The following is a 72,089-nucleotide window of genomic DNA, read 5'->3' as shown; positions in this document are numbered from 1 at the left end:
GATTGTACGATCTTGGCGTCAAGTACTTTCCCAGATGTAATTTGTCTCCACGCCACTAAATTTACGGCTACCCTGTTCACCACATGGACGGCAGAGATGAGAGCTGAGTTGAATGTCGTGGTCGATGGCAGCAGAATTCCGACCACAAACTACCCCAAAATTCCAGTGGTCACATTCGACAGCATGTTCATGTTGTCCATGCATGCCACAGCTATGTACAGATAAAGAAACCTTGTTGACCACATGTAGGTAGGTCTATGGTAAGGTATACCGCGGCAGTATGGTACCTAAATTTAAGTTAAATATTTAAACTTGTCTGAATGCCGCCTTGAGAACATACTTTCGTTGCGGTACTTGCTCAGGTATTAGGATGACTCTAACCATCCTAATCAATATATAGTGCATACGACACCACCATCCAGGAATGTCAGGATGTATTTTTACGATCTAGAAAGAGAGGTCCAACGTTAAAGAGACAAGCTCTAGATCAGCAAGCGGGTTTTAATAGCATTCACACGGATGCAGTCGCAGATGCCATAAACAACTATCGTGTGAGTGTGGTCCTCTGAGAACTTCTCCCATCTATCGCAGCTGAGAAGCGTCAGCAGCCACGACAAACCAGAACAGTTTTGGCTCAACTACGCGTGAATGGTGCAACTGTCTACATTTCTATAAGACAAGGATCGATGACACCATGCAAAACATCTTTCCAGCATACAATACAGGCCGGTACGACAAAATGCACCTCTTCAACAGCCCTACCAAACCTCCTCAACTAAATCCAGTAGATTTTTGGTTACATCCAATCGAAGCAGCCGCATCAGGATTTTAGATAGACAAAGAGCCTGATTAAGCATAACAAGTAAAACAAATCATTAAGTTCGGCCGGGCCGAACTTTTTATACCCTCCACCATGAAATACTCTAAACTTTTTTGGAATAGTTCTATTTTCACAATTTTATGTGTAGATGTTTTGAGCTCTGGGAACCGTAATACCTAATTTTATCTAATTCGGTCAGGTAAAATCGGGCGGCACCGTTATATGGGGACTACAAATACCGAATCTGGGGAGGTACAGTTATATGGGGGCTACACCAAAACATGGACCTATGTTGACGATTTTTAGTGAAGAAGTTTCGTGGCCTCTGAGAACCTCAAATGTCAAATTACAGCTAGTTCGGTTAAAAAGTATAGCTAAAATTCCCAAAATACCGAAACCCGGGAGTTACTATTATATGGGGGCTATCCCAAAATTTGGACCTATGTTGAGGTTTTTGCTGGAGATGTTTTGTAACCACTGTGAACCTTTAATATTAAATTACAGGTAGTTTGGTCACAAAAAGTAGCTAAATTCCTCAAAATACCGAAAATCGGGAGGTACCGTTATATGGGGGCTATACTAAAACATGGACCTATATTGACGATTTTTAGTGGAGATGTTTTGTGACTACTGTGAGCCTCAAATATTAAATTATAGGTAGTTTGGCCAAACATTTTGTAGCTAAACAGCTCAAAATACCGAAAATCGGGAGGTACCGTTATATGGGGCCTATACCAAAACATGGACATATGTTGACGATTTCTAGTGAAGAAGTTTCGTGGCCTCCAATGTTCGGTTAAAAAGTATAGCTAAAATTCACAAAATACCGAAACTCGGGAAGTACCTTTATATGGGGGCTATACCAAAACATCGACCTATATTGACGATTTTTGGTGGAAAGGTTTTGTGACCACAGAAATATTAAATTACAGGTAGTTTGGTCAAAAAATGTAGCTAAATACCACAAAATACCGAAAATCGGGAGGTACCGTTATATGGGGCTATACCAAAACATGGGCCTATGCTGACAATTTATGGTGGAAAAGTTTTGTGACCACTGGGGATCTCAAATTTCATATTACAAGTAGTTCGGTCCAAACATGTAGCATTAATCCTCAATATACCGAAAATCGGGAGGTACCGTTATATGCGGGCTACACCAAGACATGGGCCTATATAAACAATTTTTGGTGGATAAGTGTTGTGAACACTAGGAACTTTAAATGTAAAATTACTGCTAGTTGGGATAAAAATTTTAGCTAAAATACTCAAAATACCGAAAATCGGTAGGTACCGTAATATGGGAGCTATACCGAAACATTGACCTAGCTTGCAAATTGTTGTTGGAGTAGTTTTGTGACCACTGTGTAACTTTAATGTAATATTATATGTAGTTTGGTGTAAAAATGATGCTAAAACCCTCAAATTACCGAAAAATGGGAGGTTCAGTTATATGGGAGCTATATCGGAACTTATGGTTCCTAGCGGTCGAAACATGTATAGACATAGATCAATGTGGGTCTTTGTCCGCAATTTTTGGTGGAGAAGTTGTTTTAACACTTTAAATCCTAAATTCCAACTGATGTCAAAATATGTACCTTAAAACCGTTTCATGGAATGAAAACAAGGAACGCTTCCACCAAAATTGCGGACAAAGACCCGCGTTTTGGTATGGCCCTACATAACAGTACCACGGTGTCATATGGTTAAAAACTTGTCCATCATAAAACGGTACCGCCCGATTTCAAGTACTTAACCACTGTGCCACATGCGTACGTATTTCAGGAATCATGGATATCAAACGGACAAGAACTGTAACAACACTAGAAGTAGACGATAAAAACGGCAGTTATTTTGCAATTACAAGAGAAAAATAAACACACTTGTGTATCGCTCCAGCAATTCGACAAAAAAAAAAAAAAACAAGGAGAAAAAAACGCACAAACGGTAAACGGAAAGGACATTCCGGTACAACTGGTAGAGGCACACACTCGGCAGTACGACGCGAAAAAGGCTAGGGCAACAAACATTTCAAAACTCAGATACACACTTGGATAGGGTACAAACAGCAACTTGTACTCAAGATCCCTAACAAAAGTGTAACACAATGGAAATCTTAAAACACACGCACACACTCACAAACACACACACTCAAATTGTGAAAAAACCCAAATGGAAATAACGCTTCTAAAACACGCAAATTCAGATTGAGATTTTTTAGATTCAACAAGCTCACACCCAAAGTGTATAATTACACAATCGTTATAGTCACTCGTTGTCGTCATCCTCGTCATCATCATCGTCGTCATTTGGATGATGTTGATGCCTTTATATGGCCGTCCGTCCGTCCTTTAGTCCTTTAAGATTGCAACACAACAACCAACAACACACATGAGTGTTTTGCTTTAGTCCTGCAAATAATGGTGCTGGTGGCACCACTGCGACGATGTTACACCCCCTAGCAACAGAATGTTATAACATGCCATGTGAATGAATACCACCACCGAGTGTACTCAACGTTGTCGTCGTCATTGACGTTCCATATCGACAAGAGCGGAAAAGAAACCAAACCAGTCTTTGTTGCCTCTGCCTTTGTATGTCCTTTGTACGAACCTTTAAAAAAAAAACGAAAGAAAGAGCTCGCCTCTTTGGTGCCTTTGAAATGTTCCTTTGCTTGGTGCTGTGCCATTTGATTCCCTTTGTGCGTTTGTGATTTGAATTGTGTAGCACCTTTAGCAAAATTCCTTTCTTTACCATTTTTTACGTTTCTTTTTTCTTAAATACTGTTTTTTTTTCTTCTCTTTTAGATCGTAAACTACTCACAAATGAATTTGTTTTTAATGTCAATCTTGGGATAGGAGAAAAAGTTGTAATGCTGCGTTTGCTTGCTGTATTACTCTGTTTTGGGGCGTGACCATAAGATGTTTGTCAGACGATTTCCGGCTAGAACAAAAAAATATATGGAATTTTAACTGGTAAATAAAGTAGCTGCCGAAAAATAACTTAAGCCATACCTATTTCGTTTGATCCCAAAAATCTCAACTCTTTTCAATTGTTTCAGCAGCGATTTCAGAAATAATCTGTGAAGAAAGTTAAAGTTTTTCTCATAAGTTTATACCCTCCATTATATTATGTAACGCATTGAAATAATCATTTGCAACCATATAAGGTATATACATTAGGCCGGGGCGATTTGGAAAAAAGCCCACTGGACCATATGTATACGGTGAAAATCGAGCCTCCCGACTTTGACTTGAAGTTTTTTATCCGCTTTTTTGCATATTTTGGCATATAACAGCCAAACCAACACTTAGACAAAAATGATAGCCAAGACAATAATTAAGAACGTTCTAGTTCTAGTGAAACGCTCCTTCAGGCAGTTTTGGCAGTTTGAGAAGGTGCACATTTTTCGGAAAATATAGATAAATGACATTGTGCTGAAAAAGAGAAGTTATGCTCGCTTATATTTTCACTACTTTTTGCGTTATAAAACAAAAAAGCGAAGTGACCCATACGATCCAAAATATTTTCGTTGTTCATGGACCCAAACATGTAGCACAATGCCATTTATCGATATTTTCCGAAAAATGTGCATCTTCTCAAGGCCAAAACTGCCTGAAGGAGCCTTTCAATGCTTTTGCGGTGCACTAGAACGTTTTTAACTATTATCTTGGCTACAATTTTTGTCTTAGTGTTGGATCGAAAATCTCAATTCTTTGGCTGTTATATGCTAAAATATGCAAAAAACGCGGATAAAAAACTTCAAGTCAAAATCTAGAGGCTCTATTTTCGCCGTATACATATGGTCCAGTGGACTTTTTTGCTGAGTACAATCCCAGGAATCTGAATCGCGGCGCACCCGGTAAAGTTTTTTTCCTTCCATACAAATCGCCCCGCCCTAATATTACTTACTTACTTACCCCCTGTTTTTGTAAAAAATTTTATTCTTCTCACACGAATTGTCAAATTTTGTAGATTGATTTACTCACCTTAGCGCAAATGTAGAGCTCTGATTTTTAAAAGAGGAGTTCTTAAGTATATGTGGAACGCGTCTACGAAAAATTAGGTCCGTATGCCATTTGGGGGCTGAGCTATGGATGCCTAAATTATTACGAATATAGACGAACGAAAAAAATTAGTTACAAAAACAGGGGGTTAGCTGGCCCATTACAGAACATTTATTTCATAGACCGAACTAATAAAATATCTCCAATTCTCTCTGTTCAGTGCTTCGCTTTTTGGAATACGGCGCCTTGTCATCTCTTCATCCACTTGTTTGCGCCATCTATTCTTTGGCCTGCAAATTCTGTGTGCACCGCCATGTGGTTCGAATTTATACGCCTTTTTAGCGGGTTCATTATCGCTCATTCTTATTATATGGCCTAGTCAACGTACTCGCTGCATCTCGATGCGTTTAACTATGTAGATGTCGTTGTACAGCAGATACAGCTCGTGGTTCATGCGACGTCGATATTCACCGTCAACGCAGATTGGTCCGTAGATCTTTCGAAGAATTTTTCTCTCAAACACACCAAGCACTGCCATGTCTGTTTGCGCAAGTACCCAGACTTCGGAGCCATACATCAGCACGGGTAGTATCAGTGTTTTGTACAGCGTTATTTTTGTTTGACGAGTTGTGGCTTTTTAAAGAGCTTACTTAAGCCAACGTAGCATTTTTTGGCCAATACAATTCTTCTTTTTATTTCACAACTGATGTCGTTTGTTGTGTTTACGGCGGTGCCGAGGTATACAAAGTCTTTTAATACCTCAAAATTATAGGAACCAACTTCAACAGTTGGTCCGATCTCAATGGACGCATTGCGCGTGGACACCATCAGTTTGGTCTTCTCGTCGTTCACCGCCAGACCCACTTTAGCAGATTCTCCTTCGACCTTCATAAAGGTATCTGTAACTTTTTTATTGATCGTCCCATGATGTCTATATCATCGGCATAAGCAAGTAACATTTGCTATTGGTGTAGATTGTGCCACTTCTTTTGACCTTTTCTAGCAGGATGTTGAAAAGATCACACTAAAGGCTGTCTTCGTCAACATTAGAGGGGTTTGTTTTTCTCTTCTTTCTTTTTTCATAGTAGGCTGTTTTTTTTCTAGGGGAGGGTTACTAACCCGACGCCCAAACCCAAATTTTTAACATTCTTATGGGTAAACGCGCGGCACATGTTAGATCATGGGTGTTAAAGGCAGTTGCCCAGGTGACACCACGGGGAGGTCAGTATCCACTTGAGATGAAAGAGGGACCAAGATAAATCCTGGGCTTTGACATGTTAAAGCCGCTCAGGACCGTTTGGCGACGTTACGTTGAGTGACCCGAAGAGGTGCGCAAGTAATTGCAATCGACAGTTTGTCGAGCACCCCGAGAGTGACAGGGCGAAGAGTATTACGTCGCATCAGATCTCTTCCTGCCGAGGATGAACCACCACAATTTACAATGGATGAGGTTGCCAATGCCATCAGAAACGCTAAATCATCCAAAGCTTTGGGCCCTGATGGAGTCTCCATGGTAATGCTGAAGCAGCTGTATGAGCCGGGATTGGAGTATCTCACTAAAGTTCTCAACTTGTCGCTAGCCACCCTCGTTGTTCCCGAAGTCTGGAAAATAGGCAGGGTGGTCCCACTACGGAAGCCAGGCAAGGATGCCAGCAAAAGTGAATCGTATAGGCCGATTTCGCTCTTGTCGCCCGTAGCAAAGACACTTGAGGCCTTACTCCTCCCAAGTATCAGAAATAGCTATCAAGTTGCCGATGATCAGCATGGATTCCGTAAGCAGCACAGCACGACAACAGCGCTGCACGCCATTACCACTTATATCTGTCAAGGACTCAACCAGAGACGACCGTGCGATGGTGGCGCTTGACTCATCAAAAGCCTTTGATACAGTCAGGCACTCCATCCCTCCGGTCAAGCTTGAAACGTTGGATAGTCAACTATATGTGTGGACGCCAGCCGTACGTGGAATTCAGGAATAAGAAATCCAAACCCCGTAGAGTGAAACAGCGAGTCCCCCAAGGGGGTTGATATCTCCGGAACTGTTTAACCTCTACCTCTCCTGTATTCCGCCCCCTCCAGACGGCATCGAGATCGTAACGTATGCGTATGATTGCACGATGCTGATGACATCTGTGAGAGACTGAACTCCTATTTAACCGATCTTACCACCTTTTTCCATTCGAGGAACATGCAGTTTTCCGCCACAAAATCTACAGCCACTCTGTTCACCACATGGACAGCGTTGAATGTCGTGTTCGACGGTAGCAGAATTCCGACCACAAACTGCCAAGGTCCTCAAGTCCCTAGCCGGCAGCACTTGGGGTGCAGATAAAGAAACCTTGTTGACCACATATGTATAACGCGATAGATCGGTCTGTGGTAAGCTATGCGACTCCAGTCTGGTCCCCGAGATTTCGTGATACGGATTGGAAAAAGATTCAAACTTGCCAGAATGCCGCCCTGAGAACAGCAACAGGGTGCCTCCTCAAATCTTCAGTGGACCATCTACATGAGGAGGCAAAGATTCTTCCAGTAAAACAACACAATGAGATGCTTTCGTTGCAGTACCTGCTTGGATGTTACCGTGTGAGCCATCCCAATCACCATCTTGTGGGTAGGCCCGACACATTCAGGCAGATCAGGAAGGATATCCATGCTCTAGAGGGAGAGGTCCAACGATACAGGAGAGAACCCCTAGATCAACAAGCATATCAAGCAGGTTTGAATAGCATTCACACGGACGTAGTTGCCAAGTACTCGGAGTACATCCCTCATTTATAGCAGCTGATTTCGTCAGCTGCCACGACAAACCAGAGTAGTCGCCTAAATTATTATTGGGTGGAAATCGATCGCGCCTTGCAAGACATCTGCTCAGTATGCGGCATGGGCCCGCACGACACAGAACTCCTTTTCAACTGCCCCGCCAAACCTACCCATCTAACTCTGCTGGATCTGTGGCTATATCCCATCGAAGCAGCCATTTTTCTGGAACTGGAGATAGACCCAGGGTCAGATTGAACAGAGGAACGAACATACAAACATAATAAAAAACACTGTTACAACAACAACATCAGCAAAACATTTCAGTATACTTTCAATTTTTTTACTTATTGTTCCAGAGATATCGCGCCTTTAAAAAGTCGAATTATGCAAAGAAATACTCCTCCTAACTGCTTTAATATTGGTCCAAATAGAATTTTTTTTATTTTTTGTTTTTCACTCAAAAATCCCCATATTTAACAAACATAAATTTTTAAAATAACGGTAAGCCAGTCGCTCATTTAACCTATGAACCACGAGCCTGCAGGAATGTAAACATTCGATATGCAATCATCATTGTCTGAAAATAGATAAAATGAATTTTACATTATGCCCAGCCTGGTGGGAAAATACAAATTTCCAATATACTTACCACCCTAAAATGTACCATATCAATGCTAAACAAATTATAGCCACACAATGTAAATGGCCGGCTTGCAAATAGCAAAAAATGTGTTAAAAATTTCCGATATTCCAAGGTGGCATCATACCAATTTTGTTCAAATAAAACTTGGCTCATTTGTGTTGTCTAGGAAAGGAAGATTATTTGAAATTAGATCTAAAATCATTAGCTTTTAAAGCGTTGTGGATACTACCTCAGTTTCAATTCTTGAACCCTGATAACAATTATCAAATGCAAATGCCACCTGAACAAAACATGGAAAGATGAATAGTGTAATGGCAATAAGGTCATCGGTGTTTGCAATCAAGTAGATGTGAAAGCAAATCGAAGCTCCACTTATAAGATCGGTCAAAAAGAGCGGTAAATTGAATGTGTTGCGTAGCTTATCACCCAACCTAAACAAGGGGAGACATTAAAAAAGTTATCAGTAAAATGATATACAACTGGGAAATCTTATAATAAAGCCAATAAGACAAAACTCAGTATTAATTGGTATGCATCTAAGATTAATAAGAACAACAGTAAAATGAAGAAAGCTAACGGATGTTTTGAGTTAATTTTAGCTTTGTTCCTTTACGTTAAAGTTTCTTAAAATTTTACCAGTTTTACCATTTTTACGTGGAAAACGGAAAGCCACTTTTACTACTTTCTGCTCGACAAATTTCGTGGTGTAAAAATTGGAAAATCTGTCAAACTGCGGATTTGACATTTATTTGACAATTAAGGCAAAAGAAAAAAAGAAAGCAACGCGCATTGTCAAAGAAAAAAATGTAAATAATATATAATTAGAAGCGTTGGCGTTTTTTATTTGGGATAATGGCTTCTATATTATTTTTCAAAATAGTCAGGCTTAATCTTATAGTCGTTGTTTTAATATTTTATTAAAACAACTTTAATTCATTAGTGGGGGGAAATAGGCGATGTTTACCAAGGGGCAAGGCAGGGAAGACTATAGTTTCAGATCTCGTCACAATTAACACTTGGGTATAAAAAGTTTCTTGTTGAAAAACAAGAAACAAGGGAACTGATGAAGATCTGTGGCGAGATCTGAAACCATAGCCTTCGCCAATTTTTTTCCCACTAATAAATTAAAGTTGTTTTAATAATTAGGAGGGTTGGCGTTTTTTATTTGGGATGACGACTTCTATTATGTTTTTTCAAAATAGTCAGGCTTATTCCCATAGTCGTTGTTTAAATATTTTATTAAAACAACTTTAATTTATTAGTGGGAAAAAATTGGCGATGTTTACCAAGGCGTAAGGCAGGGAAGACTATAGTTTCAGATCTCGCCACAGATCTTCGTCAGTTCCCTTGTTTCTTGCTTCTCAACAAGAAACTTTTTATACCCAAGTGTCAATTGCAAATAGATACGTGCGCAAAGAAACACTCTGATCGAGAATTTCTTTCGCACTACCTAAACTCGAGCAACTTCATTTGCAAACAAAACCAAATCTTTCCCACTGCTATGCGTTCTTCGATTCTCAACGAAAAAACACATAACTAATTTGTTTTAATAAAATATAAAAACAACGACTATGGGATTCAGCCTTACTATTAAAAAAAAAAAACAATAATAAATAAAAATTTAACCCAGTAGTATAAAAAATTAAAAAACAGTGAAACAGACAACGAAGCGAATCGCTTTTTCCGGCGGCGCACAGTGTTGCCGCTTTCACACAAAAGTGGACAAAAATAGAAGGAGTTGACCTAGGTTGATGAATTTTTGCACAAGTAGTTATAAGGGCATAGGAATGAAAAGTTTCAACTTTGGTCCATATCGGTGCAAATTTGGATATAGCCCCCATATATATCTTTCACCGATTTTGCCATAACTCGGTCAATTTTGATCGAATAGCCTTCAAATTTTATATGTGATGTTTTCTTATGCCCCCGAGTAGTTTCACCGATTTTCTTAAAATTCGGTTCAGATTTGGATATAGCTCTCATATATATCTTTCCCCGATTTTGCTATAATTCGCTCAATTTTTGATGAATAGCCTTCTAATTTAACATGGAATGTTTCCTCAGGCCAATGTTCAGTTTTACCGATTTGGATTTGATTTCGCAAAAATCGGTACAGACTTGGATATAGCCTCCATATATATCTTTCACCGATTTTGCTATAAATCGATCAATTTTTGAAACATAGCCTTCAAATTTAACATGGGATGTTTTCTTAAGGCCTTTTTCAGTTTCACCGATTTTGTTAAAAATCGGTTTAGATTTGGATATATGTAGCTCTCATATCTATTTTCACTAAACACGCAATGTATGTGAGATATTGATTAAATTAGGAAAATATGACGTAATTATCCGTAGTTGATTGACATCGGGCGAAATTTTATATCGAAGCCATATTCAAACCTGAACCGATATGGACCAAAGTTGATATCTTTCATTCCTGTGCCCACAAAGTACTTGTGCAAACATTCATTAACCTAGTTCTACGGTAAAACTGAACAGGGTCCTGAGGAACATCCCATGTTCAATTTGAAGCCTATTCATCAAAAATTGAGCGAATTATAGCAAAATCAGGGGAAGATATATATGGGGGCTATATCCAACTCTGAACCGATTTTTACGAAAATCGTTGAATCTATTGAGGGGCCTAAGAAAATATCACACATAACATTTGAAGGCCATTCGATTAAAATTGACCGAGTTATAGCAAAATCGGGGATAGATATATATGGGGGCTATATCCAAATCTGAACCGATTTTTTTTTGAAAATCGGTGTAGCTATTCAGGGGCCTAGGAAAATAATACGTACAAAATTTGAATCAAAATTGAACGAGTTGTGGCAAAATCGGGAAAAGATATATATGGTGGCTATATAAAATCTGAACCGATATATCTCAGAAGGTTGCAGGGATGGGCAGAATGTTTATACACATTTCGCTTTGCAAGAGATGTCCAATTAACGGAAATCAAGAGCCAAGGTGGCAATAGGTGGCAATCAAAAGATATACTCTACCAAATATTAAGAAATTATATTATTTTTATCAAATTTAAATTTTTAACTATTGATAACGGTACTTTGCCCATGTGCAGTTGATGTCAACTTTTTGTACTAAAATTTTATATTTATAGCCCACCCATCAAATCCCCATCCAAAACTTTTAATATTATCAACAACTTTTCAGAAAATGTTATTTTAAATGTCGTCTAGTTTTCATATGATTATCGCTTTAGATTTCCTGGGAAATATTTTTTATATTTAAAGAGCTATAACTTCATTATGGGCGCACATATCGACAAAATTCTTTCAGATTCGTTGTATCGGATGTGTTTACTGTAAGAAAAAAACATAAACATATGCAAAAGTTAACATCACATTTTTTGATTTTTGTCCACGCGGCAGCACTGTGCGGCGGCGGCTCAACACTTGTAAGCCCAAGGCGGCGACGGCGCGGTCAATTTTGTCGGCGGCGGCTGAATTTCGGCGTATTATTTTTTTTAATAAGAACACAAAAACAAATAAAATAATTTATAAAAAATATCTACTGCAAATAAATATTAATTTAATATAAAATATGGTTTTTGAAATTTTCCTATGAGCATACGATTACGTTGTCTTAAACGCCTAACAGCTCGCGTAAATATTTTGGCTCTATTGCCCATTTCTTCCATTACGTCTAAATATCAGAAATAGTTATCTTCTATCTGTGAAATCAAAGTATTGTATAACCATACCTTCTTCACAATTCCACCAACAAAAAACTTAGTTATCGTTTGCATATCGTTTTACGGCAGCTTTCGGGATTTCATAGGGATCCAAATGTTCTTCGGTGAAGGTTAATACCAAGCAATTGCATCTTCTCCCTTCCCTTTTTCCACTTCTTTTTTCCACTTCTGTTTTTATACCCTCAGCATTTATGCTAACGAGTGTATATACACTTTCATACGGGCAAAATATGCCTCCTCGAAATAATGGTTTTAGACACCAGGTATGTTTGGACGAAATGTGTTTCAGCCAAAATTTGGCTCTCATAATATTTTGTCCAAACTCAGATTAATAATTGTTCCACAAACATCCCAGGCGGGACAGGGGAGACTTCTCTCATATCAATGAGTGCACCCCGATTCATATTAGCTCAATGATATGGGACCTACTGTTTATCGCCGAGTCCGAACGGCGTGTCTAAGACACCACTTGTAGAGAAGTTGTTCAAGGCTGAAATACTCAGAAAATGTCGCCAACATTACTGAGGGGTATTTTGCCACCGTTGAAAAGTGTTTGATGTTGACTGGCCGGGGAATCGAACCCACGACCTTAAGCGTGCAAGGCGGGTGTGCTTACCATTGCATCACGGTGGCAATCTCAGATTAAGTTCGAAGAATTTGTGCCCACGATAACTCTTGAAGGAAGTAACCGACTTGGTCCATACTTTGAACATCGTGAAATTTCTACCAGACTTAGATGGTCCACTCCTTCGGGTACCTCCCACACAAAATTTCGGAAAAGTTCAGTTTAGGACCTGTTCACGAATCGCTTTGATTTTTGTTGTAGCAACTTATATTCACTGCCCCCCATATAACGGTATAAGTTTCATCATGGGCAAGTCCATACTTCCTTAGAAAATAGCCTGAAAGTTATAAAAAGCCTTATAACACCGTGTGTAGTGGGTGCAGCGCAAGATAACTCTCGAAGGGATCTGCCGATTCACAATTTGGTATTCGTAATATTTTGTGCAAACTTAGTTTAAGTTCGAAAATAAGCAATATCGGTCCACTCCTTCAGGTACCTCCCCCACAAAAGTTCAAAAATGTTCGGACAAATTGTGCGCACGATGACTCTTGATGAGAGTGACCGATTTGGTCCATACTTTACACATCCTAAAATATCTACCAGATATACATAGATCAGGTTCGAATATGGACTATATTTGTCCACTCCTTCGGGTACCTCCCACACAACATTTTGGATAAATTCACTTTAAGACCTGCTCTCGAATCAGTTTGATTTTTCTTGAAGCAACATGCATTCACTGCCTCAACTACGGCAGTAAAAGTTTTTTTCAGGGGCAAATCCATACTTCTTGAGAAAACAGCCCTAAAGTTGTAAAAAAATCCCTATGGCACCATATCGTTCATTTACTCAAAGAGTGACACATTTCAAAAAATCCAGTTTCGAGAAAAACACGTTTTAAGTTCGCGATTGGAATTTGACTTACCAACTTAAAAAGATTATAACACAAAAACTAAAATAACTACTTTGACCATATTTTGCAAACAGCTAGCCAGATATCAGTGCTAAATTTCTGTGCAAGATCAAGGATGATTTGAATTGTTTTAGTGCTTCATAAACTCAAAAAAACTGTTGTGTTGAATTATGCGAAGCTCGTAGTAAACGAGCTGTAACTCGTTGAGTTGTAGAGATATCAGCATGAAATTTCGACACCAGATAAAGTAGAAAAAATAGAAGTTGCTAACTCAGAAATAGAATTTTTTGAGTTATGTCACTCTTTGAGTAAATGAGCGATATGTAGTTGCTGGAGGGCTCGAACTGAATACTGCGCTCGTCCATATTAGATGAAATTCGAAGATAGTGCTTATAGGACCACTCCTTCCCACAAAAGTTCGAAAATATTCGCTAAAATGGTAGCTCCAAATGCCAAGTTACAGCCGAATCAGACAAAAAGTGAAAAAAAAAATCCTCAAAACACCTGAAACCGGTATATGAGGGCTATAAGAAAAAATATACCCGTATCGATTCCGGTTTCATATTCATGTATTGTCATCCAAATCTGAAAAGTGTGCAAAGTTCCAGTTCGATTGGTTACTAGATTTGAACTAAACGGACACCAAAGCAAGTTAAATAAAACACTACACAGTGTCCAATTTTACGAAGAACCTGGACAAAACTATAAAAATGAATGGATGTTGACTTAATCTGAGTTCTTATGTTGGGTCGCTGGCTTTATTTTTCATATAAATTAACCCTCGGGCGGTCTTAAAAGGGTTTTTAAAATGTGATCGTATCAGATCAAAATATTCAACAAATTTGTTCGCCACCAATTTTTACTATATGTCCTACAATACACCAAAACTCTACAGCTTACCTAAACTCCAGAAATATGCAAAATTAAAAACACATTTTAGGGTTAAGGTCGTACTTCATATAAGTTTTGGCAAAATTGTCATACTGAACGTTATTCTGGAAGAATGGTGTCAAAGACAAAAGTATTTTCCGCTAAATTTCATTATAAGTCACCAAAGAAATGAAATCTCTATTTGCATTACTTACCAAGGAAATATCGGTAACAATTTTGCCAAAAAACCAAGAAACTAAAATAGGGGTGCAATCTTCTACCATTTCTACAGTTTTCTAAATATTTGAGTAAAGATTACTTGGAATTCTTTTGGTGTATGGTTTCTTTGGCAACTGTACTGACAAGAATTCGAGGAATATTGTTCTTAAAAAATGAAGACTCGTGTGGGTCATAAAAGGGGTCTTTTTGGTACCTTTTTCCACAAATCTTTAAAATCTGCTATAAAATGTGATCGTATTAGATCGAAATATTCTAAAAATTTGTTCGCCATAAAATTTCACCATAGGTCCTAGAAGAAATCAAAACCCACTTAGCGCCGAGAATTTTTGCGAGAAAAATTTTTAAATCTTTATAAATAACAAGCAAATAAGTATCAGTCGGCTTTGACGGCAGAAATATACCCTCAGGCTGTGTGGATTGAAATACTTTTTTCCCAAAAAAAAAACTTATGTATTTAGGGGTGTTTTCAAAATGTTGGGCATATGAACAGACAAAAGTATGGATAGATAGGGCTTTTTTATCACACTAGCCCACGAAAAACATAATATCGCTGTAAACAGGGCCACTAGGAAAAACTTCGGTAAAAAGTGGTAAAGAACGCAGTATTGGGTTCGAGCTCTCCAGCCACTACATATGGTGCCATAGGGGTTTATTAAAACTTTCGGGCTGTTTTCTCAAGAAGTATGGACTTGCCCCTGAAAAAACTTTTACTGTCGTAATTGAGGCAGCGTAGCAGAGAGAGCAGGTCTTAAAGTGAATTTATCCAATATGTTGTGTGGGAGGTACCCAAAGGAGTGGACAAATATAGTCCATATTCGAACCTGCTCTATATCTGGTAGATATATTAGGATGTGTAAACTATGGACCAAATCGGTCACTCCTATCAAGAGTTATCGTGCACACAAATTTTCCGAACATATTCGAACTTTTGTGGGGGAGGTACCAGAGGGAGTGGACCGATTAGGCTTATATTAGAACTTAACCTTAAGTTTGGACAAAATATTACGAGGGTCAAATTTTGAACCGAGTCTGCAGATCCGACCAAGAGTTATCAAGCGCATTCAACTACTAACACGGTGTCGTAGGGTTTTATTGCACTTTTCAGACCGTCGTATGAGGGGCGGTGAATACAAGTTGCTATAACAAAAATCAAAGCGATTCGAGACCAGGTCCTAAACTAAACTTTTCCGAATTTTTGTGTGGGAGGTACCCGAAGAAGTAGACTGATTGAGTTCATATTGTAACCTCATCTAAGTTTGGTAGAAATTTCACTATGTGCAAAGTATGGACCAAGTCGGTTACACCCTTCAAGAGATATCATGCGCACAAATGTTGCGAACATTTTCCAACTTTTGTGGGGGAGGTACCGGAAGGAGTGTACCAATGTAGCCCATCTTCGAACTTAAACTAAGTTTGGACAAATTATTACGAAAGCCAAATTTTGTACCGAATCGGTTGATCCATTCGAAAGTTATCGTGCGTGGACCGAATCGGTTGATCCATTCGAAAGTTATCGTGCGCTAGACGGACGGACATGGCTAAATCAACTCCAAATTGTCTGAAACACATTTCGTCCAAACATACTTGGGGTCTAAAACCATTATTTCGTTAACATAAATGCTGAGGGTATAAAAACAAACTTACTATACCTTCAATACTATGGTGACTTCCGAATGAAAGAACAAAATGAATTGGTAATATATAGGACTCCAGGGATGTTCTATTGAACTGACTGACAGGTAAAAGAAACATCTGTGCAGATTTGAAAATTTCTATATGTGCTCGTTTGGACCTATGAAAACATAGGTTCATAGGTTCCTGATATTGTATGTGAAAATGCGGGGATAGTCTACGGCTATTGTCCAGTGAATATGTATCTGACATACGAATCATAACATCCATGATTTTGGCATGGTTGTAAATACTATAATGATGGGAGCCTTTCCTGCTCTGACAAAATTGACTGAATTAACCCTTGAAATCGAAGTATCTAGCCATATCCTAATTAAATTTGTTATGATCCTTCATGATCCTTTATTCAGTCAATTTTATCAGAGCAGAAGTAGCTGCCATCATTATAGTATTTGGGACCATGCCAAAATCTTGGATGTTAGGACCCGTATGTTAGATATATTCACTGGACAATAGCCGTAGACTATCCCCTCATTTTCACATACAATATCAGGAACCTATGACTTATCCTGATGATGTTATTGTAGTTTATAGTACTAAAATACGTAATTTTTCAAAGTCCGATCTGGGTTATTAATATTTTCCTTATACATATACACCATATATATTTCAAAAACAGTTTGATCGAGCACACATAATCTTCTGAAAGAATTTATTAGGAAAAACATCAATAAAATATATTTTGTGACCGCAGATAACGAAAATGTGAATAAAAACGGTAGAATATGATCCTAAATCATATATAACAAGTAAAAAAGTATCAGTCGGCTTGGCCGACAGAGATATACCCTCAGCATGTGTATATTGAAACAATTTTTTCCCAAAAAACGTATGTATTTAGAGGGTTTTAAAATATTTGGACGTATGAACCGACAAAAATGTTTATTAGATTAAAGAGCAGAAGTTTTGCGGAGGAAATACTTAAAGGAATGGATCGACATTGACCATTATGGAAGTCGATCTCCAGCCACTACATATGGTGCCACTAGGGGGGTTTTACTCCCTTCATGCTGTTTGCTTAAGAAGTGTGGATTTGCCCCTGAAAAAACTTTTACCATCATAATTTAGGCAGCGAATGCAAGTTGCTTCAACAAAAATCAAAGTGATTCGATAGCAGGTCTAAAAGTGAACTTATCCGAAATTTTGTTTGGGAGGTACTGGATGAAGTGGACAAATATGGTAAATATTTGAACCTGATCTATATCTGGTAGATATATTAAGATGTGTAAAGTATGGACCAATTCGGCCACTCCCTTCAAAAGTTACCGTACGAACAATTTTCCGAACATTTTTGAAATTTTGGGGGGGGAGGTACCTGATGGAGTGGACCGATATGGCTTATCTTCGAACTTAAACTATGTTTGGACAAAATATTACTAAGGCCAAATTTTGGACCGAATCGTCAGATCCGTTCGAGAGTTATCTTGCGCTCCAACCACCTCACACGGTGTTATAGGGGTTTTTGGCAACTTTCAGGCTATTTTCACAGGAAGTATGGACTTGCCCCTGATAAACTTTTACCGTCGTGTAGGGGGCGGTGAATAGAAGTTGCTACAACAAAAATCAAAGCGATTCGAGAGCAGGTCCTAAACTGAACTTATCTAAAATTTTGTGTGGGAGGTACCAGAAGGAGTAGACCGATTGAGTCCATATTGGAACCACATCTAAGTCTGGTATATATTTCACGATGGGCAACGTATGAATCAAATCGGTTACCCCCTGCAAGAGTTATCGTGCGCTCAAATTTTCCGAACATTTTCGAACTTTTGTGGGGGAGGTACCGGAAGGACTGGACCGATATAGCCCATCTTCGAACTTGAACTAAGTTTAGGCAAAATATTACAAAAGCCAAAATTTGAACCGAATCGGTTCATCCGTTCGAGAGTTATCGTGCGCTCCAGCCAGCAGGACAGACAGACAGACAGACGGACGGACATGGCTAGATCGACTCTAAATTGTCTGAAACACATTTCGTCCAAACATACTTGGGGTCTAAAACCATTATTTCGATGAGGCACATTTTCATCGTATCAAGGTGTATATACCCTCTTAGCCTATAGGCTGAGGGTATAAAAATCGAAAGCTTCTGAAGATATTAAATATTATAGCTACAAATTTCTTTTGTTTAGAGACTCATAATGAAATTTGATTTGGAACATTTCTTCTTTTGACACAATACCCAATAAGTGAAATATTTTAGGAGATTTTGACACAGTATGGAATAAATTTTAATTAATGATGAAATTTGATGTGGAACATTTCCTCCTTTGACACAATACCCTAAAAGAGAAATATTTTAGGAGATTTTGACACAGTATGGAATAAAATTTAATTAAGAGCCTAAGAGTTTGACAAATAATTTCTACCTGTAATTTCTAATATTGTAACGTGATTTTCTTAACAAAGTATTTTACATAGATATCAAGTTTGTTCTGAGACTTACATTGAAATTTTGTGTAAAATATTTCTTCATTTAACACCTTTCGTCTAAAACGAAATTTCATGTTATCTTCATGCATCAAATCGAAAAAAGAACAAAACAAATTTATTCCAAGAATATTTGGATGTTTTGTTGCCAAATTTGATGAATATATTTTCTTGATATATATTATAAATACGTATTTCTTTTATTCGGCGACTTATATTGAAATTTGATGGAGAATATTTTTGTCTTTGACGTATTCTATCTAGAATGAAGTTTTGTGGGGAAAAACTTAATAAGCTCAGATAAAGTACAACATTAACCCTAAAACGTGATTTTACTTTTGGCAGATTCCTGGCGTTCAGGTACGTTTTAGAGTTTTGGTGTATTCGGGGACCTATAGCAAAATTGGATGGCAAATAATTTTGTAGAATATTTTGATCTGATACGATCACATTTTAAAGGAGTTTTTAAACGCTTTTGAAAAAAGAGACCAAAAAGACCCGTTTAGTGACTCGCATGAGGGTTAATTTTTTTCTTAAAAAGATATCCGGCATTGTTGTCAGTAATATTGACAAAGACACTTTATACCTAAAATGCAAGGTTTGCAAGGAATCTGATGTCGAATATTTCAAAACCTGTACCCGACGTAAACTTTCAAAACGCCGTTACACTCGTCTTCTGTTTTTCGGCCCTCTTTCATAATCTGTAAATTTTTTTTGTGTTGTACAGTGCTATCAGTATTATACTTTATGAGGTTTCTTTCTAACTTCAGTACTCATTTATGAGTGCATTCTTAGCTGAAAACATATTTTTTATGAAAATTCTCTACTTACCTCAAAACATGTTGATGATACTTTATTATCTTTACAAGATCATTATAAAATTCATTACGCTTCGATGGATCTGTTGTGTCCTTAGTATTCAGTTGAGACAATTCTGTATTGACATACTCGAAATGCATTATAAACTGGGCCACAGTTACAGTGTAGATATGATCCCAAGTAAAGAGACAATTTATTCCAAACAACGTGACCATTGTTTCCGAAATATACATATAGGGATAAGTTTTTGGATTCTCTTTCAAGTGATATGGAAACCATGAAGCATGCTGATGATACTCGTCCAATAATGGCTCCCCACTTGCTTGATCATAAAAGAGTATATATTTCAACAAAGGTATACCGATAAATGCCGATAGACCCACAACAGCATAGGCAAAAAGAAAACGATGTCGTATCGATAAGTAATGAACTAATCTGTCGCAATTCATTCGTTTCTGTAGCAGACGAGTTCGGGGAAAGATTTTATCCAAATCATTGGTCAATTCCAACATGCTGCCGTGTTTAAACATCAGAAATATGCCGCGAATCAAGCATAAAAATTCAATACTCCACACTGCACCGATTTGTTTGGCTTCACTCAAACGATTAGCTTTAATTTCGAAAATAATTTTCAAAACATTGCAGGCACAATCAACAATCAATAGTGTCAGGGCAGCATACAATAGTTTCAGTGATTTAAATTGAAACGGTTTCGTGTGATTTTCTCGACGAAAATCTAAATAAACAATTTTCGTATAACGTTGTGATGGTTGCATTTTTAATAGAAATTCATCCAAAGTGTAAAGGCGCTGTCTTTGCTCCATGATTGGTGTTTGGTCTAGTTATGTCTATGGCTAAAATATACTTGTTGAGTGAATTCAAACTGCAATAGATATTTATAACAAAAGCTTTGGAACGTCGCCTATTTGACCCTTTGATGTCAACGTTCGTTTAATTGCAGAAAATTGCCTAATGTCTGGCGAAATTGGTGCATTTTTTATTAAACATTATCCTTTCTTGAAACATTATTGGAAAATTAAAAATGAAATTAATTATGGCTAATAAATAGATAATAGAAATGGTTATACATACAGAACACCCACTCATACAAAACCGCTTACGATATACCTGCAACAAATTGAGGTAACGAGTTAATTTTTGGTCAATGGCTGAAGTGCTTTTGAAAATGTTCGAGATTTATAATTTTTTTGTCTTTAATAATAAATTTAAAGCATACTGAATAGACTAAATTTGTCACTCTATTATTTATTGGTTTTATTGAATTTGTTAATTGTAAAGTTACGTGTCACTGACTTGTAAAATTATTATTAAAATACATAATATCGTTATCACCTTTTTAACGCGAAAATTAGACTAGAAATTTTAAATAATTAATTGTTTTTAGCTGCAGGTGGAAAACCTAAAGCTTAATAGAAATTATCTACCATAGGTGTTTTATAAGGAGGCGATACAGTCAGTGCATTGTCTCAATTTGAACTTCTATATCTCAAAAATGGTAAAATCTACGAAAAAACCTAAAGGACAGTCTTGTAGAGAAATTTCACAGCTACAATATTTTCTTTAGGCCCATTTACATAGGACTCGCGGTTTCCAAGCAGAATCGTGAAAACCTTAAAAACCCTTAAACATGTCAATTTGAATCACGATTTATTTAATAATCCCTCCGGCGATTTTTTTGTTTCTTGATATTTCTTATCTATGAGCATTGTAGTTTCAGAATCTGCAAAAACTTCCCAGGTGTAAGCACCTCCCATTTAAATGTGGTTAAGGCACACCGTGTTATGTTACAATTTTTTTTTAATTTTTGAGTAAAATTTTAAACTGTTTTAAATTGTTCAAGAAATATGTAAAGGGGTAAGGCAGGGAATACTATAGTTTCGATCCACTCCACTGGATCTCATCAGTTCCCTTGTATCTTGTTTGTGGATATTATCCACCGAAGTTATTTTTCAATAACTTCTTCAACAAGAAACTTTTTATACCCAAACCTCAATCGTCAGCTCGAAGTATAAAGGTAAGCAAAGAAAAAAGTTCAATGAGAAGTTTTTCCTTGGCAACCTCATACAACTCCGACGAAAGTGTCTGCGAAACAATTCAAACCTCTTCCACTTGTATGTGTCGTCGAATTTTGACGAATGCACACACCAAAATTTGGTTGGTCTGCTTTACAGCAAACTTTTTTCTTTGCTTACCTTTATACTTCGAGCTGACGATTGAGGTTTGGGTATAAAAAGTTTCTTGTTGAAGAAGTTATTGAAAAATAACTTCGGTGGAGAATATCCACAAACAAGAAACAAGGGAACTGATGAGATCAAGTGGCGTGGATCGAAACTATAGTATTCCCTGCCTTACCCCTTGGCGAACAATGCCAAATCTTTTCCACTAATAAAATATTTGTTTTAAAATATTAAAACAACAACAATGGGATTAAGCCAGACTATTTTGAAAAAAACAAAATTGCAAACGCTATCCCAATAAAAAAACGCCACAATACTTCAATATGTAAAGTAGTTGGAAGCTTTACAGAGAATTATTTAACTACATTTGTATACTTATTGTCCAACATATATGAAAATATTAAAATAATGAACAAGTTAGGCTTTTTGAGCAATTTTATGCATAGTTCTTGTTAAGTTTTAAGGTGTTGTTTAAGCGTTTAATCGGAACTTTAGGCTGACTGTGTTACTGAGTTCAGTAGTGCGATTCTCTAACACATTTTTTGAGTTACCGACAAAAATCGGTAACATTAAAACGCAAAATTATGAATGAAAAGTTCAAATAAAAGTTGACAACACTCTTGCTATTGGTAGAACTTTCAGACTGCTTTTTATTCGTCGCTAACTTACCAAAAAACATCGGTAATTACCGAAATTATAAGCATTTTAATTTTACCGACAATTGTCGGTAACTCAAAAAATGAGTTAGAGAATCGCACTACAGAACAATACGTTTATTCGTATTTATTGAACGTTTGTAACATATCGACGCCTCCAAACAATAGTATGCTAAGTCGACTTAGCATGTTTTCAAGTTCTTTACATTTTTATATTTAACGTCCTTTAACTTAAATTCTGTCAAATTTTGGTAATAATCGGACAATCCGAACAGAAGTTATAAACAAATATTTACTACTGAAGGTCAAAGAAATTTCCAAACTTTTGGAGCTTGTCCTGCAAAACTCACTGTTCAGAATTAGCAAACTATTATTTGGAGGTGTCGAACGTCCTTTAACTTAAATTCTGTCAAATTTTGGTAATGATCGGTCAAAAAAAATGTCCACACTTTGAGAGGTTCTCCTGCAAAACTAACTTTTTAGACTTAGCATACTATTATTTGGAGGTGTCGATATTATGTCCAATACTTTGGCTTATAAACAACATCCAGAAAAAACATTTTTGCGATATTTTGTTTTTGAAATTTTTTATAAGAGCAATTCAACAATAAAATTTAAAACCGTTGCTTAATCTTTGTGGTTTTAAATGTTTGTATATTTTCTCTAATTCATAACAATTACAAATTCTTTATTATGTTTGAAATTTGCAATAAAAAAATATGTATATCAACCATTGTTAATGATATAATTTCTGTTCCACCGCAGTGTCGTAAATGTCTATTGGACAAAAGGATTTTTCTGTCGAATTTTTATGTTTTGTTCGACCTTTTGAATGTTAATAAAATCAAGATTATTGAGCTTGAGGTGAATGTTTATATTTTAGTAGCTGAACCCGGTGCGCTTCGCTACACCGAATAAAATAAAATATATTTTGACAAATTTATTTGTAGGCCAATTTTCGTCACTCATTGCAACTTTCATTAAAATCGGGTATATAAAGCGTGTTTGGTGCAACAAATACATGAAATCGGACGAAAATATATATAGGAGCTATATCCAAATCTGAACCGATTTCAATATAATTTGAAAAATTTATTTCTAGACCCAATTCCGTCACACATTCCAAATTTCATTGAAATACACGAAATACATGAAATCGGCCGAAAGTATATATAGGCGCTAAATCCAAATCTGAACCGATTTTTAGACCAAATTCCTGTACACATCCAAAATTTGGAGACATTATCTGTTACCATTCTATAGATACTTGCATAAAAAATCTAAATTTTTTGGAGGTACCTCCGATTCTGATACTATATATCCGGATCAACGCGGAATTTCAGAAATTGTTATAGCCTATGTTAACTTCAGGCCATGTAGTGATATACTCTGAAAATTTTAGGAAGATCGGTTCAGCGGTTTTTGAGTCCATAAACTTCAAACAAACAAACGTACAAACATTTTTCTACTTTATATATGTATGTATATTAGGGTTATGACTTTTTGACATTTTTCCTCAAAAATGATTTCCTGTAGCAGGGATGAATGAACTTTTGCCTATTAATCACTATGCTATCGTTTATTCCATTGAAATATAAAAAAAGTTCACAGACAAATCGATTTTAAAAAAATAATTTTTTGAAAAAATATATGAAATGAAAAATTTTTTTTTCCAAAAAAATATTTTTTGTTGCACGAATGAATAAATAAATATAAGCCTACTAATAACTATAATAACGTTTATTTCATTCAAATATTAAAAAAGTCGCGAAAAAAGTCACTTTGAAAAATTTTTAAATTTTTTGTTTTTTGTTAAAAAATTATATTTTTGAATAAAAGCGTTTACGACATTTTAACGATTTTCAGAATTGAAGAAAACTAGTGAGAAATAAATTTTATGTCATTTTAATTATCTCATATGGCTCTAAAGTTTATTTTCAATTATATATCTGTTTTCAGTGACTTCAAAAAATTGTCCATAATTTTGATAAATTCAAATTTTAAAATCATTTTGTGCGTGAGGTTTTTTCACCGAATCACCTTATAATTAACATTTTATGTAATCTTATGGCAAAACTCATCACGCTATGATACAGGGATATGAGGTTGTAAAAAAGTCATAACCCTAATGTAATATGTATATGCGGCTAGGCCTAAATTTTCTTACAAAAATTTTATAAATTGGATGAGATTTCGGTATAGCTGTAGGATTCATTTTTTAGCCACAACAATGTACTGGTAAACATTTTCATCAATTATGCCATAAATGCGGATTTTAGAGAATTTTCGTGAAAATGCACCTTTGGCCCCATACAAATTTCTATGGAAAGATCCCTCTGGTGGCACGGGTTAAATTTTCATATATACGATTTTTGGATCAAATGGAACAAATTTAGGGGTTAGGCATTTAAAACTTATTTCAATATTATTTCCATACTATGGCGGAGGGCATAAAAAGTACAAACATATATTCTTGACCATCATACATTTCTAAGTCAATTACAATTCCGTCGGTATAATGAACTCATGATAGAAGTCAGAATATCAAAGAGACGTTGTTGACGTAGTCCTTAAAGGTTAGGTAGTAACAAGTAAAAACGGCGTTAGGTTCGTCCAGGCCGAACTTGTTAAACCCTCCATTAAGAGATGTATTGAAGTAAAATGGGACAATTAGTATCTTACAAATTTCTGGCGGAAAATTTTTAGGCTCAAAGAAGACGAAATATGACATTTCCGATATTTCGGTGATACCTATAAAACTCTGAAAAGCAAGAGGCACGCTTTTTGGGGGATATAGGAACCCGCGGACGTATAGTGATGATTCTCTTCTGGAATATTTAATAACCCCATGGAAGACTAAATAACAAATTTCAGTATTTCGTTGGGATATTCACGTCTGAATTTCGAAAATCGCGAGGTACCGTTCTATGGGGCTATATCGAAACGTGGATCTATACCGACAAATTTCAGTCAGGAAGGCTTTTTACCTCCAATAAAGACTAAATACTAAATTTCAGCCATTTCGGTGGGATATTGAGGACAATGGGGGCTGTATGAAGGCTTCGACCTATACCGACAAATTTCTGGAAAAAAGTTTTACACCACCAACGAAGACTAAGTACCAAATTTCAGTCATTTTGGTGTGATAATATGGCTAAAACCTTCAAAATACCCAAAATCGGGTGGTACCGTTCGATGGGGGCTATTTGGAGTCGTGGACCTATACCGACAAAGACCAAATACCAAATGTCAGCCATTTCGGTGGAATATTGAGGCCGCAACCTTCAAAATACCGGAAATAGGGAGGGGCCGTTCCACGAGGACTATACTAAGGCGTGGAAATATACCGCCTAATTTCATACGGAACGTTTAATACCCCAAATGAGACCAAATACCAAATTTTAGCCATTTCAGTGGATTGTAGTGGCCACAACCTTCAAAATACCGAAAATCGGGAGGGACCGTTCTATGGGGGCTATATGAAGGCGTGGAACAAATTTTCGGGGGAAAGTTTTATACCCCCAACGAAGACTAAGTACCAAATTTAAGACATTTCGGTGTGATAATGAGGCTAAAACCTTCAAAATACGGAAAATCGGGTGGTACCGTTCTAGGGGTCTATATCAAAACGTGTACCGATATAGCCCATTTGCAATGCCAAACATCCTAGGAGTAACTGAAACTTCTATACTAAATTATGAAGCGAGCTGTATCTTGATTTCAACAGACGGACGTACAGACCTGATATATATATTTATAGGGTCTCCGATGAATATTTCGATTTGTTACAAAGGGAATGACAATTTTAATTGTACCCTCCATAACTCCATAACTGTACCCTCCATATGGTGGAGGGTATAAGAAAATCTGCACAGTGGGCTTGGATGCAATTTTGGCGAATAATTATTAAAAATAAGTTTTTAACAATGATTGACTCTTTCGATTTTACTGAAATTTTATTGTTTTAAACTGCTATTAATTACAAACATTTTAAATTCTATTTGGTAGTTTGAATCGAATGATTACTATTAGTTCTTTTTTTTAATTTGTCTATACACATATTCCTTTATACCTTACAAAAAAAAAAAAAAAAAAAAAAAAAAAAAAAAACAAAATAAAAAATTACATTTATTAAAATATGTTTTGTTATTTCATTTAGGAATTTATTCTGAAAAACTTTGAAACCTCTTAATTTTTCCAGTGCAGATTTTTTGAAGGGCTTTTTTGGTCGGTGTTTTGTTATGACAATAAAACGAATTTTATTTCATATTGTGCTCAATTTTTTGATTTTGAGAATGGTTTTGTAATTATTGCACCAGCATCAGTGGCATTACTGAATGAAGTTTTTGTGCCCGCGATAGGTTTAGCCTGAGAGAAGTCTCCCATATCTCAAATTCAAATTCCCTTTCGTATTTGAATATTAAATATATTAAATATTTCTGAACAAAATATCACTTTAGTATTTGTTCGGCTCGGCGCACTCATATATTTCCCGTGCTGTAGTTATTTGATGATCATCAATTTAGTTAATTTATTGTCCGGCTGTTACAATAATTACTAACCCATTTTCGAAATAGAAAAATTAAGCAGGTCGTTAGATGCTTAAGATGAATTCCAAAACAAAACACGCTCAATGGCTTTATATGTTGTGAGAATAGTCTCGTTGTGCTACCAGTGCTCTGAAAATTTTGTTCCGTTTCCGTTGTTCACTAAAAACAGTCTGTAACTTTCGCAAATTCGTTGCAAATGACCACATATTCTCTAGTCCGATAGGTACAATAAATACGAACATAAAATTCTCCAGTTTATAAAGAAAAACAAAAAATTGCAATATTGTCAAAGGTGCATTAAATGCTCTGAAATATCGCGATTTGATAACAAATTGGTCCAGGAAGGCTTGATATTGATTTTAAATTATATTAAAACTATTAATATGTTATTACGAAAAGCGTATATGTCAATACAACAAATAAAATTAAATTATGCATTACTGCATTACTGCAGATGCTGTAATACACTCTTAAAATATCTTCAACGGGGTTTTGAGTACATAAGGAACAAGCCAACATACATTTTTACGTACATATATTAAAATATTTATTTCTTTATATAAAACAATAACTAATTAAGATTCCTTAAACTAACTAATTAACTACTATTTACATTGATTTGTGCCATCTTCCAAAATTTCTTTTACTTTTGTCGAAGTTATGTATCTTTTATAATTATTACCCTCAACAATGGTCAGGAAATGTTCTTTTATATAGGTCGGGAGCAATCTGAAAGAAAACAAAAATCCAATAATTAAAATTCTTTCAATCAGATGTTCCATCTTCAATTAACAACAACTTACTCTAATAGTTTATACATATATTTTATGGAACGGGGTATGACGACTTCATAGTCACCCGCCAACATTGCCTTAACAATACGCCGGGCAACACTACTTCCTGAAGCTCCCTTAATACCACTGATATCAATTAGCTTTTCTACATGTTTGTTTGTATTCAAAAATGTTGGCATTGCTGTTGTTACTGTAACATTATGTCCAAGTAATCTCAATTGCGAACGTAACATCCAGGTTAAATGTCGCACAGCGGCTTTAGTGGCTGAATAAACAGTCATTGATGGGAAAGACAGGAGGGCCGAGGCTGATGATATATTCACAATATGGCCACGATTTAATTCTTTCATTTTTGGTAGAAATGTTGCAGTGGTCTAGAACAAAGATTTGTAAAAAAACAAATTTTAATTTGGAACATGTAGTTTGAAATTGCCATTGTTGTGTAAACTTACATAACATACAGCACTGATATTAACATTAATCATACGTTTGACTTCTTCCAGCGGTGGGTTTTCCGCTTTCGAAAAAAATAATACTGCTGCATTATTAACTAATATTGTTGTATCGCCCAAATCGGTGGTGACTTTGTCTCTCAGTTCAATGATTTGTTCGTAATCGGACACATCAACCTGAAACAATAAGTGGAAGAAATTAATGTTAGTTGAGACCTTTGTTCTTCCTATGACTATAGATCAGCGACAACCATATAAATTCAATCAAAATGAAAGCATATGTGAATGTATGAGTGAAATAAGCAACAACCAAATGATGTTTTTTGTTTGTTTTTGTTCACGCACAGTGTATGTGAGGGAAAAAGCAAATGCAAAGACAACTCAGTGGGATCTGAGTATACTGCCTTTGCGAAGAAGAGCATCCCTGCTATAGATACAAATACCCAGCAAAAATACTCATTAGTCACGACTTTTAGTATCTACTTATTTAACTATTTATTTAATTGACCAAGAAATAACTACCTATTTCGAGCGACATGCTCTTGTTATGAGTTAGTAGGGGGTTTTGTAATGAGTATTTTTGCTGGGTAAGTACATTTTGACTCGTTATAATGCAAAAACAGAGCCATTTTAGCCAAACATTACCGCCGACCATGTGATACCCTCCACTATTATGTCATTAACTACGAACGGAACTAGAAATGTTTCCGGCATAGGAAACAAACAGTGTTACCAGATGCCACATTACATTTCCATTGAAAATTTTGATATTTTTGTATAGGCCCACGTCTTCATATAGCCCCCATAGAACGGTACTTCCCAATTTGCGGTATTTTGAAGGTTTTGGCCTCAATATTCCTCCGAAATGGCTGAAATTTGGTATTTAGTCTTTATTTAGAGTGTTAATCTTTTCATATGAAATGTGTTGGCATAGCCCCCATAGAACGGTACCTCCCACAATATGGCCACAATAATACATCGAAATGGCTGAAATTTGGAATTTGGTATTTAGTCTTCATTGGGGTATTTAACTTTCATCTCTAAATTTGTCGGTATAGTCACACCTTCATATAGCCCCCATAGATCGGAACATCCCAATTTTCGGTATTTTGAAAGTCAGCCACATTGTCTTCTTCATAAACGAAATCAAACTAATTGTTCAGTTTCCCTTCAAAACAACTTGTGGTGGAGAGTATAACAAGTTCGGCCGGGCCGAACTTAACGCCGCACAACGGTTCAGGAATCGATTTTCCTGGCCAAAAATCAAAATTTGGTTTTGTCAAAGATATTAAATTTCTATATGAGATTCGATAGTAAACATATTGAAACTAAGGAAACCAAAAAAATTAGGCCCAAATATTGGTAGGTGTGGGCGTGGCGTGCCCCTAAAGACGAGCATTTCCCCATTTTAGGGAAATACGTCATTTTTGCAAATTTCTGGAGAAAGACGAAGCTATTTCTCGGAAACTATAACAGATATTGTGTTCATTGTTTTTTTGTAAGGTAGGTAAGATTGTTGCCTTAAGAAATCGTTTTAGTAAATTACCGTAGCGTTTACACAACATGATCTATTTTATTCTATTTTTCCTCGGGTACTAAATTTTATGAAATTCCAAATTTAGTGGACTAGAACTTTAGTGGAACAAGATGGAACAAAGTTCTGTTTTCACAGAAAGATGCCCGAAAGTCTCCTCTTCCAGCCCATATATACTTTTGTACCCGTCCCGTTCCGTCCGTTTAACACTTTTTTCAATTTATTGCAATTACATGGGTAAAAATTTGTGTTTTTCTATGCTGTTTCCATATGAATTACAGTTTTTTTGACACAAATTACAACTTTTTTGAGTATATGAGTTTTTATACGATTTATATAAGTTTTATTAAAACCCAAGGAGATTTTTTTTTAGTTTTTGAAAAAATTTAAATTTTTTTGTAAATTTTTTTTTTACAAATTTTTGAAAAAAAAATTTTCGAAATTTTTTCGATTTTTTTTTAGTTTTTTTGGTAATTATTTTGTTTATTTTTTGGTGTTTTACCAACTTTAATACATAGGAAGATATAAAAACCACAAAAACACTCATATTTTGATGAACAAGTAAAAAAGTATCAGGTAAAAAACTTTTACCATCGTAATTGAGGCAGCGAATGCAAGTTGCTTCAACAAAAATCAAAGTGATTCGATATCAGGTCTTAAAGTGAACTTATCCGAAATTTTGTGTAGGGGGTACCGGATGGAGTAGACAAATATAGTCCATATTTGAACCTGATCTATATCTGGTAGATATATTAGGATGTGTAAAGTATGGACCAATTGAACACTACCTTCAAGAGTTACCGTACGAACAATTTTTCCGAACATTTTTGAACTTTTGTGGGGGAGGTACCTGAAGGAGTAGATCGATATGGCTTATCTTCGAACTTAAACTATGTTTGGACAAAATATTACTAAGGCCAAATTTTGGACCGAATCGGCAGATCCGTTCTAGAGTTATCTTGCGCTCCAACCACCTCACATGGTGTCATAGGGGTTTTTTGTAACTTTCAGGCTATTTTCTCAGGAAGTATGGACTTGCCCCTGATGAAACTTGTACAGTCGTATGGAGGGCAGTGAATACTAGTTGCTAAAACAAAAATCAAAGCGATTCGAGAGATGGTCCTAAACTGGACTTTTCCGAAATTTTGTGTGGGAAGTACCCGAAGGAGTGGACCTATTGAGACATTATTGAAACTTCATATAACTCTGGTAGAAAGTTTACGCTGTACAAAGTATGGACCAAATCGGTCACTCCCTTCAAGAGTTATCGTGCGCACAAACTTTCCGAACATTTTCGTACTTTTGTGGGGGAGGTACCGGAAGGAGTGGACTGATGTAGCTCATCTTCGAACTTAAACTAAGTTTGGGCAAAATATTACGAAAGCCAAAATTTGAACCGAATCGGCTTATCCGTTCGAGAGTTATCGTGCGCTCCAGCCAGCAGGACAGACAGACAGACAGACAGACGGACGGACATGGCTAGATCGACTCCAAATTGTCTGAAACACATTTCGTCCAAACATACTTGGGGTCTAAAACCATTATTTCGATGAGGCACATTTTCATCGTATCAAAGTGTATATACCCTCCTTAGCCTAAAGGCTGAGGGTATAAAAATAGTTTAAAAACTCAAAAGTTTAACTTTGACCTTGAATTTCTCTGCAACTACCGGACCGAACTTGACTGCTTATAATTCGCCTGAAAGCTGATTGTGTTATCTATCTAACAAAAAAAGAATTATGAATATATCTCTATCCGTTCACAAGTTATAGAATTTTGACCAGGAAAAAACGATTCTGAACCACTGTGCGCCGTTCTTATTTGTTTAGCTTAAACGTTCTCAGTTTTTTCCGTTTGACGTACGAGCACGTGTTGAGTTGTTTCCCAGCAAAATGTTCGATGCCAAGGATGCTATTGAATCACGGGTGCAAGTGATCTGGCATGTCATCTTTTTAGCATTTTCACTCATGAATTTTATATGGGCGTGACTACCATAAGATGATATTCATTTTCGGATCTGAAGATGACATTCATTGTCGGATCCTAAGCATGTCATTTTAACCAATGATTTGACATGTCATTTTCACCAACCCTTTGGCATGACATTTTCATGTCTTGTTTGGAAAATTCTGTATTGAAATATGAGCTTTGTTCCCGTATTTTTTAATAGTAAAACTCGTAAAAGAGCGAAAGAGAGAAAAATTGGTGTCACACAAAAGTTTTTTCAAAAAGTTCGGGAACGCAAAAATGGAAAAAACATCAAAAAAGCTGGAACAAATGTCAAAGTCGGCGTACCAGCCAATCAGACGCCGGTATCCATGTTACTATTTTTTACACGCTCAAATTCTTCGAGTAAAAAGTTTTTAAAGAGAGCGTCATTCAGCGCCATTTTTGTTTAAAGAGAAGTGAACATTTTACAACTTTTTTGTGTACGGGAACGGGTTTTCGGGTAAAATGTGTAAAAGTCGTAAAAATTGTAAAAACTTTTTAGTTCTGGAACAAAGCTATGATTTTCATGACAAACCAAACTCTTTATTAATTCAAACTAATTCATGAAATAACTAGAACTAATTTATCAGCATAAAGTTTACACCCAAAATTTCAATTTAATCACCGCCGCTGCACCGCAACAGTGTTTACTTCGTCCACACTCAGCCACTGATTTTGTTTCATCTTACAAAAGCTTTTCTATTATTTTCTTATCACCAGTTCAGCTTTCGACATGGACTCCAACAGCACTCCTTTCAGAATTTTCTAGTTCATGAACCTACATTTAATTTGTAATTTTGTAATTTTATAACAAAAATTTTGGAAATGTATACTCTTTTGTTTTGATGTTGCTACTTGTAGGGATGTACAAATCGACTTGTTTGTTGTGATCTGTACAAATGATTCAAATGCTAATGAAAAGATCGGATCTTTCACGACTTCCTTTGCATTGCTTCAAATGCTAATGAAAAAGTAGGATCTTTCACGACTTCGTTTAAATCAATGCAAAATATGCCATGAAATCACGTCATCGCATAGAACCCCTTCCTTCAAATTTTGCTGGGTTGCAGTGACTTGAAAAAATCAGTTTTCCATAAAATGGAATTAACTCGTGAATATTTCGACGGGGATAATCACGATAAGAGTACATCGATCAAATCTTTGAATGTCGATAATGGACCATCCTATAACACAATGGAAAATGGTTTAATAAATAAACCAGTAGGAAAAGACCAAAGTCGGGCGGGGCCGACTATGTAATACCCTACACCAGTCGAAATATGTAAAAATGGAATAATTAGTATACATCCCAATACGCAAATTGGAGCCATATTTGGGGAAAATCGTTAAAATACCTAAAATCGGGAGGCACCGTTATATGGGGGCTACAAAAAAAAAAACCTATCTTAACAATTTTAAGTGGCGAAAATTCGTGGCCACTGGGAACCACATATGTAAAATTTCAGCTAGTTCAAGCAAAAAATGTGGCTAAGATCCCTAAAATACCTTAAATCGGGAGGTATCCTTATATGGGGACTATACCGAACCGTAGACCTATCTTGACAATTTTTAGTGGAGCAATTTCGCGGCCATTGAGAACCTCAAATGTAAAATTTCAGCTAGTTTGGGCAAAAAATGTGGCTAAGATCCATAAAATACCTTAAATCGGGAGGTATCGTTATATGGGGACTATACCGAACCGTGGACCTATCTTGACAATTTTTAGTGGAGCAATGTCAAATGTAAAATTTCAGCTGGTTTGGGCAACAAATGCGGCTAAGATCCTTAAAATACCTTAAATCGGGAGGTACCGTTATATGGGGGCTATACCAAAACTTGGACCGATATAGCCCATCTTCGAACTTGATCTTCCGACGTCTAAAAAAATGGTATTCCCCAATTTTCAGCGAAATCGGTCAACAAATTCGACCTGTATGTTGCGAACGGACGGACGGACGGACATGCATAAATCGACTCAGAAAGTGATTCTATGTATATCCCTAGAAGGAACTATGGGTCTATCTCGCTTCCTTTTGTATGTTACATACAAATGCACTAACACATAATACCCCTTACCACATAGTGGTGTAGGGTATAAAAATATAGACATCGATGAAATAAGATCGCGCTGCTTCAAAATACGTTTATAAGATAAATACTTCAAAATTATTTCCCATTTAAAGGAACCCACAATTTATTTTAGTGTCTTTCATATGTTCCGCAAGATGACAGCATGTATTTAGGAAGTGATTACAATAATTTGAAAAAAATATATTTTTTCTTACAAACACTTTATAAATTTGCTCAAAATACTTTTTGTTTCTGCTATAATATACAAACCGGTAAAAAGATTTGTATAGTGTTGGCTTAATTTGAATCTTCGCGATGTGTGAATTACGTACATATGTATTTTTTAAATATTTTTAAAATGCAAACATTTTGCAAACTACCAATTTTTTGAAATCTTTCTTATTTTCAGCGAAAATGTGCACTTTTCACTGAAGTTATGGGTGACGTAGGGGATGAAAAATACTAAGGAACGGTCCTGATATGGCAAAGCCCAGGATTTATCTTGGTCCCTCTTTCGTCTAAAGTGGGCACTGACCACCCCTTGATGTCACTTGGGGAGCTGCCTTTAACACCTGTTAATGGTAGCGAGCTAACATGTGCCGCGCGATCATAAAGACGTCTCATAAAGACGTTAAAAACTTCTGTCGGGCGTCTCGTTAGAGGGTTACTAGAAAAAGCAGCCTACTATGAAAAAACAAAAGAAAAACAAACCCCTCTAAAGTTGACGAACCCCGCAAACGTTTTAAGGACCATGATCTGCGAATCTACACCTGGAATATTCGCACACTTTATAGAGAAGGTGCAATATACGCATTTGCAGATATATATTATAGCTGTCAGGACACAAAACATGAATTTGGTTGCGGATTTGTAGTTGGTCGGAGGTTAAAACATCTGGTCTCCAGCTTCACCCCAGTGAATGAAAGACTCGCTACAATTCGATTAAAAGCAAAATTCTTCATTATCAGCTTTATTTGCGTTCATGCCCCCACTGAAGACAAGGACGAACAGGCCAAAAATATATTTTATGAGCGCTTAGAGGAAATTTATTACCGTTGTCCTGCCCATGACATTAAAATTATTCTAGGTGATTTTAATGCCAAAATTGGATTCAGTCTCAACAATGAAACATCTGACAATGGTATGAGGCTGATAGACTTTGCAGCTGCAAAAAACATGGTATTTAGTAGTACCAGATTTAAGCATCTCGATATTCATAAGGGCACCTGGCTGTCTCCAGATCAAAGAACAAGTAATCAAATTGATCATGTTGTGATAGATGGGAGACATTCATCGAGCGAATTGGATGTACGATCGTTCCCAGGAGCAAACATAGATTCGGACCACTACCTTATTGCAGCAAAGGTACGTACCCGTCTAAACATTGCAAATAAAGCACGAACAGATACAACGCGGAAGTTGGACATCGGTGGGCTGCAAACACAGCAGATAGCCACAGCATATTCCACTCAACTAGCCCAATTGCTTAATGAAAGCACTCCTCGTCCCGATAACAAATCACCACAATGGCAAAATATTGCCCACTCCATGCAAACAGCGCCAAAATCTATACATGGATACCAGAGACATCCACCAAGGAATCCATGGTATGACCAAGAGCGTCGTGCTGCTACCGAAGAGAAAAATGCTGCATATAGGGCTACTCTACAATCAGTAGCAACGCGTAGCGCACGAAAGAGGCATCGGGAGAAAAGAAGAGAAACGTAATTTCCGCAGGAAAAAGAGAGAAATGGAAAGGCGGGAGTGTGAAAAAATCGAGATATACAGGAGCCAGAATGAAGTCCGAAAGTTTTACCAAAGAGTGAAACATCAAACTGATGACTTTGGTACAGGCACATCCTCCTGTAGAGACCAGCAAGGTAATTTGGTAACTGATACATATAGTGTGCTCAGGATATGGAAAGAACATTTTTCCAAACTGTTGGTAGCCGATAGTAGCGAAGACGGCAAAGATACCACAGATCCATTCCCAGAAGTTGGTATTAAATGTATGCCGCCCGGCCAAGATGAGGTAAAGACAGCACTAAACTAAGAATAATAAGGCAGCAGGAGACGATGGCTTACCAGCCGAGCTGTTAAAAACCGGAGGCGACATGCTGATAAGTCGTATACATCATCTAGTTAGCACTATCTGGCAGGAAGAACGAGTACCCGATGATTGGAACCTGAGCATCTTGTGCCCTGTTCACAAGAAAGGAGATAAGGCCAGCGTACGTAAAATACAAAACGAATACAAAAACGAAACATAACCCACGTTGACCGAACTCACTGTTTTGTTTCGTTTTGTTTACATACGTGAGTGCGAACAAAACGAATAGCGAAAAGTTCTCAATTCCACAACAACAGATAGAAAACGAAAAAGGTCAAAACACATGAATGATTCAATGAATGATTTACCTTGAAAAAAAAACAACACTCCGCATATCGCGAGCAAGAAAAACGAGCTTCTCTCTCCACTCACTAATGATGATGTTAGCTGATAGGGTTGTTATGCAATCAAATGTGTGTGTGTGTCTGAGTGTGGCATTGATCATTTCGCACAGCAAATGTTTGCCAAAAATTCTTTTTGTTTCGGTGGTGAATGAAACAACTCGGCAAAGCATAGCCGAAGTACATTTCAGTAATCGTACGGTTTTCGTATTTTCGCATCGACAAGTTAGTGGTTTTGTTTTGTTTTGAGAGCGAAACGATTCAGAGAAACTGAGAAGTTTGTGACTTTGTGTAATTGTTACGGGAATCGTTTTGTTTGTTTGCGTTCATTAGATAAGACTGTATGCTCTAACTATAGGGGCAAAGTCTTCTCCCTATTCCCTACAAGATATTGTCGGGGATATTATGCGAACGACTAAAGCCTATGGTGAATGAAATAATTGGACCATACCAATGCGCCTTTAGACCTTGCAAATCCTCCAATAACCGGATATTTACTCTGCAGCAAATCCTAGAGAAGACCCAAGAGATGCATATCGACACATACCACCTTTTTGTCGATTATAAAGCAGCCTTCCCCCTACGTTCAAAGGTATTCCAAGCCGTGTCTGAATTTGGTATCCCTGCGAAGAATGATACTCGGTCGTCAGTTAAAATAGAAAAGAACCGCTCCGAAGAGTTTAGTACCAAAAGAGGTTTCAAAAAAGGAGACGGCCTCTCGTCTGACTTATTCAACATTCTGCTGGAAAAGATTATACGAGACGCAAAGATCAATAGAAGTGGCACAATATATACAAACAGCCATATGTTATTTGCTTATGACACTGACATCATGGGTCGATCGGTAAAAGAAGTAACAGATACCTTTGCAAAAGTCGAAAGGGAATCTGCTAAAGTGGGTCTGACGGTAAACGGCGAGAAGACCAAGTTGATGGTGTCGACGCGCAATGCGTCCATAGAGCTAGGACATCCAGTGGAAGTTGTTGGTCTACCTCGGCACTGCCGTTAACACAACAAACAATATCAGTTGTGAAATAAAAAGAAAAATTGTTTGGCCAACAGATGCTACTTTGGCATAAGTAAGCACTTAAAAAACAAAGCCACAACTCGTGAAACAAAAATAACGTTTTACAAAACACTGATACTACCCGTGCTGATGTATGGTTTCGAAGCCTCGGTACTTGCGCAAGCAGATAAGGCAGTGCTTGACGTGTTTGAGAGAAAAATTGGCAGGCCAAAGAATAGATGGCGCAAACAAGTTGACGAAGAGATGACAAGGCGCGGTATTCCAGAAAGCGAAGCATTAAACAGAGAGAATTGGAGATATTTTCTTAGTTCGTTCTATGGAACAAATGTTCTGTAATGGGCCAGCTAAGTAAGTATGGGTCCTCAATAGTAAACCAAATATTAACACTTTTGATCAAAATAATGAGTAGCATTTGTATACCCTCCACCATAGTATGGAGGGTATATTAAGTTTGTTTGGAACACATCGAAATAATCATTTGCGACCATATAAAGTATATACAGTGGCGGCCAGCTAATTAGGGACAATAAATTTAGTTTAATTGATTACTTTATTTCATTCAAAAACTTTGTATATGAGGTATTGGTATAAGCACTATCGAGTGATATCAAAATATTCTGAGATTCCCCATAAGTGGGGGAAGGACATCCTTCTTTCCAAAAAATGGTCCATAATAGTCTGGTCAGCTAATTAGGGACATTAGTATTAAAATCAACCTAACATTAATTGGAACACACTTTTATACCAGAATTGTTTGTACTTAGTTAATAGAGTATTCTGATGATGTCATGCTTTATTGCTTCCGCAAGTCCTTTAAAGGGCCGAAGTATTATTATAATCTATAATAATGTGCTTTTGGCCTTTTTTCCGTTAATGTACCAGTATCGCCAGGCATCATTCCGAACCATACACTGCAATTACCGCTCCATACTGGGTGTACATGTATCCTTAAATTACTTTTTAACCAGATTGGATGAGTTACTAGGGTGAAAATCCTAGTTTAAGAATGAGGTATGTGGCTTTTTTAAATAAAAAAATGATAATCTGATCATTACCATGCTGACACCTTTCAACAACTGGAGTTTTTCGGCATGGAGGACAATTTGTGTGTGCCATTTTAAAATTATACAATTAAACCAACTTTTTGTTTATATGCACCGAATAATTTTTCCAGCAATATAAACTTCTTTTCCCTCAAAAATGAGTAATATCAATTGGTTTCGATGTGAAAATGTACTTCGTTCCATACAAAAGCTAACACAAGGATCCCTGGGGCTTCCATCAATGTTAAGTCTTTTTCAGCCTTGGTAAAAATGTTGTATGTAAATGATCCCTCATCTAAATTTTGCTCAATTTCATAGGTAGAGGCAAATAATTTGTTTACATTATGTAGACATGCTAATGACCAGATTACCATATTTTGTTGACTTAAAAATGCTTCATAACTTAGGATTTTCAATCTAATGACTCATCCAAACTGGTTAATAAGTAATTTAAGGAGAAATATACACCCAGTATGGAACGTTAATTCCAGTGTATGGTTCGAAATTTTTGTCATTAAGAGCCAAATAAATATCATTTTTTTGCTGCATTAACGGAAAATAAGGCCTAAAGCACATTATAAGGGATTATAGGAATACTTCGGCTCCTTAAAGAACTTGCGGTGGGTGTAAAGCATGAAATCGGTTGAAAACACTATAAACTAACTAATACAAGCAGTTGTTGTACAAAAATGTGCATCAGTTGACATTAAGGTTGAGTTTAATATTAATGTCCATAATTAGCTGGCCAGGCTAATATGGACCATTTTTAGAAAAGTTGGTTGTACTTTCCCAACATATGGGAAATCTCAGTACGTTTTGACATCACTCGATAGTGCTTCTAGCAATACCTTATATAGAAAATTTATTTTATCAAAATCTTCACATTTTTAAATGAAATCGAGTAATCTATTAAACTGAATTTATTGTCCCTAATTAGTTGGCCGCCACTGTATATTCTTGATCAGGATAAAATTCTAAGACAATCTAGCCATGTGCGTCCGTCTGTTGTAATCAATTTAGCGTTCGCAATAATTGAGGTAGAGCGCTATTTTTTGCACCCGAGTGTATTTTTTCCATAGGCAGGTCAACTTCGAAGATGGGCTATATCGGGCCACTTTTTGGTATAGCCACCATATAACGGTACCTCGCGATTTTCGGTATTTTGGGGATTTTAGCTAAATTTTTGACCGAACTACCTGTAATTTCACGTTTGGGGTTCCCAGTGGTCACAAAATATCTCCACTAGAAGCCGTCAACATAGGCCCATTTTTTTTTTGGTATAGCCCCCATATAACGGCATTTTGAGAAATTTAGCTACAATTTTTGAACGAACTCCCTGTAATTTGACAGTTGAGGTTCCTAGTAATCACAAAAAATCTCCTCCTAAAACTGTCAAAATAGGTCAATGTTTTGGTATAGGCCCCATATAACGGTACCTCCCGATTTTCGGTATTTTGAGGATTTTAGCTACAATTTTTGACCGAACTACCTGTAATATGACAGTTGAGGTTCCTAGTAATCACAAAACATCTCCACAAAAACTGCCAACATCGGTCCATGTTTTGGTATAGCCCCCACGTAACGGTACCTCCCGATTTTCGGTAGTTTGTGGATTTTAACTACAATTTTTTACCGAACTACCTGTAATGTTTTGTGTAGCCATGTTTTTGTATGGTCCATGCTTTGGTATAGCCTTCCCATATTCGGTATTTTTTGCCAAACTATCTGTAAATCGAAAAACTATCAACATGGGCCCATGTTTTCGTAGAGCCCCCATATAACGGTACCTACAGATTTTCGGGTTTTTGGATTTTAGCTAGAAATTTTGACCCAAGTATCTACAATTCGACATTTGAAGTTCCCACTGGTCACAAAACATCTCCACAAATAAACATAGGTCCACACTTTGATATAGTCCCATATAAGGTTCCCGACCGATTGAATACATTTTTTATGTTTTTTTATACCCTCAGCCTTTAGGCTAAGGAGGGTATACACACCTTGATACGATGAAACTGTGTCTCATCGAAATAATGGTTTTAGACCCCAAGTATGTTTGGACGAAATGTGTTTCAGACAATTTGGAATCGATCTAGCCATGTCCGTCCGTCTGTCCTGCTGGCTGGAGCGCACGATAACTCTCGAACGGGTGAACCGATTCGGTTCAAATTTTGGCTTTCGTAATATTTTGCCCAAACTTAGTTTAAGTTCGAAGATGAGCTACATCGGTCCACTCCTGCCGGTACCTCCCCCAAAAAAGTTCGAAAATGTTCGGAAAGTTTGTGCGCACGATAACTCTTGAAGGGGGTGAAAGATTTGGTCCATACTGTGTATAGTGTAAACTTTCTACCAGAGTAATATGAGGTTCCAATATGGTCTCAATAGGTCCACTCCTTCGGGTACCTCCCACACAAAATTTCGGGAAAATTCAGTTTAGGGCCATCTCTCGAATCGCTTTGATTTTTGTTTTAGCAAGTTGTATTCACTGCCCTCCATACGACGGTACAAGTTTCATCAGGGGCAAGTCCATACTTCCTGAGAAAATAGCATGAAAGTTGCAAAAAAACCCTATGACACCATGTAAGGTGGTTGGAGCGTAAGATAACTCTGGCCTTAGTAATATTTTGTCCAAACATAGTTTAAGTTAGAAGAAAAGCCATATCGGTCCACTCCTTACGGTACCTCCACCAGAAAAGTTCAAAAATTTTCGGAAAAATTGTTCGTACGGTAACTCTTGAAGAGAGTGGCCGAATTGGTCTATACTTTACACATCCTAATATATCTACCAGATATAGATCAGGTTCAAATATGGACTACATTTGTACCTCCCAAACAAAGTTTCGGATAAGTTCACTTTAAGACCTGATATCGAATCACTTTGATTTTTGTTGAAGCAACTTGCATTCGCTTCCTCATTTACGATGGTAAAAGTTTTTTTTGGGGCAAGTCCATACTTTTTGACCAAATAGACCGAAGAGTGTAAAAACCCCCTATGGCATCATATGTTGCGGGTGGAGATCCACTTCCATAACGGTCAATGTCGATCCATCCCTTTTAGTATCTCCTCCGCAAAACTTTTGATCTTTAATCCTAATCAACATTTTGGTCTGTTCAAACGCCCAACATTTTCAAAACCCCCTAAATACATACGTATTTTGGGAAAAAATTGTTTTAATATACACAGGCTGAGGGTATATCTCTGTCGGCAAAGCCGACTGATACTTTTTTACTTATGTTACCTTATTTAGGTATCAGTGGTCACACAATATCACCGCCTAAAATTGTGGACAGGAAATAAAATAATTATTCCGTGTTAGTTCAGAATATTTTATGGTGGAGAGTATAAAAATGTCGGCCAAGCCGAACTTAGCGCTTCTTTACTTGTTTCTTTATCGGAATTGAAACCAACTTAACTTTTGCGAGCAATAACTAAAATTAGAATCTCGAACAGATTTGAAAATGGGATTTTTCGCAATGCACGTACAAAAAATCTTTCATGTAGCTTAAAAAAATTTTAAATTTTAATTTTTTTTATGCAAAACTTAAATTTTTTGGCTTTTCCTCATATATAGTAGAAGAAAATCTGATAAAATACAACCACAACTGGTATTCTCCGATAAGATCTAATGGTCTTTTATATGAAGACCTAATGGAAGCCTGACGTGAAGACCTGCTGGTATTCTATTATTACACATTTAGGCATTTTTTATTTCATGTTATGGAGGGGACAAATAAACGGTACATATGTATTAATAAATAATGATTTGAAATTACCTTGTATGCCTTGGTCTTTACGTTGTATGTGTCCGCTATATAGTCAGCTGTTTGTTCGGCCAACGTTTGTTGTATATCCACAATAGCAATGCGACAGCCACGCTTAGCTAAATCGATGGCTATTTCACGACCCAAACCACCGGCAGAACCTGTTATCTTCAAAAATACATATTTGCATATTGATGAGTAAAAGATATAAAACGATGTTTATAAACATTGAACGAGGAAACAAAAAATTGATAGTGATAAATAGTTTAGCAGTATAAAAGAAAAACGTTGCACTTTAAACATTATTTTTTACATTTAGTATCACTGTGCCGTTTGGACTTATCTTGAAATTATTGTTAGCAATTTTTTTATTACCACAACACTTTCATTAAAAAAAATGCTGACATTTTCAGCTTTTGATATAAGGAGAATCGATTCGACATATTCCACATTCATTTATTGTCAACATTGTTGTTCCTTTGAGTTGGTTTGCACAGCTTAACTTCAATTTTTTTATTTTTTTAATTTTTATGGGAAATATTTTTTTGTAAATGAATAATAAAATGTTTTGTGTCATTACCACTGCCACTTCATTGCTTAGCGAAATATTTGTTTTCTTGGGTCTCAACCATTTCACCACTTGATATACTATAGAGGCCAGAATTAATGCTGGATATCCGAGAATTAGACCCACTAATGGTAAATTGTTAACCATAAAATTCATAAACTTTTTTCGAATCAACATTTTCATATTTTTATTTTTTTTTTCGTATTATATTTGTTTAGTTTTTATAAATTTAAATAATAGGAACAATAACACGGTTGCTTGAGATGTGTTTGAATACAAAGTTTAAACAATATTAAATCTCGTACTAAAATAACGCATATATTTATAAATTTTGTTGTTACGTTCAAATCAAAATCAAGGTGAAGGTGAATAAAAATGCACAGTTAAATTTAAACTAAAACTAGTTTCAAACACAAGATGAATTAATGCACTATACACATATTGTAAATTTGGTTTTTTAACTTCTGCGTTCTTGTCTGCGTTATTTATTTATTTTATGGTTGTATGGCTTTACATTGTTTCATTTTTAGTGAGTAAGAGGTAAAATTCGATATAGATAAATGGGAAACATGAAAATATTACAGTGGTTCTAACAGTGGCTAACATAGATAACACTGCTCAACAAAATTGAAAAAGTTGAATGTTTCAACCGAAGTTGTTGTTGTTTCTAAATGGAATCGTCGAGATATTTTCAAATCCGGCCGCGGCTTTTCTCCATCAGCTCTTGTTCTTGATATATAGCTCAAAATCGGTTTTTACGAGTTTTACCCAGAATTTCGCTATTTCCGGATATAAAGAAATATTTTTTGTAGGCTTTTTGATACTAATATATTAAGGAGATGTTAAACGTTCGATACAAACAGTTTTTGAAATGAATATGGTGAATATACATATATCAAAAAAATATAGAACAAGTAAAAAAGTATCAGTCGGCTTTGCCGACAGAGATATACCCTCAGCCTGTGCAAATTGAAACACTTTTTTCAAAAAAAAAACGTATGTATTTAGGGGGTTTCAAAATTTTGGTCGTATGAACCGACAAAAATGTTGAATAGGATTAAAGTTCAAAAATTTTGCGGAAAACGTACTTAAAGGAATGGACCGACATAGACCATCGGGGTGCCATAGGGGGTTTTTACACCCTTCGGGCTGTTTTCTCAAGAAGTATGGACTTGCCCCTGCAACAACCGAAGTTGTTGTTGAGGCAGCGAATGTAAGTTGCTTCAACAAAAATCAAAGTGATTCAATAGCAGGTCTTAAAGTGAACTTTTCCAAAATTTTGTGTGGGAGGTACGGGATGGAGTGGACAAATATAGTCCATATTCGAACCTGATCTATATCTGGTAGATATTATGAGAATGTGTAAAGTATGGTCACTCCCATCAAGAGTTATCGTGCGCACAATTTTTCCGAATATTTTTGAACTTTTGTGGGGTAGGTACCTGAAGGAGTGGACCGATATGGCTTATCTACGACCTTAAAGTAAGTTTGGAAACAATATTACGAAGGCCAAATTTTGGCCGGAATCGGAATTCCCGTCGAGAATTATCTGGCACTTCCACCAATAAACATGGTGTCATAGGGTTTGTTTTTCAACTTTCAGGCTATTTTTTCAGCAAGTATGGACTTGCCCCTGAGGAAACTTGTACCTTCGTATAGGGGACAGTGAATACAAGATGCTACAACAAAAACCAAGGCGATTCGAGAGCAGGTCCTAAACTGAACTTTTCCGAAATTTTAAGTGGGAGGTACTCGAAGGAGTTTACCGATTGAGTCCATATTGGAACATCATCTAAGTCTGGTAGAAATTTCATAATGTGCAAAGTATGAACCAAATCGGTTACTCCCTTCAAGAGTTATCGTACGCACAAATTTTCCGAACATTTTCGAACTTTTGTGGGGGAGGTACCGGACGGAGTGGACCGATATAATCCATCTTTGAACTTGAACTAAGTTTGGACAAAATATTACGGCAGAATTTTGGACCGAATCGGTAGATCCGTTCGAGAGTTGTCTTGCGCTCCAACCACTACACACGGTGTTATAGGGTTTTTTGTAACTTTCAGGCTATTTTCTCAGGAAGTGTGGACTTGCCCCTAATGAAACTTACAGCGTCGCATAGAGGACAGCGAATACAACTTGCGTAAACAAAAATCAAAGCGATTCGAGACCAGGTCCTAAACTGAACTTTTCCGAAATTTTGTGTGGGAGGTACCCGAAGGAGTGGACCGATTGAGTCCATATTGGAACCTCATCTAAGTTTGGTAGAAATTACACGATGTGCAAAGTATGGACCAAACCGGTTATTCCCTACAAGAGTTATCGTGCGCACAAGTTTTGTGACAATTTTTGAACATTTGTGGCGGAGGTACCTGAAGTAGTGAACCTATATGGTCCATCTTCGAACTTAAATCGAATCTGGACAAAATATTTCGATACCCAAAATTTGAACCGAATCGATTAATCCGTTCGAGAGTTATCGTGCGCACCAGCCTGCCAGACAGACAGACATACAGACAGACGGACGGACATTGCTAAATCTACTCAAAATTGTCTGAAACGGATATCGTACAAACATACTTGGGGTCTAAAACCATTATTTCGATGAGGCACATTTTTGGTCGTATCAAAGTGTAAATACCCTCTTTAGCCTAAATGCTGAGGGTATAAAAACAAGTAAGAAAAGTCTATAGTAGGACGGAGCCGACCATGGGATACCTTATGCCACTATCCCAGGACAATCGTTCACCACGGAACTTCTTTTCAATGATTGTGAAAATTTAATTATCAAATATCAGAGATTTAATATATAATACATATGACCGAAACCAAAAAGTTATCTAGCATGACAAAGACATTTTGGTGCAGGAAAGGAAAATTCAGTTCACACAAACTAAAATGTAATGAAACCCACTTATGTAGTACTACTACTTCCTTTGTTTACCCGCTACGTTATTGAAATTTTTACCAATTTCACACAAAAGTTTCAGTCCATTTAACCCGCTAAGTATTATGTGATCTTTACGTTGGTTTGTACGCTTCTTCTTCATCATAAACTCAAACTTTGTTTAAAATTTTGCGGGTTATTATTTTGACCTACAGAGCCGCTACAAAATTGGTTAAAATTTTGTTTTTGGTCCATTTTATCCCCTGAACATTTCACGATCATCACCAAAAACTAATCATTTCTATTCTGGCCCGAACCCAACCTCCTTAAAAAATTCGTTACAATCGGTCCATAATTGCGTCCTTAAGCATGTTTACAATTTTTAATGGACACACACACATCGCTAAATCGCTTTATCTCGTCGAGATATGAATTTTGGCATACCAAATAAGGGGTCTAGGACGAATATTTCGTGGTGTTACATAAACTTTTGGAGAGACAATAAGTAGCATGGGATAAAAATGTGGTTCTCTACACAGAACCCATTATATATTAGGCAGTAGGCCCGTTATCTAGCAAACACTTTATTGCAATTTACATCAGAGGAAAGGTAAGTTGTTTTTTTTCCATATGTAGGCTACTTTGCGAAATATAATGTCCTCAAGGTATTAAAATATCGACCAAAAATAAAATTTTTATTAGTTTTCTCGTTTAGAGTTAAGCATGATGATCGGAAATTATTTGCAAGTGAAAAAGGAAAGCCAAGGACTCGAACCCACATAGTCACCAAATTACGTTACCTGGTTTCATTGGTGGTAAAGCAAGTCTTCGGACGTATCGACTATGTAATGGCTTCTCTGTCCTAGAACTTATCGTTTGTCAAATGCAAATGTGTTTTGTACATTTACGCGGATACTTGGCCACAGAAATGTATTTTCTTCACGACAAACGCTTTTTTTGCGCTGCCTTTGAAGTTATGAGTTTTGGCTTTGAACGCTAACACGCCGTGACAACATTTTTTGATATGTTTTCAAGGACGTGGGTTCAAATCCCAGCCGGGTTCAGCCTGTTTTTTATTTTTTGAAATTTTTATATTTTTCACACAAAAATAATGGTCCATTTCATCCGCTAAGGAATATCAGATCATCATTCAAAATTGTAGGCATCTTTTTCGACCTATACTCTTACCCGGTGCAAAATTTCGTGACTATTGATGTATAATTGCTACTTCTAGCGAGTTTATTATTACACTACAAACAAATAAAGGAATATATTAGGCTGTAACTCTGTTATCTGATCATGCACACCAACATAATTGACATCAATTGAAAGGTCAAGCGATCCACTTTCAAGTATATCCCACTTGTCTGGAATGTCACTTCCAGGAATTAAGATATTAGCTGTATATTAAAAATTTTCACAATTTTCACACAAAAGTATTGGTCCATTTAACCCTCTAAATATTATCCGATCGCCATCTCAAATTGCAAGCTTCTCCTTTGTGATATACTCTTACCTTATTTATAATTACGCGTTGATCGGACTATTATTGAGACCTACAGAGCCGCTAGAAAATTGGATAAATATTATGTTTTTGGTCCATTTCACCCGCTAAATATTTCACGATCATCACCAATAAGAATAGGGATCTATTCTGATCTGAACCCGACCTCCATACAAAATTTCGTGACGATCGGTCCATAATTCCGGCCTGGAGCGTGTTTACAATTTATAATGGACAGACGGACGGACACACATCTCAAAATCGCTTTATCTCGTCGAGATATGAAGATTGGTATACCGACGAATATTTCGCGGTGTTACATGAATTTTTACCAAAACAAACTTATAATACCCTTTTCCACATTGTGCTATAGGGTATAAATATAGAAAATTGCATATTTTGGATACTTTAAACTGTGATTACGTCATCGGGGGAAGTCATAGGATATTCATATGGCATAGCGGATATTGTTAGGTTGTCTACTATATGGTCCAGAATTCAAATATATAATACAAAGTTCATAGCGCCCATGATTCGGCCATAACCTAAAAATCGGCATGAAGACTACTAAAGAGATATCATTTACCAGTGATATCATTACCACATAAGCCATTTACTTTTCCCTAGCAATCTTCATAATGATTTTTAGGTTATGACCAAATCAGTGTTTTATTTAGAATGCACTTAATTTTTTTAAATTATTCTTTATTTTTAGTAAGTACATTTTAGTAAGTACATTTTTTTGACCACTGAGAACGAAATTATAGTCAATTTAGGCCGAAAATTTACGTAAAAACTTTAAAATGCCTGAAATCGTGCAGTACTGTTATATAAAGGCTATACCAAAACCTGGACTTACGTCCATAATTTTTGGCGCCGAAGTTTCTGTACCATTGGGAACTCCAAATGCCAACTTACAGCCAATTCGGACTAAAAATGAAGATAAAATCCTCATAATACTTGAAATCGGGTGGTACCGCTATAAGGGGGCTATACCAAAACCTGGACCTATGTTCACAATTTTTAGTGGGGAAATGTCAGTATCATTAGAAATTCCAAATGCCAAATAACAGCTAATTCAGACAAAAAGGAAGATAAAATCCTCAAAATACCTGAAATCGGGTGGTACCGCTACATGGGGGCTGTAGGAAAAAAATGGGTCCATATTCATGTATTGTCATCCAAATCTGAAAAGGGTGCAACGTTTCAGTTCGATTGGTCAACTGCAAGTGCGTTAAAAATGAGTTACTAGATTTGAACTAAACGGACACCAATGCAAGTTAAATAAAACACTGTAACAAAGCCACCTCTCGTCAAACAAAAATTACGTTTTACAAAACACTCATACTACCCGTGCTGATGTATGGTTCCGAAACCTGGGTACTTTCGCAAGCAGACAAGACAGTGCTTGATGTGTTTGAGAGAAAAATTCTTCGAAAGATCTATGGACCAATCTGCGTTGACGGTGAATATCGACATTGTATGAACCACGAGCTGTATCTGCTATACAATGACATCAGTATAGATAAACGTATCGAGATGCAACGATTGCGTTGGCTAGGCCATATCATAAGAATGAGTTATGATGATGACCCGCTAAAAAGGCGTATAAATACGGGTCACATAGCGGTACACGCAGAATTGGCAGGCCAAAGCTTCGATGGAGCAAATAAGTGGATGACGAGATGAAAAGGTGCGGTATTCCAGAAAGCGAAGCAACAAACAGAGAGAATTTGAGATTTTTTCTTAGTTCGGCTTATGGAACCACAGTTCTGTAATGGGCCAGCTAAGTAAGTAAATACAAGAATGGTCTTTATGACTTTCAAAAAAAAACTTACCATTTTGGAGATATCTCGATCTAAAGGCCATATTACAAATTAGCCGCATAAGAACATTACGTGGCGAATCGGTTAAAATGACCATAACCACAGAATATGTTAGGTATTTCCATAAGATTTCAAACGACGGGTCTAAACAGATTTTTAAATTTGGCTTTTCGTGTCGGCTAACCGATGAATCGGATCCGCCGCCCATGAAAATTATACATTTTCGTAATCAGCACAACAAACCCCACCTTCGGACAAAAATTCAAAAAATCGGAGAGATTTCGTAGGAGTCGTTTCAGTTTTGCTTACGATTACACATGTGGCTTAAATTCTGCATGAAATTAATCTATGAGAAGACCGAGAAAATCTACTATTCTCCTATAAAAAAACCTACTGGTCTGCGACGAGAAAAGCTACTTCTATGAGAAGACCAAGAAAATCTACTAGTCTTATATGACATAACTTAATGATTTTATTGGATTTTTTAAAAGATAGGTATGATTGTGGTCTTCAAGGGAACATATATTTTTTGGGCACACAGGTTACCCTGGTTATTTTAGCCGGTTTGCCTGAATATGTGCATAAATGGTGTATTTTTAGAACAGCAATATCTCAACATCTACACGCAGAAAAATGTATGTTAGAAATATGTTTGGATCCAAACAAATATATGTTTGGGATCGGTTGCAAACAAATATATGTTTGGATCCAAACATAATATGTTTGGGTCAAAACAAATATATGTTTGCAAAATTTTGTAACATATCTCAATTTGATATGTTTGGGTAAAACATTAGAACATTTTTTTCATGGGTGGAGAGAGGATGTTTGTCAACGAGAGTAATAACAGTGCTCTCGCGGCTGTGGAATGTTGTTTTATAATGAAGAGTTGTGTGTATCGTATAACACTGGTCAACAGGACTTTTGTTTCAACCGAAGTTGCAGTTGTTTCTAGACGAAATCGGCGAGTTATTTTCAAATCCGGTCCCGGTTTTTCTCCATCAGCTCTTGTTTTTGAGATATAGCTCAAAATCGGGTTTTACGAGTTTAACCCAGACTTTCGTTATTTTCGGATACAAACTAATATTTTTTTGTGGGTTTTTCGACATTAATATATTAAGGAGATGTTGTACGCTCGATACAAATCGTTTTTGAAATAGCTATGGTGAGTATATTAACAAAATATAGAAAATATACGACGGACCTTGAAAAAATTGCATATTTTGTGTACTTTAAGCTGTAATTACGTCATCGGGGGAAGTCATAGTATCTGCATATGGTACTCCGGATATGCTTAGGGTGTCTACTATATAATCCAGTATTCAAATGTATAATATAAAGTTCATAGCCACCATGATTCGGCCATAACCTAAAAAATCGCCATGAAGACTGCTAAAGGGAAATAATTTACCAGTGATATCATTACCACATATGCCATTTACTTTTCAATGGCAGTCTTCATGATGATTTTTAGGTTATGGCCGAATCATGGGCGCTATGAACTTTATATTATATATTTGGATACAGGACTATATAGTAGACACCCTATGCATATCCGGAGTACCATATGAAGATCCTATGACTTCCCCCGATGACGTAATTATAGCTTAAAGTACTCAAAATAAGCAATTTTTACAAGGTCCGTCGTATATATTCTATATTTTTTTGATATATACTCACCATAACTATTTCAAAAACGATTTGTATCGAGCGTACAACATCTCCTTAATATATTAATGTCGAAAAACCCCCAAAAAAATATTTGTTTGTATCCGAAAATATCGAAAGTGTGGGTTAAACTCGTAAAAACCGATGTTGAGCTATATCTCAAAAACAAGAGCTGATGGAGAAAAACCGCGACCGGATTTGAAAATAACTCGCCGATTTCATCTAGAAACAACTGCAACTTCGTCTGAAACATTCAACTTTTTCAATTTTGTTGAGCAGTGTAATAGAAGACGTAGAAGCGCAGAAGGGGGCTTTGGTGGCATGTATGCGTCAAACTCGTGTGTTTCTTGTTTTGTTGTTGTTAACCAACTTAGCAGGCGAAGAAGAAATGATATGAATTATATTTTTTTTTTCTTTCTTCAGTGTTTTAGATGCCTTTGTAGAGTCAAGACGGTAAAGTGAGTGAATAAATAAGTGTTGTGTTTTCTTAAAGAAATTGTGCTTTTTAGTAAATTAAATGCCCAATACATTTTATAATTGAATCGGAAAGTTGAATGGAATTATTTTATTGGACAGGGAAGAAATCGCATTTAATATTGGTAATTACATACATACTTATGTATATTTGATATATGGCATATCCATATTTATTTATTACATTACATAATCATTTGATTCTAGATGCCGATTTCCCGCTGATGATTTCAACTATGAGGACAATTTGTTTTAATTTACACCTAAGGAGAAGCGTTCAACTACGTTTCTATATATTTTTCCTTTTTAAAAGTGTGACTATTTACAAATTATTTCAATCAGTTTTTCTTTTATTAAAGTGTGTTATGCATTTCTTTGGGATTTTGTATGTACCTATGTGTTTGTTGTTCTTTTGCCTTTCAATAAACAACCTCAACATTTGTGTGTGTACTATAGAGATAGCCAGTGAGTTCTTATTGAGAGCAAGTGAGCAAACATTTCAAAGTGTTTTACATTGAATTTTACGCTCAATTGCTCTCATTAAGCGCCCATTGGTGCATGTGTTTGTTTGTTTTTGTGCCTTTTGGGTTTGTATTTTTTTGCACCCAAACATATAAAATATTGGCACCCAAACATAAATATCTTTGCACCCAAACATATATATGTTTGCACCCAAACATATATTTGTTTCCACCCAAACATATATTTGTTTGCAGACCCAAACATATATTATGTTTGGGACTGTTGCAAACATATATATGTTTGCTGCAAAATATGTTTGGGACATATGTTAGAGAGACCGTTTTTTTGCGTGTATGGTTCCTTCTAGGCAAAAAATCTAAAGACCAAACTTGTAGATATTTTTTCGTTCTACAATATTTAATCTAGTCATTTTTTGATTAGACCAGCCGTTTTCAAAAAATAAACCCAAGAACATAAAAATCCCCTAAAACTAGAACTTTGACCCGAATAAAATTTTTTTGCACACATGGTATAGATGGGGACTTTTAGGACGTTGCTTCTAATGGCAAAACTTAGCTTTCCACCAAAATTCAGCTTTGTGGGAATTTTTTGCTATTTCAATGTCTATTTTGTTTGGGTTATAATATTAGTTGAACCGTTCACAGCAAAAATTCGGATCCGTTAGTCATTATGTAACTATTAAAAAGTAATGTGAACAAAAATAACTACTTATGTTACTCCTTACTATGTTATGAGTACGGTGGCACAAGGCGTGTGTGTCCGACTACACATCAGGGGGTTGCGTGTTCAACGTTGACCGCCGGTCGGGCACTTCTTAAACAAAATAAAGAACAGTTGGTGGTGCATGTGCAAGCACATGTAAGCGTTTAAACAACCCTTAATATGGGTAGTGTTTTCGGCTACAGAAGTTCGCAGGATCAAATCTATCAGACAGCGAAATAAAATATAATAAAAATATGGTGTAAGTTGAAATTGAAAACAAATTCCAACTCAAATATTCTAAAAATAGAACCTATGTTCTTTAGATTGTTTTTAAACTGCTAGTGGCCATAGAATAACTAGTTATTCTAGTGGTCGTAGAATAACTAGTAATTCAATGCTACATGCCCTTGGGTTAGTAGGGGGTTTTGTAAGTAGTTACGAATACCACAAAATTACTATAAAAACCCATTATTTTGGGATGATTTTTTGCTTGGTTTGTTCTCTCCATGACTATAAATAGAAATGGGGAAATTTTGACTTGTTTACTACAAAAAAATAATTAAGTTGGTTTTAGCTCAAGTTATGGTATAAGACTAATAAGAAAGTATTATAGTCTGCTGGCGCTGAACATGTTATATCCTCCACTACTTTTAGGCATTAACAGTGACCTACCCTTTCAAAGCCATCGACAGCCCAAATTCGAGATTTTAACGCCATCGAAATGGAAATGGAATGATAATTTTACTCACAGATTAATTTAGTCCCATCCTACGCTTTTCCACAAAGTTTTTTTTTTTTTTTTGCCAATTTCGATTTATAAAAATTATCCGATAATCACAAAAATGAAAAAAAAACTTCTTCTTTCCCTCAGCGATTGCATTTTCGCAAAGAATTTCATGGTGACCTGATCAAACTTGCAAGACGGACATTTTGAAAGTTTACGTCGGGAAGTAACCTAAATAGGCGTGGCAAGTTCCGCCCATTTCTACAGGTTTTTTGAAATATTCGACATCCGATTCCTTGGAATCCTTGCATTTAAGGTATAAAGTGTCTTTGGCAATATTACTGACAACAATGCGCGGTATCTTTTTATGAAATAAATTAACCCTCATGCGAGTCACTAAAGGTGTCTTTTTGGCCCCTTTTTCAAAAACGTTTAAAAACTCATTTTAAATGTGATCGTATCAGGTCAAAATATTCTACAAAATTATTTGTCATCAAATTTTACTACAGGTCCCCGAATACACCAAAACTCTAAATCGTACCTAAACGCCAGGAATCTGCCAAAAGTAAAATCACGTGTTAGGGTTAATGTTGTACTTTATCCGAGTTTATTAAGTTTTGCCCTACAAAACTTCATTCTAGATAGAAGGCGTCAAAGACAAAAATAATCTCCATCAAATTTCAATATAAGTCGCCGAATAAATGAAATATGTATTTACAATATATATCAAGAAAATATATACATAAAATTGTCCAACAAAACACCCAAATATTTTTTGAATAAATTTGTTTTGTTTTTTCGAGTTAATGCATGAAAGTAACATGAAATTTAGTTCTAGGCGAAAGGTGTTAAAAGAAGAAATTTTCTACACAAAATTTCATTGTAAGTCTTAGAATAATCTATCTATCTAAGTAAAATACATTGTTAAGAAAATTACGTTACAAAATTAGATATTATAGGTAGAAATTATTTGTTAAACTTTTAGATTCTTAATACTGAGTCAAAATCTCCTAAAATACTTCACTTTCTGGGGGTTGTGTCAAAAGAAGAAATGTTCCAAATCAAATTTCATTATGAGTCTCTAAACAAAGGAAATTTATAGCTAAAATATTTAACATCTCCAGAAGTTTTCGCCTTTTATATATGACTAAGGACCATATTCTATTGTTTTTATTCACATTTTCGTTATCTGCGGTCACAAAATATATTTTATTGATGCTTTTTTGATAATAAATTCTTTCAGAAGATTATGTGTGCTCGATCCAAATAGTTGTCAGTAATATTGCCAAAGACACTTTATACCTAAAATGCAAGGATTCCAAGGAATCGGATGTCGAATATTTCAAAACCTGTAGAAATGGGCGGAACTTGCCACGCCTATTTAGGTTACTTCCCGACGTAAACTTTCAAAACGCCGATACACGTCTCTTCTTTTTTTCGGTCCTCTTTCATAATCTGTGCGGGGTTTCTTGTAATTTTAAAAAAAGTTCGATTTTGTTGTACAGTGTTATTATCACAACATGTTTTCAGCGGCTACCACGCCATTTTAAAGTATTTCAAAAATTGTATTATTAGAATATGATAGAAGTTATTATATATCTATAATATATATTTTTCTTTCAAAATATGGTGGCATGAATCATATTTTTTGTCTGCGTACACTTACCTTGTATACCTTCGTCTTTACATTGTATGTGTCCGCTATATAGTCAGCTGTTTGTTCGGCCAACGTTTGTTGTATATCCACAATAGCAACGCTACAGCCACGCTGAGGCAAATCAATGGCTATTTCGCGACCCAAACCGCCAGCAGAACCTGTTATCTTCAAAAATATGCATATCAATGATGAGTAAATGAAGTTCTTTAACATTAGACGTTGAAACAAAAACAAATTTGATTTTTATGAAACTGATAAATATGTTAATATAACGTTTATTGGCACACAAAATTTCACTATAAATATTCATTTTTAGGTTTTAAAAAACTTTGCAAACCACGTACTTGACCTTGAACTTGAATTTAATTTTTCACTGTGAAGAAAAGCGTTAGGAGGCTTATTCGAAATGCTTTTATTTCGGTATAACACATATATGTAATCATATATGTACATTAGGGTTATGACTTTTTTACAACCTCGTATCCCTGTATCATAGCGTGATGAGTTTTGCCATAAGATTACATAAAATCATAATTATAAGGTGATTCGGTGAAAAAACCTCACGCACAAAATGATTTTAAAATTTTAATTTATCAAAATTATGGACAATTTTTTGAAGTCACTGTAAGCAGATATACAATTGAAAATAAACTTTAAAGTCGCATGAGATAATTAAACTGTCATAACATTTATTTCTCACTAATTTTCTTCATTTCTGAGAATCGTATAAATGTCGTAAACGCTTTTATTGAAAGATATAATTTTTTAACAAAAAATTTTAAATTTTTTCAAAGTGGTTTGTGCATGACCTTTTTCAATATTCGAATGAAATAAACATTATTATAGTTATTAGTAAAAATTTTTTTTTCATTTCATAAATTTTTTCAAAAAATTATATTTTTAAAATCGATTTGTGCGTGAACTTTTTTTTTATATTTCAATGGAATAAACGATAGCGTAGTGATTATTAGGCAAAAGTTCATTCATCCCTGCTACAGGAAATCATTTTTAAGAAAAAATGTCAAAAAGTCATAACCCTAATGTACATAAATATTTCACAGTGGTTCATGTACATTAGGGCGACCCAATTTTTTTTTAATTTTTTTTTTACAAAAATCTGTGAAAAATTGATCGGGTTTTGATATAGCTACATAGGGTCCAAAGTATCTAAAATCGACCAAACATGCATAATAAAGCTATATTAAAATACGATTCGATTTTCATAAATTTTTGTTGGCTTCCTGGTAAACTTTTCCTTCGTTCAATCGTTCAATAAATGCGGCCTTTAGAGACTTTTCGTGAAAGTGCGTTTTTGGTCCCACACAAATAAATTACTATGGAAGCAAACATCGCTCAGGTGGCACGCCATAAAATTTCATGTACAAGATTTTTTGATCAAATTAAAAAAAAAAAAAATTTTTTTTGTTCGGTCTTATGTACTTATATTATTAACAATGTTGATTTTTATTATTTTTATTTTAGTTTTTCTTAATTTCGTGTACATTTAAAGATTTTTTTCTATCATTACCGCCGCCACTTCATTAAAAAACACCTTAATATACCCAACATACTGTATATCGTTAATCTTTGCAAACTAAAGTCATAGTTTGTCGATTAATAATTCATCGTTGTAATGCAATAGAATATTACTGAATTAATTGTTCATAAAATTAATTTATAAAAAACTATGACTCAAAGTACGTGGTTGAAGTGCGACAATAAAATAATAATTGAGTTAATTATGATCTGGTTATTACTGATTATTCAAATTGAGCGATGTGTCTTAAAATAAAATAAAGCAATATACATATGAATTTCCAACCATTGACTTTATCGCTAAGTTTATTAATCCATTTATTAACCCTAATACCCACCATGCGTACTTAATGCAATCTTTTAAAACAAATATGATTATTTTTCCTAATTTCTCTCTTTTTGTTCATAATTTATTTTGTTTTCCATATTATGTGTATGTACTTTACATTGAATGCATGGACACATGAACAAATCACTCTTTTAGGCAATACAGATTATTTTTGAGAATTTGTTTGGCGGTGTTGAACCTTTTATACCCTCCATCATGAAATAGACGGATAAGTTTTTTAACCACTGATAACCCCTAATTTAAATAAAAATATGTATCTAAAAATGTGCTTAATGGGGCGGTACCGTTATGTGGAGGCTATACCAATACATGGAAATATGTTGACAATTTTTCGTAATTCTCGTGTGACCACTGAGAACCTCAAATATCAAATTACAGCCAGTTCGACAGAAAGCTATATCTAAAATCCTCAAAATTCCTGGAGAAGTTTCGTGGCTGCTGGTAACCTCACATGTCCAATTACGGGTAGTTAAGTCAACAAATGCAACTAAAGCCCTCAAAAAACCTAAAATCGGGAGCTAGCACTATATGGAGTCTATACCGAAACATGAAGTTATGTTCACAAAATTGGGTAAAGAAGTTTTGTAACTACCACGAACCTTAAATTACAATTTACCGCCATTTCGTTAAAAAATTTAGCTAAAATTCTAAAGTGAGTTAAAGTAAAGACTTTCTTGGTCAAACTTCAATACTATTCTGTGGAAAGACAAATTTTACATAATGAATGGTTTTACATATTGAACAGATCCTGTTGATGTTCTACACTGATAAGAAGACATATTGCTTTTTTTCTAACAAGACGAAATTAAAACTATTAAAATGTTTATAGTAGATGAATAAACTATTTTATAATAAAAAAATAATAAAAACTAATTTTCTCCGAATATTTACTTATCGACGTCAGAAATTCATACAATAGTTCATCAGAGTTCGAACAGAATTCGGCAAGAGCATCCGACTTTCATCCGAAATTCGGTCAGAGAACACGTCAACCACGCCATATGACTTTCGGTCCGAATTCGGTTCGAACTCGGATGTTTCTACCGATTTTTGGTGAAGAAGTCTTCTGAACTCTGGGAACCTCAAATCTATATAAATAAAAATCAAATGTTGTTCGTAGGCAATGGCATCAGTTGAGATGGGCTGGACCGATTTGGATAATTCTTTTTTTGATATGTTCGCCATAACCGAACTTAGGTTTTTACGCAAAGAAAATTTGACCACGCCCACTTTTTTTCAATTTTCAATTATAATCTTTTCTACAAAAACTACAGAACTGATTTTCCTGAAATTGTCAGGGAATGTACAGGGATGGCCCTCGTTGAAAATAGACTACCTTCTTTTGTGGAATTTCGGAAGGGGCGGGGTACTTCACTCTATCTCTTTAAAAATTCGAATATATCCAGGGACGTACGCAGGATTTCATTTCGGGTTGGGCCTACTTGACCAAAAATCATGAAAATTGAAAATGGTGTGTAGCGTTACATAAAGCTTTTTTTAAAAATATACGTCCTCGGATATTTAGAATTGAAAATAAACCATATCGAACCACGTTCGGTATAGTCGCCATATAAAAGTTGCGCCCCGTTTTCAGGAATTTGGACCTATATGATTAAAAAATATAGGTCCACGTTATGGTATATCCCAGAATTTTAAAAGTAGAGAGAATTGCCATTATTTCTGCTATCGCAAGATTTTCAGTATTTCAAAGCTCTTAATCTAATTTTTAGAATATCAGCTGTAATACTGATTTTGGGATTCTTTTTTGTTAAAGAGCCTCCATGAACAAAGTGGTTAAAATATATCCAATCCCTACATAACTATATTCGCGAGTAGGATAATTGAGTAAAGGAGTTATAGGATATAGGGATATACTTTGACCCGAACATAACGCCTCATTTTTTTAATTACATATCGAGATATCTATACGACTTCTATAAATTAAATAGAGCACCGATTGGACTTCTATATCTAGCTACTGTGTCGATAACATAGAAAAGAATATTCTTTATTAGTCTGTGTAGTTAGGTCTGTGTAAGCCAATTAAAAACTTTAGAAATTTAAAAACGGACGATAAAGACTACGATTCATAGACTACGAATCCTTCTCGGTGTACTGTTTGAGACTACAAAACTCATATTGGGCTATGCCACAGCATGATCGAACAAATATCTCAGAAACAAATATTAGAAACCAATCGGCAAACTCTAGCTAAGTCGTGACAAAATAATATAAGTCGAATATGTTCATGATTGTTGTTCCGGCTGAATTCTTTACTTTTGGTATATTGTTAAAGAAGAACACGGTGCGCCTTAACTAACTTTAATTGAAAGGTGCTTATACCTGGGAAGTTTTTGCGGATTCTGAAGCTACAATGTTCATACATGAGAAAAATCAAACAAAAAAATCGCGGTCAAAGTTTACATTTTTAGGTTAATTTTATATTTTCAGGATTTTGCTGGAAAGCGGCAAGTCCTATCGAAAGGCGACTAAGCAAAATGTTGTAGCAGTGAAAATCCTCTGCAACATTTTCTTTAGTTCCATTTCGATAGGACTTGTCGTTCCCACACAAAATCGTGAAAACCTAAAAAATGTGAACCTTGACCGCGATTTTTTGAAAATTATTCCGACGATTTTTCTTTGTTTTTTATTTTTTATTTTTCTCATGTATGAACATTGTAGGCGCACCTTGAGAAGTTTTGGACTCAATGACATTAAACACTTTGCTGGACTCAGGTCTCGCAACTTATTGCAACAAGAATTCAAACATTTCTTAAATTTTTATTTCTTACAGCCTAGTTTTGAAAAATAACAATCGATCCTTAAAGAACCCCACATAATTATTCACTAATAATACCTAATAAAACCCTTGTCTATTGACCAGTTGTTGCCAAAAGCGTTTTATATTTATAATAACTTGTAAACGTTTGGAACGATATAAAAAAAGTGAGTTTTGGTTTCTGAAAAATAAGTCAAAAAGTATAAATCGCATTTGGTGACAAGATATGTGCCCTCAGCCTGTGCGAATTTGCGAATATAAACAAAATATTTCCCCCTAAAAATTGTGTATTCAGGAAGTGTTTAGAATGTTGTGGCCTGTTTGTATGATAGTTACTGCGCCCACAAGCCATTTTATTTCGTCACCTTAGTATTTAGAGCTTTGTCAGGAAGCATGGACTTGCCCAATAAAAATTGCATATCGCAGTAAACAAGTTTCTCCCAAAAAGAGTATACAAACAAAAAATTGAAAAAATCTTACAAAACTTGTTAATTAATTACATTTTCTGTACAGAAGCATTTGAAAAATATATGTTTTCATTTGAAATCTCCTAACATAAAAAATGTTTATGACAAAGATAAAATGTATTAATCGGTTACAGTAGCTTAATAAATTTTGTTCGACCAAACTCTAAATTTTGTTTTACCCTACACCACTATGTGGAAAGGGTATTATAAGTTTGTTTTCGTAAAAATTCATGTAACACCGTGGAATATTCGTCGGAGACCACCAATGTGGTATACCAATCTTCATATATCGACGAGATAAAGCGATTTTGAGATGTGTGTCCGTCTGTCCATTATAAATTGTAATCAAACTCCGGGCCGCTATTATGGTCCGATCGTCACGAAATTTGGTATGGAGGTCGGTTTCATATCAGAATAGATCGCTATTTTAATTGGTGGTGATCGTGAAATATTTAGCGGATGAAATTTAACAAAAACATACTTTTTATCCGATTTTGTAGCTGCTCTATAGGTTGCAATAATATGTTGATCGCCTCGAAATTTTAAATAAAGTAAGAGGACATGACAAAGAAAAAGCTTGCAATTTGAGATGGCGATCAAACAATATTTAGAGGGCTAAATGGACCACAACTTTAGTGTGAAAATTGTGAAAATTCTTAATGTACAGCTTATATCTTTTTTCCTGGAAGAGACATTCCGGGCAAGTAAGCTATACTTGGAAAAGGAACGCTTGACCTTTCTATTGATGTCAACTGTGTTTTGGTCTATATTTTATTTCCTGGAGGGCATATGCCGGCAAAGTACACTACATATGGAAATAGACCTACTGATCTTCCCCCTGATGCAAATTGCAATCACGTTTCTGCTAGATATCGGGCCTACTGCTTAATATATAATGTGTTTTGTGTAGAGAACCACATTTTCCTCCCATGCTACAAATTGTCCCTATCATGACAGAAGTCCAGTTTTTGCATTATTGCTAATTACGTGAAGCCATATTGTCCAATTGGATTTTTTATATATATTGCAGCATGGGGTCGCTTCGCTACCTTTTTGTCAAAATGTTCTCGATGTCGCTACCGTTAAAGTTTTTTTGATGTACTAATTTTGGTGAAGGCACCGTGAATATACCATGGATGTACACTCTTAACCAATTTTTGGGATAAATCGGATACAGCTTCCGTACCGCTAAACTTTTTACAACTCTAATCTGCGACATTTTCAAAAAAAATTTTCGCATTTTTTTAATTTTTGCAGTAGCCGTTTCCGCTGTTTTAGTGGATGGATTTTCACTCTATGATTGATTTATATGATTCGGAACAAAAATATTGCTGGGTACCAGCACACTCAAAAGAATATTGAAACTACTCAAATACCCAAAAAATAGGTTTTTTTAGAAAAAAATATTTCACAAAATGTTGGCTTTAGCAGTAAATTACTGTGATGCGGCTTAGACTACATAGTCAACATACATATCAAATTATGGGTAATCGCGAGTACTTTAATCCTGTTATTGGTTTTTTGAAATACCCGACGTGTTTTACCTTTTCTTATTCATTTACGCGGTCATAACTTCCACGCAAATTAAATTTTGTTGTCAAATCTTTGATCTTTGAGCTTTTTGAGCTTTGTTCAAAAACACTTAATTTGATCAAGCAGTAGTCATAGTTACTGGTAAACTACAGTAGTTCGCGTATTTTAATAGTGCAAACCTTGGCTTCATGGAAAATAAATTATTTGTCTTTCATTCATATATACGTTTATATCACAATGATATCACCCTGAAAAGCATGGCACAAGTGCACAATTTTTGGACGATAGATCTTCAATAATTTTACATTTGTCCCTTCGACAATTTTTATATAGCATTTGTAGTGTTCAATAAATTGGAGGCGTGTCATTGTAACTGGGAATATTTGTACTCCAAAAAGAAACCTTTTGTTCAAAGAAAATTGCACAAATATTTTCTGGCCAGGCAACATAAATTGTTCAATCTCTCAGTAATGTTGGCGACATTTTCTGAGTACCTCAGCCTTTTCTCTACAAGTGGTATTTTTATTTACTTTTTTTATTTCGTCTATGGAACTCATTTCCTTACAGACTACAAGAAATATGTAAATTTAAAAGTATTAAATATACTTAATATAAATAATAGTGAATACATTATATATACATAATATATTAGTTTATATGCCTTTTTAAGAAACGTTTAAATGATTCCCTTGGTGCATTAAAATCAACCATGGATATTCTATTAAGGGCATTAAAATTTTGCAAAGTCCCTATAAGTGGACTATTTATTATATAATTTTGTCGATATATATCTATCGCGAACATATTGTATCCTCGAAGACTGCGACAAGGAACAGTGAAAGATAATTTATTTAAAATTCAAGGACAATTGACATTATTGTTAATAACATCATAAATGAACATCATTGATTGTAATTTACGTCTATTTTCCAAGGTTTCCATCCCAATAAGTAAACATCTAGACTCATATGTTGGCATTGGCTGAGTAGAATTTAATGAACGTAACGCCATCTTTAAAAACTTTTTTGGATTCGTTCGATTCTGTAAACATTAATTGCTGAATGAGGATTTCAAATCATAGCACAATATTCTAATTTAGACCTTATAATAGAGGTAAACAAAGTTTTCATAGTATATGGATCCTTGAAGTCATTGCAGTGACGTCTAATGAAAGCTAGCATAGCATAAGCCTTCGGCACCAAACGGTCTATGTGAGGAGTAAAGCTCAATTTATAATCAAAAACCACACCTAAGTCTTCAATTTCATTAACTTTTTGCAAGGCCGTTGAATCTATATGGAAATCATATTGAATAGGATTAAGTATTCTATAATAAGAAACGTGAAAGCATTTCTTTACGTTTAACTTCAAACGATTGCGCTCACACCAATTAGAAAGCCTATACAAATCAGACTGCAATGTTCTGAAGTGTTCATGGGTTTTTGCACGACAAAAAAATTTTAAATCGTCAGCGTATAATACAAAGTTTGCACTCTGAAAACAAACATGAATGCCATTAATAAAAATATTAAAGAATAGTGGGCCCAAAATACTTCCTTGTGGAACTCCTGAAGTCAAATAATAAGGTTCAGATTCACTTGATCCAATTCGAACTACACATTTTCTTCTGATGAGATATGACTCCAACTATTTGTAAAAATTTGAGTGAAACCCAAATGCATGCAACTTGTTCAATAGAATATCATGGGGTATTTTGTCAAAAGCTTTGGCGAAGTCGGTATAAATTGTTTCTACCTGAAAGCCAGAAGCAAAAGAAGAAAGACAGTAATCTGTAAATACAAATAAATTAGACGCCGTTGATCGGCCTTTTTGAAAGCCATGTTGTTGTGCAATCCTCTTGTATACCAAGGACGACTTCTTACTCTAGCAGCTTTCATCGGAATAAATTTCTTGCAAATGTCGTGGAATATTTGAAGAAAACAATCATAACAATTATTTACATCGTTCATTTTAAGCTGCTCTGCCCAGTCAACATCCATTAACGCTGAATTTAATGAATCAAAATTACAGTATTTGAAATTATATGATTCTATATTAAAATTTTCAGAATTATTTAAAAAGTTATACAATTCAAGTTCCATAATAATTGCGAAATGATGAGCATTATTAGGAGAAAAAGAGTCGATACATTCATAAATTAAATATTTTAAGTATTTTTGAACAAAAATTAGATCTAGTAAACGGTTCAATTTGTTATATACATTGTTGACATTGTTGACACGCCATTCGTACTCGGGCATAAACTGTAGGTCCATATCATTGAACCAATATGAATCGGGAATCATTGATATGAGAGAAGAGAATATGTTCCATACAGGAATTTTGATTTGTTGAAATCTAATTCCCAGGGGTATTGGTGTAGGGTATCACATGGTCGGCCCCGTCCGACAGTAGCCTTTGCTTACTTGTCTTATTATTTTTGTTAAAGCTATATAGGAATATGTGTTATTACTAAGACAATTTAATAGTTTGAGTCAATCATGTCCTTTGTACCATATTGTAGTATATCTATCTAACTTTGATCAAGTTCCAAAAAGGTCAAAAAGTTACATGAACCTCATTCCCACAAAAAAAATCACATAATTGCAGTTTAAAGGCTGTGCAATAATCGTTTTCAAATGTTCGCTGCAGCTAGTCCTAGCTTCCTGACATTTTGGACATTATGATCCGATAGCTCTACGAATTCTAACGAAGACAAACTAAAATGGCTGGTGGGCACGATAACTATCTACCGAAAAGAATGTTTGGTCCAAACTTCGTGCGTCTTAATATTTCTCTCAAACTTAATTGAAATTCGAGGTTGGATGACATCGCAGAACATCTTTTGTTATATCCGCCACAAGTTCACAAGTTCATAATTTTCACATAAGTGCATTTTAAAGGCTGTTGAAGGAACAGTCACAAATATTTTGAAAAACATTTTTGAATGCTTTTTTTGATACAAACTTCCTGTAAAATCAGAATTACTTCTTTATGATATATCATTTCATTATGAAGAGGTGACACGCCGTTGGAAAGCCCAATAGGAACCAATTTTTATTTAATTTTTTTCTTAATCCACTTTCTGATTTTTTTTTTCATTGTTATGTAGTTTTGTGGTAAATAGCCGCTTTTAAGATTTACTGAAATGGTGGACCAACAAGTAAAAATTAAAATTTTTGGCCTAAAAACAGAAGTTTTTTGGTTATAAAACGGGCAAAAATAAAAAAATAATCGATCGATGAAGGACTAGAATTTGACATTTGCCTTTGGCTCCATACAAATTACTATGGAAACTTTGATGCCCCAGTGGCACGTGTTAACATATTCTGATTGTACTTAAACTTTGGCTATCTTAAAATCAAACAAAACTAAAAACTTTTGGGGGTGCAGCCTAAAAAAATTCGACATCGATATTTTAAAACCACCCTAAACTTTAGGGCCTTAAGGCTCATATTTCAGGCAACTTTGTTTTAATCGACATTGTTCGTATACTCCATTGCTAAACAGTAGGAGATAATAATGAAGGCACATTAATTGTTGTACTTCAAAAACTTCTAAAATATACAAATTTAGCATACCCACATGATTTTTTCCTATCATCAACAAAGTAGCTGTAGCAAAAAAAAAACGGTAAAAGGAAATAATGCTCCAACATAGTATAACAAAATCTGATGTAAAAAAAAAATCTTCCTGCCATGCTGCTGCCTGGAGCGAACTATAACACTCGAAAGAATCAACTGATTTGGTCCATATTTTGGATCGGTCCACAAAAGTTCAACATCTTTCCCTAAAATGATACACACGATATCTCTTACAGACATAGATTATGTTCGACTATGGATTATATCTGTCCACTCCTTCACAGAGAAAAAAATGGCCTCTCTAACATATGTCCCAAACATATTTTGCAGCAAACATATATTTGTTTTCAAGCAGTTCCAAACATAACATATGTTTGGGTCCTGTAAACAAATTATATTGTTGGGTCAACAAATACAAACCCAAAGGCCACAAAAAAACAAACACATGCACCAGTGGGCGCTTTCTGAGAGCAAGGGAGCGTAAATGTCAATGTGAAACACATTGAAATGTATGCTCACTTGCTCTCAGCAAGCGCTCACTGGCTATTGCTAACATTTATACACATTTATAAATGGTGGTGTTTTATATTGAAGGGCATAAAGGCAAAACAACAAAGACACATAGGTACATACAAAATTCAAAAGAAATACATAAAACACTTTAATAAAAGAAAAGCTGAATGAAATAATCCATAAAAAATATGTTCTAACATAAACAAGTAAGAACGGCGTTAAGTTCGGCAGGGCCGAGCTTGTTATACCCTCCACCACGAGTTATATTGAAGTAAAATGGAACAATTAGTTATTAGACTCAAAGAAGGCTAATTACCACATTTCCGATATTTCGTTAAGATAATGTGGCTAAAACCTAAAAAATACCAAAAATTAAGAGGTATGCTTCTATGGGGGATAAAGGAAGACGTGGACATATACTAATAATTCTTTTCAGGAATACTTTATAACAAAAATATTGACGTCACAAACTTTAGAATTACGAAAATCGGGAGGTACCTATGGGGGCTATATAAAGGCGTGGACCTATACCTACAAAATTCATGTGGGAATTTTATACCCCAAATGATGACTAAACTCCAAGTTTCAGCCAATTCGGAGGAATATTGAGGCCACAACCTCCAAAATACCGAAAATCGGGAGGTACCGTTCTATGGGGGGCTATATGAAGGCGTGGACCTATACCAACAAAATTCTGGGGGAAAGTTGAATACGCCCAACGAAAACTAAGTACCAAATTTTAGCCATTTCGGAGGAATATTGAAGCCACAACCTTCAAAATACCGAAAATCGGGAGGTACCCTTCTATGGGGGCTAAATGAAGGCGTGTAGCTATACCAACAAAATTCTGGGCGAAAGTTTTATACTCCAAATGAAGACTAAATACCAAATTTCAGCCATTTCGGAGGAATATTGAGGCCACAACCTTCAAAATACCGAAAATCGGGAGGTACCGTTCTATGGGAGGTAAATGAAGGCGTAGACCTATACCGACAAAACTCTGGGAGAAAGTTGTACACCCCCAACGAAGACTAAGTACCAAATTTCAGTCATTTTGGTGTGAAAATGAAGCTAAAACCTTAAAAATACCGAAAATCGGTTGCTACCGTTATACGGCGGCTATACGTGGACCGATATATACAAAATGTTATATATATATATATATATATATATATATATATATATATATATATGTATGTTTGGATACACACAAATTATGTTTGGATCCAAACATGTATTTGTTTGCAATCAGACCCAAACAAATATTTGTTTTGATCCAAACCTATTTCTAAAGTTATACATAAGTGCAGTTCGAATATATACTTTGACTTAAGGTATCTTTGTGGTCTGGTTTACAGCAATATTCTATTTTTGTGGGCGAGCCCAAGCTTCCTGATATAATGGGCTAAAAGTTCGAAATCCTTCGGTGACAAACTAAAATGGTTGGTGGGTGCGATAATTATAGAATGGACTGATTATCAAAATAAGATTCACTCCCGAATTGGTCTGTGTCGATCCATTCCTTCATGTACCTTTAATACAAATCAAATTTAATAGCAAATCTTAGGCATTTATTCAGAACGTCAACAATCGTCCACAAAATAAATAACCTAAAAATTTCGATTTTTTCATCTGCAAGTTCATATGTCCCACCAAAGACAACAGAATTCCGAAAAGCCAGACGGACGGACAGTGCTAAATCAACTTCAAATTGTCTGAAACGAATGTCGTCCAAACATACTTGTGGTCTAAAACCATTATTTCGATAAGGCACACTTTTGGTCGAATCAAAGTGTACATAACTTCAAGGCTGAGGGTTCAAATATTCAATACATGTATCCCTTTGTTGTTCGACTAATACTAGTTGTGTTCCTTTACGTGCCTGAGGTTACCAGTTTTTACCACTTTTTACCCGCAGAGTGTTCCCTTACTTTTAAAAGCATACAATTTACATGAGATCAGTTTACCACTTTTAGCCACTGTTACCATTTTTAAAAGTAAAGGAACAGACAGACTGTACACAATAATGCAATGATAATTATACGGGAGAAATTTGTAATTTATTACTAAGTAAACAAAGCATTTTCGAACTAATTACAGGCATACGAATTAACTTATAACATCCACAACCACTTATCGTTTCAGTTTGAAACTATCCTTTGCTATGAACAAACAAATATGGAAAATCGAAGCTATGTACAGCGTCTTTGTGCTGATACACTTTTTACTATATCCCATATTGGTGGGTGCTGCAATTCTCGACCAACTTAAAAAATGGTTTACAAATGGCAAGCGTAGAAGTCCACATAACCTTATTGGAGAAGTGGCTTTGGTGAGTTGAAATTTTCCTACGCAATTTGAGAATTTAAAACAAGTTTGCCTACTTCCTTAGATCACTGGATCGGCACGTGGTTTAGGTCGTGACATTGCCATAGCATTGGCTAAACTTGGCTGTCACATAGCCGTTGTGGATGTTCAGGAAAAATTGGGTGAGGAAACAGCTAGATTTATAGCAGATGAATATAATGTTAAAACAAAATTTTATAAGGTATGTATGTGTCGTATACTTCTGTTAAGAAATGAAAGAAAAACATTATCACTGTTTTTTTTTTGTGCGTTTTAGATTGATGTCAGAGATTACCAACAACTTTTGGAGTTACAGAAAAGTATAACAGCTGATTTGGGCGTTGTTACTGTACTAGTGAATAATGCTGGCATTCTAACAATGTCCACAGTAAGAAATCCTCCCGCCCCAGAAGTTCAACGTATGATTGATGTTAATTTCACAGCACCGTTTTTGGTAAGTCCACGGCCTTGGAATTCATTAGTGATATTATAAAATATATACATACTAGGCAAAACTTAATGGTAAGTGATTTGATGTGTAATGATGTAAAAAAAAACTCATAAAAACTACAATTGAAAAGAATTTGTGAAAATAGAATTTTTGAAAATACCATTCCAAAGAATTGGCGAAAGTGTGTTCCAAGCTAGTCTTATAAGTGGCACTGTCTCTGATTTCTTGGCAATGAACTCAAGACCACATTTATTTAAAAGTGAGAGGAATTGATGAAAATGCTATTTTTAAATGAATATTTAAAAATGCCACCCCTAAGAATTTGTGTATTAAATCTGTGAAAACAAATTGACGATTCGCTAAGTCGATATAATCTGAGACACTTAGACAGATGAGTTCAGTCATTCTTAGGCGTCGCACATCTATCTTCCTGGATAATGTCGATCTTTAAAAATGTGTATAACTTTTCATAATTTCCACATTTGAATAGAAAACACGAAAGAAAAAGCTGTAGTCACTTGACATTTTGTTTTTCCAAAAGTTTGACAGATTTTAGCCTAAACTTATTTAGGACAGTTTGACATACGATCGTGTGATGATTTGTTTACGAGGGCGGTTCGGAAACTTCTTAGCCTATCAATGAAAGAGAATAGTTAGTTTTTCAAAAATATTTTTATTTTTCAATATAATCTCCTGAAACTTCAATACACTTAGTCCAGCGCTTTTCTAGCAATTCTATCCCTTGATTAAAATAGTTTTCTTCAAGGTCTTCAAAATAGTGGTTTACAACTGTAATTGCATCTTCATTTGAGGTAAAACGCTTGCCAGCAAGGAATTTTTTTTAGATTTGGGAACAAGTAAAAGTCACTGGGAGCTAAATCAGGAGAATAAGGTGGGTGGTCAAGCAACTCGTACTTAAATTCGTTGATTTTAGCCATTGTTAAAACACTCTTGTGTGCTGGTGCGTTGCCTTGATGAAAAATTATTTTTTGTGTTGTAAGCCAGGACGTTTTTCTCGAATTTGTACATTTAATTGATCCAAAAGGTTGCAATAGTACTCTGAATTTATTGTTTTACCCTTTTGCAGATAGTCAATCAATAAAATACCTTTGAAGTCCCAAAAAACCGTTGCCATAACCTTAATAGCCGATTGAATTGTTTTTGCCTTCTTTGGGGCACTTCCTCCAGCGTCAGTCCATTGTTATACCCTCAGCCTTTAGGCTAAAGAGGGTATTTACACTTTCATACGACCAAAAATGTACCTCATCGAAATAATGGTTTTAGACCCCAAGTATGTTTGTACGATATCCGTTTCAGACAATTTTTGTAGATCTAGCAATGTCCGTCCGTCTGTCTGTCTGGCAGGCTGGTGTGCACGATAACTCTCGAACGGATCAATCGATTTGGTTCAAATTTTGGGTATCGAAATATTTTGTCCAGATTCGATTTAAGTTCGAAGATGGGATATATATGTCCACTCCTTCAGGTACCTCCCCCACAACTGTTCAAAAATTGTCGCAAAACTTGTGCGCACGATAACTCCTGTAGGGAATAACCGATTTGGTCCATACTTTGCACATCGTGTGATTTCTACCAAACTTAGATGAGGTTCCAATATGGACTCAATCGGTCCACTCCTTCGGGTACCTCCCACACAAAATTTCGGAAAAGTTCAGTTTAGGACTCGGTCTCGAATCCCTTTGATTTTTATTTACGCAAGTTGTATTTGCTGTCCTCTATACGACGCCGTAAGTTTCATTAGGGGCAAGTCCATACTTCCTGAGAAAACAGCCTGAATGTTACAAAAACTCCTATGACACCGTGTGTAGTGGTTGGAGCGCAAGATAACTCTCGAACGGATCTGCCGATTCGGTCCAAAATTCGGCTTTCGTAATATTTTATCTAAACTTTGTTCAAGTTCAAAGATGGATTATATCGGTCCACTCCTTCCGGTACCTCCCCCACAAAAGTTCAAAAATGTTCGGAAAATTTGTGCGTAAGATAAATCTTGAAGGGGAAAACCGATTTGGTCCATACTTTGCACATTATGAAACTTCTACCAGACTTAGATGAGGTTCCAATATGGACTCAATCGGTAAACTCCTTCGAGTACCTCCCACACAAATTTTCGGAAAAGTTCAGTTTAGGACCTGCTCTCGAATCGCCTTGGTTTTTATGGAACATCTTGTATTCACTGTCCACTATACGAAGGTACAAGTTTCCTCAGGGGCAAGTCCATACTTCCTGAAAAAATAGCCTGAAAGTTGAAAAACAAACCCTTTGATACCATGTTTATGGTTGGAAGCGCAAGATAATTCTCGAACGGAAATGCCGATTCCGGCCAAAATTTGGCCTTCGTAATATTGTTTCCAAACTTAGTTTAAGTTCGGTCGGTCCACTCCTTCAGGTACCTACCCCACAAAAGTTCAGAAATGTTCGGAAAAATTGTGCACCCGATAACTCTTGATGGGAGTGACCGATTTGGTCCATACTTTACACATTCTCATAATATCTACCATATATAGATCAGGTTCGAATATGGACTATATTTGTCCACTCCATCCCGTACCTCCAACACAAAATTTTGGAAAAGTTCACTTTAAGACCTGCTATTGAATCACTTTGATTTTTGTTGAAGCCTCAATTGCGATGGTAAAAGTTGTTTCGGGGGCAAGTCCATACATCTTGAGAAAACAGCCCGAAGGGTGTAAAAACCCCCTATGGCACCCCATGGTATATATCGGTCCATTCTTTTAAGTACCTTTTCCGCAAAATTTTTGAACTTTAATCCTAATCAACATTTTTGTCGGTTCATACGACCAAAATTTTGAAACCCCCAAAATACATAAGTTTTTTTGTGAAAAATGTGTTTCAATTTACGCAGGATGAGGGTATATCTCTGTCGGCAAAGCCGACTGATACTTTTTACTTGTTTGGATTGTTATTTTGTCTCTGGAGTATAGTGGTGAATCCATGTCTTATCAACAGTTATGAAACGAAGCTTAAAATCCATTTTATTTCGCTTAAAACGATCCAAACAAGCTTGAGAAATGTTCATTCTTATGCGTTTTTGATCGACTGTTAACAAATGCGGCACCCATCTTGCAGAAAGCTTTTTCATTTGTAGTTCCTTATGCAAAATTAAATGGACTAGATCATTTGAGATGCCCATGATATTAGCAATTTCACGCACTTTTATTCGTCGATCATTTAATACCATATCATGCACTTTGGCTACAATTTTTGTTGTTGTTGCTGTTTTTGGACGTCCACTACGTGGTCCATCTTCAATGCTTGTACGACCACGTTTAAATTCAGCAACCCAATTTTTTACTGTTGCATATGAAGGAGCACTTTCACCTAACGGATTCACCATATCATTATGAATTTATTGTCCCGATAAACCTTTTTTATGTAAATATTTCATGACAGCACGCATTTCTAATTTTTCCATTGTAAATTGTAAATTGCGGATGCGTCTTTTTTGAACACCTGTTTCTATATGAAGGAGTTGCCAGATCGAAACAAAATTTAACATGTGTTCATAACAGAGATGGAAGTTTCCAAAACACTTGAATTTTTTCTGTTTATACCGCGCTTTTTGTGCTAGGCTAAGAAGTTTCCGAACTGCCCTCGTACAGTGACTTGAAAAAAACACTTTGCAAAAAAACAAAAACAAGTAAAAAAGTGTTAAGTTCGGCCGGGCCGAACTTTTTACGGTGGAGACGTTTTCTGACCACTGGGAAACAAACTCAAATGTCGAATTGCAGATACTTAGATCAAAAATTGTGGCTAAAATCCAAAAAACCGAAAATAGGGAGATACCCTTATATGGGGGCTCTACCAACACATGTATCTACAGTCTGTCGCAAAAGTTAGTATACACCGTTGAATCCAAAATGTATTAGGGATAAATATAACTATAACTTATTGAAAACAACAAACAATTAGTTTCATTTGATAGACAAGAAGGTTGTCTTCCGTAATAACAATTAAAAGTGCGCAATATTTGCATACATTAGCAAATGTACGG

General features: G+C 35.7%; 3 protein-coding genes across 3 annotated transcripts in view; 1 reads left to right on the top strand and 2 right to left on the bottom strand.

The window, feature by feature from the left end:
• Window positions 1-8,056: 8,056 nt before the first annotated feature.
• LOC141406210 (odorant receptor 88a-like) lies at window positions 8,057-20,321 on the bottom strand. The gene is made up of 4 exons (XM_073991407.1): window positions 19,493-20,321; window positions 8,463-8,664; window positions 8,240-8,395; window positions 8,057-8,167 (listed from the first exon to the last, which is right to left on the bottom strand). The coding sequence occupies exons 1-4, from the start codon at window positions 20,302-20,304 to the stop codon at window positions 8,114-8,116; spliced, it is 1,224 nt and encodes a 407-aa protein (XP_073847508.1). The 5' UTR covers window positions 20,305-20,321; the 3' UTR covers window positions 8,057-8,113.
• A 7,099-nt stretch (window positions 20,322-27,420) lies between these two features.
• On the bottom strand, window positions 27,421-57,006 carry LOC141386665 (uncharacterized oxidoreductase SSP0419-like). The gene is made up of 7 exons (XM_073955581.1): window positions 57,001-57,006; window positions 56,028-56,093; window positions 54,509-54,664; window positions 42,019-42,174; window positions 28,131-28,307; window positions 27,688-28,052; window positions 27,421-27,613 (listed from the first exon to the last, which is right to left on the bottom strand). Exons 1-7 carry the CDS (start codon window positions 57,004-57,006, stop codon window positions 27,490-27,492), a joined length of 1,050 nt encoding a protein of 349 aa, XP_073811682.1. The 3' UTR covers window positions 27,421-27,489.
• Window positions 57,007-67,398: 10,392 nt separating this feature from the next.
• The window catches only part of LOC141405050 (uncharacterized oxidoreductase YoxD-like), a 16,700-nt gene continuing 12,009 nt past the window's right edge, over window positions 67,399-72,089 (top strand). The window contains exons 1-3 of the mRNA XM_073989020.1: window positions 67,399-67,591; window positions 67,652-67,807; window positions 67,883-68,059. Coding sequence (XP_073845121.1) covers window positions 67,424-67,591; window positions 67,652-67,807; window positions 67,883-68,059 — 501 coding nt within the window. The 5' untranslated portion in view covers window positions 67,399-67,423. The remainder of the gene's footprint in view (window positions 67,592-67,651; window positions 67,808-67,882; window positions 68,060-72,089) is intronic.

This window comes from Musca autumnalis, unplaced genomic scaffold (genome assembly GCF_047663935.1).
Source record: "Musca autumnalis isolate F117 unplaced genomic scaffold, ASM4766393v1 scaffold_5, whole genome shotgun sequence".
Lineage (NCBI taxonomy): Eukaryota > Metazoa > Arthropoda > Insecta > Diptera > Muscidae > Musca > Musca autumnalis.
This window is presented reverse-complemented; position numbering and strand designations above follow the sequence as displayed.

What these genes read in the sequence shown, in the direction of transcription:
- LOC141406210 (XM_073991407.1), bottom strand. Translation starts at nt 20,304, where the DNA reads ATGGAGCAAAGACAGCGCCTTTACACTTTGGATGAATTTCTATTAAAA. An exon ending in GTTCAAGAATTGAAACTGAG is followed by an intron (nt 8,396 to 8,462) that starts GTAGTATCCACA and finishes TTCCTTTCCTAG; the next exon opens with ACAACACAAATGAGCCAAGT. An exon ending in ATATGGTACATTTTAGGGTG is followed by an intron (nt 8,168 to 8,239) that starts GTAAGTATATTG and finishes ATCTATTTTCAG; the next exon opens with ACAATGATGATTGCATATCG.
- LOC141386665 (XM_073955581.1), bottom strand. An exon ending in TTTTTAATGAAGTGGCGGCG is followed by an intron (nt 54,665 to 56,027) that starts GTAATGATAGAA and finishes ATATTTTTGAAG; the next exon opens with ATAACAGGTTCTGCTGGCGG. An exon ending in TAAAGACCAAGGCATACAAG is followed by an intron (nt 28,308 to 42,018) that starts GTAATTTCAAAT and finishes TTATTGTTTCAG; the next exon opens with GTTGATGTGTCCGATTACGA.